The sequence below is a fragment of the Chenopodium album genome, chromosome 25 (genome assembly GCF_948465745.1).
Source record: "Chenopodium album chromosome 25, dcCheAlbu1.1, whole genome shotgun sequence".
Lineage (NCBI taxonomy): Eukaryota > Viridiplantae > Streptophyta > Magnoliopsida > Caryophyllales > Amaranthaceae > Chenopodium > Chenopodium album.
Window position 1 is genome coordinate 16,354,618 of NC_137858.1, and position 60,948 is coordinate 16,415,565.

The following is a 60,948-nucleotide window of genomic DNA, read 5'->3' on the forward strand; positions in this document are numbered from 1 at the left end:
AAGACACTGTGGCCTCAGACGGCCAAGAGAAGGAACCAATAGACCTTGACGATGTCAAGGATGCCAATCCTGCCCCACCAGCCGTTGGTAAGAAAAGAAAAACGCCTCTGCTGGTGGAGGTGAAGAAAGAGAAAAAATAGCAATCACTGACCGGGGAACGGTCAGACGAGCTCCGTCCCCAACCGGCTGGTGAAAATATTAATCTCGTTCTGGACGACAGCCGTCCAGAGCATACTGTGAAGGTTGGGACGGTTGCTTATGCTACTCTGGGTGCAAGCTTGCACCTTCTGCTGAAAGAATTCAAAGACATCTTTGCCTTTGAAATGGAAGAGATGTCAGGCGTCAGTCCGGATCTCGCTGTCCACAAACTCGCCGTGGATCCCAAAAAGAAGCCCATCCGGCAAAAGAAAAGAAACCATGGCGAGGAAAGAAGTCAGGCGGCAGCTGCCGAAGTCAAAAAGCTGCTAGACGCCAGGTTCATTCGACCCTGTAATATCCCCGACTAGGTGGCCAATGTGGTCCTTGTTAAGAAACCGAATGGGACCTGGCGCATGTGTGTTGATTACACAGACCTCAACAAGGCGTGTCCAAAGGACAGTTACCCGCTTCCAAAGATCGACAGTCTGGTCGACTCTACAGCCGGTCACGCCTTGATGAGCTTTATGGATGCTTACTCCGGCTTCCATCAGATACCCCTCTGGAAGAAATATCAAGAGAAGACGGCCTTCGTCACTAATTTGGGGTTATTCTGTTATACTGTGATGTCGTTTGGCTTGAAGAATGCGCCTGCCACCTTCCAACGATTGATTAATACAGTCTTAATTAATCAAATTGGGAGGAATGTGGAGGCGTACATCGATGACATGATAGTCAAATCCAAGCAACAGACGGATCACCTTGCTGATCTCCGAGAAACATTCACCACCCTCAGGCGGCATAAGGTCATGTTAAACCCCAAGAAATGCGTCTTTGGTGTTGAGTCTGGGAAGTTTCTCGGATTCCTGATTGATCAAAGGGGGATAGAGGCTAACCCCGAAAAGATACAGGCGGTAATTGACATGAAGTCACCTCGTTCTGTCAAGGAAGTTCAGAGACTAACTGGTTGCCTGGCCGCCTTGGGAAGGTTCCTCAGCCGGTCAGGCGACAAATGCCTTTACTTCTTCCAAGCAATCAGGAAGAAGACCAGGTTTGAATGGGGAGACGATGCTGAGACGGCATTTCGGAAGCTAAAAGAGCACTTGCATTCTCTGCCTAGGCTGGTCAGTCCTCTGCCTAGGGAGACGTTATACATGTATTTGGCCGTCTCAGATCATGCTCTCCTTGCTGAGCGAGACGGCGTTCAGCTCCCGGTTTACTTCATTAGCCATGTTCTAAAAAATGCTGAACTCCGGTACCCCGTGGTTGAAAAATTTGGTCTCGCGTTGTACATGGCATTCAAAAAATTGAAGCCTTACTTTCTGGCTCATCCGGTGGTGATTTACACCGACCAGCCACTCAAGCGGCCAATGTCTACCTTGGAGTCAGCCGGCATAATGTTGAAATGGGCTATTGAAATGCAAAGTCTTGAAATCACTTACGAACCAAGGAAGGCAGTGAAAGGTCAGTCGTTTGCCGACTTCATTGTTGAGATGACCCGTCCGGTGGCTCCGGATAATCTTGATCAGGTTTGGAAAGTGTATGTAGACGAGAGCTCTACAAAGAACGGCTGTGGTGCAGGCGTAATTTATGAGTCTCCTGAGGGGGAAAGATATGAGTATGCACTACGGTTCAAGTTTCAGGCCTCAAACAATGAGGCGGAATATGAAGCCCTACTAGCCGGAATCCGCATGTGTAAGGCGGCAGGGGCAACAAAAATTGACGCCTACTCTGATTCACAGTTGGTCGTTAGCCAATATGAGGGAAAATTTGAGGCAACTCACCCGGCTATGATCAAATATCTTCAGGCGGTCAAAGAGGAGGCTGGGTCACTTGAGGAGTTTCATTTGAATCAAGTATCCAGGTCTGATAACAACCAGGCGGATGCACTGTCAAAACTTGCATCTTCCGCCTGTCATGATACGCCTCGGTCAGTCTTTTGGGAAGTACTGGAAAAAATAAGCATCTATGAAGATCCCATTGGAGTCTTGGACCGAAGCTCTACCTGGATTGATGGCATCCGGGCATATCTCTCAGACGGTACACTTCCTGATTCGCCAAAAGAGGCAGCCGTTCTGAAAAAGCGAGCTGCAAGCTTCGAGTTGAGAAATGGAGAACTCTTCAAGGCGGGGTTTCTTAAGCCTCTTTTGAAGTGCGTAACCCCATAAAAGGGGAAGGAAGTTCTTGAAGACTTGCACTCGGGATTCTGCGCCTCCCACATAGGCGGCAGATCCCTAGCCGTCAGAGCCAGACGACATTACTTTTGGCCCACTCTAAAGGCAGATGCCAAGGAATTGGTGAGGAAATGTGATAAGTGCCAGAAATTTGGCAAACTTATTCACCGTCCGGCTACTGATCTGACGGCCATCCACAGCCCAATCCCGTTTGCAAAATGGGCATGGACATCTTAGGTCCTTACATGCCTGCACCAGGCGGAAAGCGATACATCTTGGTGGCTGTGGATTACTTTACCAAGTGGGTAGAGGCTGAGGCGGTAAAGAATATCAAGACATCAGACGTCATTTCTTTCATCTGGAAGAATGTTATCACCCGGTATGGGGTTCCTATGTCCATGGTGTTTGATAATGGTCCTCAGTTTGAGACGCCTCAGCTAAAAGCTTGGTTGGGAGATCAAGGGATCTCAAGTTGTTTTGCATCTGTCGGCCGTCCACAAGCAAACGGCCAAGTTGAAGCCTTCAACAAACTGATCTCAGACGGCATTAAGAAGAAAATTGAAAGAGTCGGTGGCTTATGGGCTGAGGAATTAATCCATGTCCTATGGGCCATCCGGACAACAGCAAAGGGGGAAACCGGTGAAACCCCATTTCTCATGGTTTACAGTGCTGAAGCCGTCTTGCCCATTGAACACTATGAGCCGACTCTCAGAGTCATGCTTTATGATGAAGAGGCAAACTGGGAGGCAATGCGCTTGGCATTGGACTCACTCCCAGAACGCAGGAGCAATGCCGCCTTACGTCATGAGATTAACCGTCTGAGAATGACAAGAGCCTACAACAAGAAAGTACACAGGCGTCCTTTGAAAGTGGACGACCTAGTGTTACGGAAAATGGAGGCAACCGGTAGGGCCAATGAGGTTGGAAAGCTAACTCCAAATTGTGAAGGCTCCTACCGGATTTATGAAGAAGTAAGAGACGGCACCTACCGCCTGGAAACTCCAGACGGCAGGCGCTTGCCTAAAACTTGGAATGTAGACAATTTGAAAAAGTACTACTTCTGAGATTTGTAATTTTTTTAAACAAGAAGTAAATTAATGAGAAATTGCTTTTTGTTCTCACTTTTGTTTTGTTTGTCTTATGCTCCGTCTGAATCTCAGACGGGTCACTTGTTTACTTCTCTGAGTTTGTCACTTGGAAATTGAATTAACGTCTGATTGACGAGAGGCCAATGGCCAGATAATTAAGCTAAGCACAAAATCGCTTAGTGGCTATACAGCCGGTCTCAAACAAGACCAGAGGCCAATGGCCGGATGGTTTCTTTTCCCATAAATTCGCCTGTCCCAACATGGACAAAGGCGTCCGGCGACACCCCTCCGGGTGCAATCGTCGCAGAGAGAAGCCAACCTGCTTACTCTACGTACCAATGCAGGCGGCCACAATTGGACGGCTGAATCAGCCATCCATAGCCGTCTGACCTGAACAGTCTAAGGAACGACCAAGTTTCGGAATCCGGATGTCCAAAGACATCAGTCGGCGACCGACTGAAGTTCTTACTTAGCATTTTCTCTTTTTAAATTGCACACATCCTCGTTTGGGGCAAAAGAGTTGTGTAATGGCTATATGATCTCTACCTAGACGGTCAACACCGTCTAGCTAGAGACTGGAACGCCTGTTAATGTACGGCTGTGTACTTGGTTTGGGGCAATCACTACTATGATTGATTGACTTACAAACGTATCATGCTCTTTGCAGCATCAGACGTTCCCAAGTCAATCAACCAACTCCATTTGAAACCAACCACACAGCCGTCCAGGGGCAAGGACAGCCGCATACTTTTGACAAGTTAGGCAGAGATCACCGCATGCTTTTGATAAGTTAGGCAAAAATTGAAAAAATTGAAAATGCAAAAAGTGAAGTGCAAACACAAGCGCAAAGTAATAAAAACCGACTCAGTCGGTGCATTCATTGAATTTCCACCCAGCCAAACGGCTGTGATGGATTAATTGTTATCCGGACCCCGTCCGGGAAAGAGAAATTGTTTGACAAACACGGCTCCTCAGCCGCTAAAGATACACATATACTCGGCACACAGGCCGGAAAAGCAAATAATGGCATACTGCCGCAAATAAAAATAAAAAAAAGAAGTTGGCACACAGCCGCTGAATTTACTGCCCCGCAGACGGATCCTCCTGGCCCTTCTCCCCTTGTTCTTCAGTCTCGGGGGCTTCAGGCTCTGGGTGCTCAGTGTTGGCCCAGGCTAGGAAAGACTCAGGCTCTGGCTTACCTTTCTCTCTCAGGTATATCACCTCATCAGCATATTTGTGAGCCAGAGCCCAGACGCCATAATCCTTGTTTGGATACAAGGCAGCCCAGGCGATCTTCATCATGGCCTCGTTGTCGGCGGCCATCTCAGCTACCAGGCGGTTTTGATCCGCCTGCAGAGTCGCTCGGAAGTTATCCTGAGCTTTGGCCGCCTCTTTCTCCAGCTTGGCAACCTTGCTCTTCAGATCAGTGTTCTCTGAAAAGACACCCTGAAGTTTTTCAAGGTCTTCCTAGGCCTTCTAGAGGCCCCCCCTAAGCTTGGGGAGGTCCTCCTCCGCCTGTTTTTGGGCCGCCTCGGCATCCTCAGCCCTCTGCTTGGCCGCTCGCAGATCCGCCTCCAGCTCTTGAATCTTAGCCGCCTGCTTGTCCCGTCTTACCTCGTCCCGCTTGCGGGTGTAAGGACTCTTGAGCCCGTCTACCCGCAGAAGAGCCTGCAAAAGCAAACAAGGTTAGAACTGCAGGCGGAGAAAAACTTGGAGAAAGTTATTAAAAATTGTTCAAGTATCTTACCTCAGCCAGGAGGGTCAGGATATGTTCAAGATTGAACGTCTCAATCCCCGGGATAACATCCTTATCCCGTTTGCTGACAGCCTCCAACATGGCCTTGGCATGCTTCTGGACGTCTGGCCAGCGGAGTGATTGATCTGCACCATAATCAGCGTCAGAGTGAGAAACTAAAGCAGCGCCAATCTGGTTCCAACCGTCTGAGGATGACGTCTGCTGGGAGTGTGATTTCACTCGCAACGGCCATCCCAGCTCAGGCGGGGATTCAAAAGGGTTCTTACCTGCAGAGCCGGCCAGGCGAGAGCCGCTGGCAGGCGCGGTGAACCCCCCGGTTGCAGATAGGGGGTTGGCCAAGTCAAGGCCTAGAGAGCCACTCACTCTCTCCGTTCTTCCCCCTATCCGCATCTGAGTCTTCCCGCCTGGGGCGTTGGGAGTTGCGGTGGAGGCAGCCTTTTTAGAGGATTTGCTGGGGTTAGAGGTGGTGGTCTCCTCCCTAGCCCGTTTGAGGTTTTTCTCAAACGTCTTATCCACCTTTCCTCCCTGAGAAAATAAACAAGTTAATGTTAGCAGTCGAAGAAAGTAAACTCTGGAAGCAAACCCAAGAAAAGAGTCAGACGTTTACCTTGGAAATGAGCTCTCGCGCCTGGGCTTCCGCCAAGTCTCGGCGGATCTGTGCTGAGGACCGTCTGGGGTCTTCTCGTCTGGCAGCATGTTCAGAGCTTCTTCTGCAAAAACGCAAAGGAATTGATTAGTACATCATCAAAAATGATTCCGACACAAAAGTACTACAGACGGAAGTGTATTCAGGCGCATACGTCTAGTAAACATGTGCCCTAGCCCGCAGACGGCTAGGAAGCATTCATCCCTAAGCCAGGCGCTTTTGGGGATCCAGTTCTTGGCGACTTCTATTGTCTCCCCGGTTGACAATGTGGCGTCTGTGAGGCCGAAGAAGTCAGCCTCAATTATTTTATCAAAGTCCTCATCCGGGATCCGAGGAAGACAACATTTCCGACCCAGAAGGTCAAGCTTTTTATTGTATTGGCGGAGCTCGCAATTCTCCCGCCTGGTTGGGGCCGTCATCAGGTAGAACCTGTGCTTCCAGCCATCAAATTTGGAGACCTTATCCAAGGTCATCATATATTGAGGAAACATGGTCAAAGTATACCACGCTCTATACCAGCCTGGGTTGCGGCTAAGATAGTGCATCTTAGTAAAAGCTTCCCAGCCGGGGTGAATTCCTTGGAATTCACAGGCGGCAACATACCCCAGAATGTTTGCCCAAGAATTGGGGGTAAGTTTCAAGACTCCGAGGCCATAGCCTCTCAAAATTGCCTTCACCGCCTGGTGAAGGGAGAAGCGCAGACCAGCTTTGAACGCCGCCTCGTAACAGCCGAAGTAGCCGTTGGCGTTGCGCTCAGTGTCTTCCCATGAAATAGTGCCGTCTAGAGGAGGCACTCTTATTTTCCACCCGTCTCCCATTGGGTGCACCTTCGGAAAATTTTCAAGGCCTCTTTCCATGAGGTCCCTGTCTTTCATGGAGACGTGGATCTTGTAAGGATCGTCCTTCTCATTCCACTTCTTCCTTTCTTCTTCCTCGCTATCCTCAAGCGGAGGAATATCATCGCTACTTTCAGAAGAGGAGACGGCGAATCCGCTCCCCGTCTCCTCCCCAGATTGTGAGACAGAAGCTGAGGCGGCCTCCTCACCGCCTTGGTCGCACTCGTCCAAAAACGAGTCTGGAGGAGTTGGGGGGCCACGCGGAGGGGATCTCTCCGGAGCCGTCTGGTGTTCAGAGCCAGACGTCTCTCCCTCAGGCGTTTGGCCGCCTGAGCCTTCACTTCTATAATTTGGATCTTGTGCCGTCTACATTGTTCGAGCCATTGTGTCCTGCACAGACGCGCAAATGGTCGGAATCCAAGCATGAGGGTGGTCCCAACACCCTGAGACGGCACTACCATTCCTAGACTCAGCCGTCCCTGGTGAACGGCTGGATTCTACCCTAGGTTGTGCCGTGTGTGTTGGTGATGAATCCATTTATTGCAAGAAATATGTACAAGCGATAAAATGAAAAAGAGCTGAGAGAGTCCGAGACGGTACCTTTAGATTTGAGATCTGAAGGTAGACGGGTCCGCCTGTGTTGATGAGGCTGAGTTTTCTTAAACTTGCGCTTGACTCAGACGGATGACTTCTGCTCTCTCTTTCAAGATTCTCTCTAAGTTTTCTCTGAAAATTTTTGTGAAACGTACAAAAATAATGAGAGTAAACGGCTATATAAAGAGGGTAAATGAAGGGGTATTCTTGTAATTTACTCAGATGGTGAACAGTAAAATTTTGGCGGTAAAATTACCACCAGTCAGAGAGTGACACGTGTCACAGATGCCACATGGCGTGCCACGTCACATCTGTGAGGGGCAAATGTTTAGGGTAATTTTACCCCGCCATGTGGACCAGCCAGAGGGTGACACGTGTCAGTCCCAGGATGGTCCTAAGTGGACCTATCCCTGCTTGACACGTGTCATCTAGGATATTTGGGAAAATGACGGCCTTTAGGCCCAAATCCCGAGAAAGCCGCAATGCGGCGCAGCCCACCACTGATTAGGGTTCTGTGACCTAATCAGGGGCACAATTCCCAAGGACCCTATAAATAGGGAGATTCCCCTCTTTTGGAGGGCACGTTTTTTCCATTTATTGCAAACTGTCCCTTTGATAGAGACAACTGAGCTTGGAATCCGAGCAGATCCCCACCTAAATTTCCGCACCTTTTTCTCTCCTTTCAAGTTACTAACTTGATCGTCGGAGGCGGAGCACCTACTAACTGGTGTCTCCGTTTGTCTTGCAGGTACAGGCCGCACCGGACCAGTCTTCGAGCTGTAACTCTCCCGAGGGACAAAAACACCCAGAACAAGAGGTAAGTGGGGTAGTGGAGTATTAAAAAATTGTTAAAGAAAGATAGTGGGGTTAATAGTTTATTGAAAAGTAATGAATGTGAGAGGAAAGATATAATAAAAAAGTAGTAGTGGGTTTGGGTGGGGACCATGAGAGGAGAGAGATATAATATTTTAATGTATTGTTTTGCCAAAAAAGGAAATGTATCACTTAAAAAAAATACGGCCGGAAATGAAAAATGTATCACTTAAAAAACACGGAGGGAGTATATATACTAATTAGTAAAGTAATCACCGGAGGGACACTTGGCATGATTTTGTGAAAAATTTTCCCTCCAAAAATGCTCTATTTTTTTTTAAAAAAAAAATTTCTATAAAAAAATTAAAATTCTTTTAAAGGATAGACATTAATAAATTCAACTTTTTTTTTATATAAAAAAAGTGTTACAAAAGTCATTTAATTTTTATTAACTTTAATTCAATTAACTATTACAGTATTATTAACAAATCATACTTTAATAAATCCGTGCATTGCAAGGGGCCAAAAACTAGTTATTAGTAACATTAAATTGTTTTCTAATCAATTTTTATAGACATCTTTCTTTTAAATTGACAAACGTATATAAGTTCACAATAAATATCCACACTCATCGTATCGTACGTACGTAGACATACGCCACAACACTCATGACATCGTCCGGGCTAAGCACTTGTGAGCTTGGAACATGGCAACAGTTGTAATATCCCTCCTTTAATTGGCTTTAATTTTGATGAATAACTTGTGATTCTTTGAAGATCATACCCCCCCTTTATCCGTACAAGTGTCTGCAATTTTAACAAAGAATAATAACCTTGAAAGACTGTCTAACATTCGCAAACCCACTGAACAATCAATTATATATGTCATTCCAAAGCATCAGAATATTTTAATTTTAAGCCATATTTAGCCACCTTGGAATAGCACTAAAAAAGTGATACTAAATTTTAATAAATAAATTCTCAAAATATTAGAATGAAATAAAATAAAATAAAATTGAGGGTAGTCCAACATAAAAAGTTACGTTAAAGAAAATAATAAAAGTATCATCCTATAATTATTTCTAAATGATTTTTAAAAAAAGTTGTACTTTTTTTTTTTTTTTTTGACAAAGAAAAAAGTTGTACTTGTATATATAGGAGGTCTCAATAGCTAAGAATGAAGAAAACAAACGCTTCATTTCAGAAGCAAAAACACACAAATTTACAAGCGGCAACTCCGAAGCTAGTTCAAACTAGTGGGGGGTTGTTTGCTATTAAGCATTCAAAAAACACACAAAAAATTTATTACTTTACAAAAAAATTTCATTGATCGAATATTAATTTGTTGGTTAATAATTTCTGAAGAACACGCGAGGAAAGGATACATACATAAATTTGGAGATCAAAGATTGATAGAATGGCGCGAGGAAAGGTGCAGCTGAAGCGGATAGTGAACCCGGTGCATAGGCAAGTGACGTTCTGCAAGAGGCGAGCAGGGTTGCTGAAGAAGGCTAAAGAGTTATCTGTTCTTTGTGATGCTGATATTGGGGTTATTGTTTTTTCACCTCAAGGCAAACTCTATGAACTTGCTACTAAAGGGTAAGTACGTACGTACACATTTTACATGTAACATCTTTAATTAGGTTTATTGGCTTGGGAGATAACTCAGGTCATTGTATGTATTTTTTATAAATATACTTTTATTATCTTTAGATCGATATTTTATGCATGAAAAGTAGTGCCTTTGAAATTTATTTTGCAAAACATCAAAATTCACTGTCCATTATTTAGTAATCTAAATTTTATGGTCCGTATTAGTTACAAGTGCTTAAATTTTCAAAAAAAAATGGAATTTTAGTTTTTAAGTTCTTAAAACTTCTTTGAAAGCTAACACACATTGTGGCACAAAGAAAACCATTAACTTAAAAATTGTAACATATATTTAGGTCGTTATATATTTTAAATAAAGGTGTTAGCAAATGTATTGAAAGATAGGAGATTTATCATTTTAAATTGTAAAAATATAGATATATATGTTGAAGATTAAATATTTATAATTTATAATATAAATTAACTTTCTCAACATATGATGTGTCATTTGGAGTTGTTTTAAAAGTTAAACTTTAATAAACAAGAGGTCATGGGTTCCATTAAGTAGAATATTTATTGAAGTTTATGATGAGATTGCCATATCTAATAAAGAGTTAGTGACCTATAAAATAATAGATATTGGTTATTGCAACATAGATATTTGTCTTAAGATTTGTTGGTTTCATGTTCCATATGACTAACTTTATCTTATTTAACAAAAAAAATTAAGTTTAGATAAAATAAATTTAGAGAAAATAATTTCAGAAAAAAATTAGTTCCCATAATACAAATAAATTATTTTAGAAAAAATAATTTCAAACAAAATAAATTGTTGGATGTACATGTACCACTGTAAGAACTAGCTGTCCACTTACTGCTACTATGATTAATAACGATAATAATAATTTTTTTTTGAAGGGATAATAATAATAATTTGCTAATAGTCTAATACAACAAATCTAGTACATAATTACAGATTTTTTTTCCCAACGTTCATTCACAGCCCTCCAAATTCCCATCCTTGCAATTCTAGCCCTTCTATTTTTTAATTTTTTTTTTTGATAAAAATAACCAATAACCACCATTTTTACTCATAATTACCCATATCACTCAATTAAAATATAGCCCTCTATTTAAAAATAATAATAATAATAAATCAGTAACCACTCTTTAATAACTATCATTTTTACTATTTTTTTCTCTTAAATATATATATACTACATATATCCCGTGTATGAGCACGTGTACACTCTAGTATTAGATAAAAAAATTTAAATGCATAACATACACTAATCACAAACGGTGGTCACGAACTCACGATTAGTCTCTCCAAGTATGGTTGAATTCTCAAAATAAAAATAAAAAAATAAAAAAATAAAAAATAAAATAAAATAAATAAAGTATTGTCCTTAAAATTTCTTACTCAGTAAAACATTTTTTTTGTTATGTAGAGCGAATTAATTTTCACAATCTATAGTAAAGTTATTTAAGAAAATAAAGTGTTTTTTATTATTTTTTTATTTTCTGACAAGAAGAAAAAGGATTTTATTAACAAAAGATAGTTAAACGGCACTTAAAAACAATGCAAAGGAAATCTATAAATCCAACACTAGTGCGAATCACCTTAAAACTAGTTATATCGTAAATTCGATCAACGATAGTCTTAATAAAAAAAATTCCATCCGAAGCAATACAATTAGTGAGTTAGCACTAATTCGGTTTGAGATCCACGGATAAATAGTCGTTTGGGTGAAAAAACATATCACATGGCCTTCTAAATACGTCCGAAGGTAATGAAACCCTAAATCTTTAATCTTTGGCAGATGAACAAACGAAGAAATTAAACCTTATAGGATAAACACCATTATAAAGATGTGATCCATTTATTGAAAGCAATCAAAAAGTTTTTTTGGGGCTTACCACCGATTAAAACACCGGTGGAAGCCCTTACAAAAATTTACAATTGAGACCAGAAGAAAAGAGATGAAAGAAAAAGATAGAAAAGGAAAAGGGTGAAGGAAAACCTTCAAAAAAAGCAAAAAAAAAATCTAGCAATGGAGGCTAGAAAAACCCTCCCAAGAGAACCTTAGAGGGAACCAAAAAACACTCCCAAAAAGAAAACCTGGCCTAAAGGGAACCATCCGAAAATTTAAGAAAATAAAGTTATCAAACTATCCTCCATGTTATCACAAACTCATCTATATACCTACACTAAAAACCTAAAGCTGAGTTTTTTTTTTTTGGAGGAAATTTTTCCTCCTAAACTCCACTTTTTTCTTTTTTTCTATATTTATTTTTATTTCATTATTTATTTATTTATGGCTGACTATCGAGTTACATTTATATAGAGGTTTTTAACTTCAATTACTACTTCATATTGATTTATAAAATTGAGCGTGACTCGGGCATTATCTAGTCCTATCAGGAAAAAAATATAAATCAGATTTTTTTTTAAAAAAAAATGATTTTTTGTATCAGTATTTGAAAAAAAAATAATAAAATAAAGTAAGTTCGGATAAAATAAAGTAAAATGAGTTCAGCAAAAATTAAATACTACATATGAAATAAATTTAGATAAAATAAATTAATTCTAGATAAAATAATTCCAGACAAAAGTGGAACCAAACTTAAAAACGGACCCTTAGGCTTGATTTGATCATTTTGATGAAAAAAGGTGATCAGCTCAAAAAAGTATAACCTTTGGCATTTTATTTCCTCCATTAATATTTTCTTTCAAAGACCCCTCTATTTATAAATACGTGCATCTCTTTTAAATTGAAAATATCCATCCATTATAAATATTCTTTTCACTCATTTTTTTTAAACTCTCGATCTTTGTTTGAATAAAATATTCTTTCATTAACTTTTATTTTTTTTTACCAATATAAGAAGTATTAAAATTTTTAACTTTACCATTTACACACTTAAAAATTCACTATAATATACTTATATTAAAATAAATAAAAAAATAAAAATACACTTAAATATACTTGTTTAAACATTGAACATATTTTGTGACTTTTGCTATTATATATCAATGGAGCTCCGTAAAAAACGATGCAAAGACATCTAAAATAATCTAGGAGCAGTTCGGAATGAAGCGATGCCATTAGTTTAGGGTTGTTTAATTCTTGTATTCAGAATTTATATCTCTTAAGGGATGATTGTAAGTGCCGAATGACTATTATTTAATGAAATCACCCCTCGTCCCTATTCCATTTAAAAAAAAACATCTTCGAACATATAGAAGTGATGCACTTAACAAAAGGCATGTTCTCATTGACTGAACTCAGTTGAACTGAACTAAATTGAACTGAACTAAACTGAACTGAACTGAAACAGAACTGAGCTGAGCTGAACTGAACTGAACTGAACCGAACTGAATATTTCATAAGAGAAGGAAATTAGGAGCTGAACTGAACTGAACTGAACTGAACTGAATATTTTATAAGAGAAGGAAATAAGGAGCTGAACTGAACTGAACTGAATTGAGCTGAACTGAACTGAACTGAATTTCGACGTAAGAGAACAGGCTCTTAAACTATGTTACGTAAGAGAAGAGGCCCTTAACTATGTTCTCAATTGCGCTTAATAAATAATTGAATCATATCTCTTTTGAATATCACTTTCATAATTTTTGATGTAAATTTTCACTATTATACTAAAGAAAATATTATTAAGTGAGATCTTATTAAAATTGTTAATATATCGTGTTTTCAATATATAATTTTTTTATATATATAATTTGTAACAACATACTATTAAATTATTCATAATCAAGTTTCTAATATTCATAATCAAATTAATACATTGAAAACCATGAACAAACAAAAAGCAAAATTGTACAAAGGGAGTAGAACGGGAAAACTTTCTAATTTTACGTGCCATTACACAAATTTTAGTTATTTTTGTTTTTTTTTATCCTATAAAAAAAATTACAACTTCAAAAACCTTTTTGGCCTTTTGGACTTATGGCTTCATTATATATCTTAAAAGTCTTCTAGATTATAGCATCAATTGGTCGTCACGTTTTTTAAATTGTTAAATTCTAGGTAGAGATATCTCAATGGAGAAACGATTGGGGGATTGATGAGAAAGAATATATTCTATATTTTTTATAAACTATTATGAGTACTATATAATTTTATACTTTGTTTTTTAATACATCATTACTCTATGTTCAATGCAAATTCTTATACTCCGCATGTGATAGCAATGCAACATAATCAATTAATGATGTGAACACTTTACATATAAGAAATAAAATTAATTGAGTAGTAGAGGTTTAACTTTTTTTTTAATAGGGTTATATTATTGGCATAGTGAAATTATCTATCAAACAAGTAAAGTTATTTTTTTTTATTGATTATCACAAATATAACGAGAAGAACAATAATGTCTTTAATAAATAACCTACAACATGTATAATTATAATAAAGATTTGTAAACCACATTTTTATTTAGAGATAGCATAACTTTTATAATCAAAACTATAACTATTTTGCATATATGACATAGCTCGCATCACTCCAACGCTTCAAACTTGACGCTAGCAGTGATGTTTTGATAGTAGGGTTGATGAAAAACCCTAAATCCATATAAATCCAAATTACCTCCCAACTATTTATTACAACCCTAAAAATAAAATTTTCATCCATATATAGGAATAAAAATCCTAAAAAATTAGAAAATATCTGGAAAATTAGGATAGACTTTTACAAATGGAGAGAAAAGCAAAACAAAGCAAAAAAACTATTATTAATTTAAAGAAAAAAGGGTCGCATAAAATTAGACTATTTTCATTTAAACGGTCAATAAAACAAAAACCTTAGAGGAGGGAGGAGAGAGAAGAGGGAGGCAACCTAGGCCTTGTTCACTTCACCTTAAAAAATTACTCGTGATATTTAGTAAAAGTAATTTTAGTTCTATAAAAATAATTTCATTTCAGCAAAAATAATTTCAGTTCAGTAAAATTCAGTAACATAAAAGAAGAAAAGTAACAGAAAATCAGTAGAAATAAATTCAGTTCAGCAAAAATAATTACACTTCACTAAAATTAATTTCATTCATAAAAATAATTTCAGTTCAGCAAAAATAATTTCAGTTCAGTAAAAATTATTTCATTTCAGCAAAAATAAGGTGAAATGAAGGGGACCTAACTCTTAATTTTTTAAGTCATAAGGCTTAAGGCCACAAGAAGAACGGTCATTGAAATGAACTAACAAAAGGTTACTTTTAAAAGAAAAAAAAATTATATTGATGTATGTTACTAGTATGATACATTACCTTAAATAAATTAAGGTTACCCTTAGAAATAAATGAATTTATTGATATGATGGATAAGTATATGTTACTATTAGGGTATAATAAGGTTACCCTTAATTTTTTTATTTTTTTTATTTTTTCCTTGTTGGAGTGTTCAATAAAATTAAAATCATGTATGTGTTGTAAAAAATAAATGGTGAGACAAAAAATGTATTCTAATTTAAATTACTTGAAATTCCGAAGATTTTATTTTTTGACATAGGTTTTAATTAATTATTTATTTTGTGATACAAGTTAAGAAATGAAATTGTTAGCTTATTATTATTATTATCATTATCATTTATCCATCTCACAAAAGTTGCCTCATTGTTATTTAATTTTATTTTATAAGAACATACTTTATTTTATTTGAACAAATATATTTTATTTCATTTGACCTAATTTATTTTATATGTACTTATTTTATTTTATATGAATTAATATGAACTTATTTATTTAAAATTTGTGAACTCATTTTGTCTAAAGTTATTATTTAAATGTATTTTCTCTGAAAATATATTATTTGATGTTATATTATTGAACTTATTTTTTAAGAGCTTATATTATCTAAAATTATCTTAACTTTTTCTAAATAAAGTAAAATAAGATGAAGCAAATAGACTTTAGTTCACAAGCATATCACTATCTCTTACTATTTGTTCTTCACTCCAAATACATATAAAGATCTCGTAAAAAAAAAAAGTACATATAAAGATAACACTACGTACCTACGGAATACTAATTACTCTTAATAATTTTTTTTTTAATTTTATTTATTTATTTTATTTTATTTTTGAAAAAGCTCTTACTTATTAGGTAGGCAGTTTTTTAGGGCCCAAATTTTGGGTTAGCCCGACCCAATCATTATTATGTATTTTTGGTAACTTAAAACTTAAGATTTAAATATAATACTAACTTGGCGTCTGTTCACAAAATCACGGGTTTGGAAACAAGTTTTTGGCATGAGCTTGGTTTTGGACTAAGACCCTGTTTACATCACCTTATTTTTACTTATTTAGACATGTTTTTAGACATGTTTTTTCTCACACACGTAACAGGGCCCCCCAAAATCAGGGCCCCATAATTTAAAAAAATAAAAATTATAACCTTACAAATTCACCTTTTTCCTCGTAAAAGACCATCATTTTCAAACTAAAACCTAAAAATTCATCTTTGATTATAAAGATATATTTGTGGATTTTGCTTCAAAAAATATTAAAAGGATGACACCCTTTAAATAAAAAGTTTTTGTTTGTTGTTTTATTGAATTGTTATTAAACTTATTACTATGAATATTTAAGCTCTATAATAATTTGTAGTACTGTACTTGAAAAAAAAGCTATTTTATAATAATAATAATTTTTAACCTTTTAAAATAGTCCTCTAAAATTGAAGGGCCCAATTTTAAAAGTTAGAACAGGGCCACCAAATTGTCGGAGACGGCCCTGAAGTACACAAAGAGAAATTCTAGAAGATTTTCAGGGGGGAAAAAATTTCACAAAAAGCTAATCAAAATATAATAACTACATTTATTTATTTAAACAGGGTTATACTCAAAACATAGAAGGTATGTAGAAAATAAACCAAGTATCCATAAATTTAAGCAAAAATTCTTATAAATTTATTACATATATTATTATTTGTTGTTAGTTGCTAACTAGTGTACATTTTATAAAGAACCATGCAAGGGCTGATTGAGAAGTACATGAAGTGCACAAGTGGTTTTCTCCCAGCTGAATGTGATAGTGTCACACAGAAGCACTTACTGGTATTGCACTTCTCCCATGCATTAACATACTACCTCCGTTAATTATTCTGTGTAACAAAGGATTATTTTATGTCTCACAAATAATACCCCTTTATTGCACATAATAATAACGGAGGTTGTAAAAATATTAATCTATGTTTTAATTATTATCTTTGAATGTATGTTTTAATATATGAACGTATTTTTTTCTTTCAAAAAGTATAATTCTTATCTCTCATATAAAGTATAAGTGCTTTTGAAATAATATTGGTCCATCAAGGTATTTTGATACAAAGTATAAGTGCTTTTGAAATAATATTAGTCCATCAAGGTATTTTGAAAATCTTCATTATTTCAAGTTATTTTTTAGCAAAAACTACTTTGCATAAATTTTCTAACTCTTTATCATTATTACAAAATTCATATGTAATCTATATATCTTTTTGAATGGATACATTACAAAATTAAAAATTGTTATAAAATTATGTCTTGGAATGAATTTACATATATAAAATTATAAACTAATTCAAAATTGCAATGGTTGCGTATAATACTATCATGCATGCACATAGTAAGTTGATTGAAGTAATGAAATTTGGTGAGTGGAGCATTTGGTTTGATGTACATTCAATTGCATGAGTTCTAAGAAAAATTATACCATAGTGTGTTTTATTGATATATAATGTATAACTTGTATATGATCAATTTTCTACATACATGGCTTTAATTTAAACTATTGTAATGCCATAATTAGATACTTGCATGTATTAGTTTTTCAGTTATACTTGTAGTGATAGAGAATATACACATAATATGCGCAGAAAAGTAACTCAGTCATTAATTATTTAGCGTTTTTTGGAATAGGAATCCAAGGATGAAGTCAACATGATGACACATGAGATCAAATTACTGGAGAAAGGGCTCTGGTACGGTATAAGAACCATCACCATAATATTTGTTTTAATTATTTGTTTATTATTGGACTAATTGTCTAAAATAAAGAAGAGGCAAGTAGCTAAATCCCTTTATTAATCCTTTTCAAAATCACAATTTTTTTTCCCTTTAATTGCATGTTATCAATGATAAAATGCTCGAGGTCTCACATGCTATGATGATCAAGCTAAGGATTTACTTAATTACGGGATAGGATCTTGTGATTTTGCAATTGGTCTTATGATGACTTAAGGGTGCATCGGATTTATTAGTAGGCTTAGGCCATATTATGTTCGCGTTTTGCATAGTCATAACTCATAAGTTTTATAAATTTTTAATAAAATAAGTTCAAACAAATTTGGTCAATTACTCGTACAAAATAAAGCTGCAATTAAACATACTACTAAGCATGGAGTACATAGGTTATTAGAAGATTATTATATAACATAATATCAACGTGGTTAAGGGACATGTGGTATAAACTTTATTTGATTAAACCAAGTCTATATAGAAGGAGAGTTTGGTCACATATTAAATGTTATTAATCTTCACATCATACTACTACGCATGTACGTAAACATATATACCATGCACTACGAAGTTTTAATACATCAATAGACATGCAATAGATCAATTTATTATATACATGAAATTCATGAGATTAATTTGCTACAAAAATGGGAAAAAAAATTGAGCTGGAAATAGGTCCATATTTGGAGGGGCAGAAGGAGCAATGACATTGGATGAACTGCATGCACTGGAAAAGCATCTCGAGTCGTGGATTTACCAAATTCGTGCTACTAAGGTGCTTTCTTTTTTTTTTTTTTTTTTCACTCTACTTTGTATTTCCTCTTACGGTATTTTTTTTTTTAGTTTTTTCGCACTAATAAAAATATAAAATATATCAATTCAGTACTTCCTCTATCCCACAAATATTGTATCATAACCCGTGTTTACATTATTAAAGGAAAGCGTTATAAAATTGAAATTTAAAGCCAATAAAATCACGGAGCTTCGGGCCCTATAGTACCATATATTTCATTCATTATTATAGTTTGTACGTTTGTAACTTTGTACCAAGTCGAGATTTTGTTTCCTCGCGTACCTACACCCATAGTTTGTGCCATTGTGGTCAATTACTTAAAAAAAAAATTTATGTAGTAATGAAAAAAGTACGTAGAATCTATAATTGGACCAAAATTAATTTACTCATTATCCAATTGCAGATGAAAATTATGTTTCAGGAGATTCAAGTTCTGAAGAACAAGGTTAGTTTGAATCGTCTAATTGAGCTTTTTTTTTCATCTAATTTGGCAATTGCGGTTCTTGGATTGTTTTTGCTTAATTTTGGGAAAGTTGTAGTTAGAATAGTTTTTTTAAAGGAAGAAATTAGGGACATATTATACTATAATTTAAATGCTACAATTTTTGAGAGGTTACTTATATGAGACCTGAGTGAGTTTTTTTAGGAGAGAGAGAATATTTTTTGCAAAGGATACCAATATGTTGGTATGTAAATTTAGCAACTCTAAAAGAAAGTTGCTAAGTTTAGATACTCAACTTTGAGTCTCATCATTAGAGGTAAACATTAAAAATAACTCATTTTGTTTCAATACTCAAAGTTGAGTCTCACCATTGGAGATGGTTTGATAGAGAAATTTTTTTTTTCAAAGACGCAAATTCAGGTTTAGCAAATTTTAAAAAAAGAAAAAAACATACGAACTATTGAACGATAACTTTTTTACCATGCATGGAAACTAAAAGGCTTTATTAAAATACTGCTTTACATTTGGTGCATTTTATTTTGTAACGGTACAAATCTTTTTACTTATACAATCCATTGTTTTCTTAATTTAATAGAAAATTTATTTGATTTGATTGTAAAGGAGGGTGTCCTGAGGGCTGCCAACAAGTATCTTCAACAAAAGGTTAGTGTACTAACAACACATTGCTTAATTTGATTTGGCTTAATTTGTCATCATTCCTTGACATTTTGCTTATAATAAATATTTTGGTCCTTCCGAATTTAATTATCATATTAGTAGTTCATACTGTATCATATTATAAGTATGACTATTAATTCTGAACAGAGGGAATTATTGATTTTGTTTACGATGTATAAACTTTTTCTTCCACACTTGCAGGTTGAGGAGCAACATGGGTTTTATAATGTTGAACCACTGACAACTAACATCCCATACACACTAACTATACCAAATGAAATATACCAATACTAGTTAGTGTACTAACAACATATATTTCTTTGTAGTTAATGAATAAAATTGAGATACAATTTGGCTCAATCGAATCTCTATGTATTATATCTCTCTCTTATGTAAGGTTTGAGATCATACTATTGAAACTTTGTGTCATGGTTTGCTTAGTGGTTGCTTGTATAATACACTGAATTATGGCATAAATTTATGTATTGTCACCAATGTGCTTGGTATGGTTTTATTTAAAATTTTATTTAGTTATGTAAACCCCACTTCCCCTTCCAAAACTAGTTTAAGCAATGTTTTTAGATCAAAACGCCTTAATATTATACTCTTGTTGGTGTATATCATTATTTACTTTATTTTATTAAAGGATTAATTTTGACATCTTACATCGAATTATTAGTTTATTATATATATATATATATATATACTTCGAACATAGTACATACTACCTCGGTTTTATATTTTTGCAACTTTGGAATATTTTATATCTTACAAATAGTACCTCAAAGTTGCAAAAAAATGAAACGGAAATAGAATTTATTTCAATATCAACTCAATCATACATTAAAAAAAGAAATGAAGTTCACGTACAAATGCACCAAACTAAGGGCATGCTCTCATTGACTGAAATAAGATGAACTGAATTGAACTGAATATTTTATAAGAGAAGGAAATTAGGAACTAAACTGGATTGAACTGAACTGAAAATAATCGTATGAGAACAGGCCCTAAAAACAAGCTACTAGATTGCTCAATCTTACAACGACAACAACAAAACCTAGTCCCAAAACGATTTGGTGTTGACTAACATAAATCATCATAAGGAATCATACGATATAAAGAAAAGGACATAACAAGATAACCATTTGAAATTAAAAAAAGAGAATAGAATGAGAAAGAGGAAGAGCATCCAAGAAAAATTAAGGGAGTTTTAAAAGAGAACCAAGAATAAGATTTAAGAAAGTTTTCAAGGAATGGTTAAAACGTTGGAGTAAAAAACGTAAAGATTTGAGAATTCTTTAGCAAAGGAAATTAATACATTTCGCAAACACAAACTTTTTAAAAAATCGAGTTTACAATAATTATTGTACATCCATTATAAAGATCTCTCAAAGTGATTAAAAGTTACCCTTAAAATGAATGAAAATTACTCAAATATGTATAAAAGTAACCCAATTCAAATGAAAATAATATACGCTTTATTGGTAAAGAATGACATTTTAAATGACTAAAATTCAATTCTTAGTGATTGGAAGTAATTTTATTACCCTTATAAAACTTTTCTTGTTCTATTTATATATATATAAAAAAAATCATTTTATGTTCAAAGTTACCCAAAAAAGCTAGGGCAAAAAGTTACCTTAAATAATTGGCTTAAAGTTACCTTAAATAATTGGCTTAAAGTTACCCTTATATTGCTCGATGTACACTAATATTAGTGTAAACCGGATGTATACAAAAGTTTTTGTTTTACAAAATATTAGTGGGATAAATAATAAACTGAAACACTAAAATAAATTTAGAGAGAGTATATATATATATATATATATATATATATATATATATATATATATATATATATATATATATATATATATATATATATATATATATATATAATCACGGCCGTTTAAAATTCTCAAATAGTAAAATCATAAAATTCTCGAACCACTTCTAACCCAAAATCGTTTAAACGAAGAAAAGCTATTGTTTAAACTGAACCACTTTAACCTATAAACAATTTAAAATGATTTGTATTTATACAATGACGTGTTTAACTCAAAAGTCAAAATGTTTTCAAACCATGAACTGTCTACAATTTATTACCTATTTAATCGAACCTTTAAAAAGTGTTCAAAGTACTGTACTTTGCAATGTCCGAAGCATTCGATTTATCTTTCATCGGTTTGGTGCACATTGCAAAGTACTTTGAACACATCCAACATTTTGAAATATGCTTGTTTATGGTCTTTGAATTAGCAATTAGTAAGGTTTGGAAAGGTGATCATCTTTTTGAATTAATTCAAAATACATGCATAGGTTAGGCTAAGCACATAGAGAGCAAGTGTAGAGAGTAGGGGGTGAATGGGTGATGCCTAATCACATACTATTACAAGGCTTTGAGATCAAAATTACAATCCTTGAAATAATAAACATAAAGTAAAGCAAGACATAAATATAGCAAGTACAATTGAATGCAAAGTACGCAACAACCAATTCTCAAATTTCTTGACATGCAAGTCAAATTAAATCATACAAGTAGTGAGTAAATATTGAAACAAAGTGCAATTGCAAAAATGTCAAATGTATGTATGTGTAGCAGTGCAATTTGCAAAACTTACGCGGCTAGAGAAGATAACAATAATGATGAACTAGTTCCAAGAATTGTAGTGTGTTAAATTCTAACTACTACTAATACAGTAATACTACACCGACGAATATTTTTTCTTGCAAATAGATGAAAGAAGTAAATGTAGGCATGCAGTGTTAGGGGTGTTGGTGAAACTGCAGTGTTTGTAATTGTAGCAGTATGAAGTTGACTATTGCTATTGGTCGTATCACATTCTACCATTTTTGTACTCTTTATTTAATTTGATAGACCGCTATTTTGACACCTCTCTATTCATTTCACTTCAAAATAAAGTAAGGTAGCTTGATCTAATTGGTTATGGTTTCTCATTTGTGAGTTAAGTTTGGATCTTGAGAATGGGGATCCCTTTACCTGATCGATAAATTAAATAATATAAAAGGACTTAATTTGAGAAGAACTGTAATTTTTCTGATGTGGCATAATTTGGAATCAAGTTCAACTTTATATAAATTGTGATTTAGTTCGACCTGACTTAATAAGACCCAGGATCTATCCAATTCAACACACACTATTATTCTAGATGTGACCTTAAGTCAACCATAACTTGAATCAATTGAATTATTTGTAAATTGAATCAACTCAATCTGATACCCTAATCAACTTGAGGGTTGAATCTCACCCAATTTAACTCAAACATAAGTAATGACCTAATTGAACTCGTATTTTCATTACTTAAGAGTATAGGACAACTCGATTTGATGTATTCAACTTTTATTACAAATATTTAAAACTTGTGTATGTTGATGGGATTACATATCTATACTTGATTTGAACCTAAGGCTTATACAATACAAACTTGACCTATACCCTTGATTCAAACTCGACCCTACTTGAGGAATCATCTTATTTGAACTTAGTCCAGGCCAATTTAATTCGAGACACATTTAAATATTTAATCTTACATACTTGACTCGAATCTATAGTTTTCTCGCTAGGATATGATCCGATCTCGATACTCAATCGGTCCAAACATGGGCCAAATAAACTAGGTTGGTACAAACCCGTTTCGAACTGATGTTGACTCACGTCGAACAAGTAAAGTCGAATAAGACATGAACTAAATTGAAATAAACTCTAACCCAATGTAATAAATTTACCAGAATTTAAGTTAAGTGACCAAACTAATCTAACTTGACCTAAATTTAAAAAAATTCAACTCAATTGTGTATAACTTCGTTGGGGTCAAATGTTGAATAATGAAAAAAAAAAAAAAATGGAGGGAGCACTAGAGTTAAACTCACGTCTAGGATTTTTGTGCACTGGGTCAAATTAAAAATGGATCTCATATGTGATGAGCCACATGAAAAAAAAGTCAAGTCTTGCATGTGACCACATTTGTTTTCAAGAGTAAGGATCTGTTCACTTCATCTTAATTTCAGTTTAGTTTAGCTTAATCCCCACCAAATACCCGCCTAATCCCTACCCAAGACCCACCTAATCTCCGACTCTCAAATACACAATCCTACATAAGTAATAGGATTATAATATTAAAAAAATATTCTTAATATGACACACATTTTTGTTTATAATATAAGTGTAGTACAAAGTATTATAATTAATACGTTATTTCACGTAATTATTTTATAAAATAGTATAAAAGTATATAGATGTGGGTATGAGGTGGGGATGGGGCGGGTACGAAGTGGGGCAGGGTGGGGATGGGGCGGGTACAACTTAAAATCCACCCCACCCCACCCCACTGACATCCCTACATAAGAGTAACCCTATTTTTTCATTGCAATAACCACTCACCTGTCAAATTAACTTTATTTGATCATCATTGTAATCCCAAATGTCCCATTAATTGCTTATACTTCGTATGTGAAGTGGCCATACCATCAACTAATTAATGGTGTGGCTGACCACATATAAAACTTTGTGCATGAGAAAATGGACTTTAAATGTGAAGAGAGGGATGTTGGCCAAGTCTTATACTTTAGGCTATGTTTGGTTCATATGATTTTGTCTAGATTTAGATTGTCTAAACTTATTCTATATTATACGCACAAATTCTTCATCAAGGCGGGCTTACAATATTTTGATGTAAGATCGGCCCAATTGTGCTACTCTATATTTGATTATTAGCTTCACGCTATCACACGTGCTACATCAGATTTTCTTAATAATCATATAAAAACACCAAACATAATCATAATTGTGGAAGGGAGGGATCAGATCGAGTAACATATAAACATTAACTTGATGATGAACTTGTTGTTATGTTGGATTATTCCTAATTTGTATATACTACAGTACCTTCTTTTCATGATATTTCTAATATTTATTTTAACTACATATTTTATACGAAGTTATTCTTAAGGTAAACGTCAAATGATACGATGTATAATTATTTAAAATAAAATAAAATTAAAAAAGTATGATGTATCTACAATATACGTTTCAATTTTATCAGATATCTCTGAAGAAACAAAAAAAAAAACCTTAGGCGATTAGCTACGAATAATACTCTGTAATATAGCAAAACAACCCCCACCCACCAAAAAAAACCCTCCACACCAAAAAATATGTATTGTATATTTGCATTGTCGTATTGAATGCCATAACATGATTTACATCTCATTTTCAGCTTTCCTGCGGCGTCTTACACAGTGGGGCAGTTGAGCCTAATTAAATGAAGTGTTCAGAATTTATGTTTATTTACCAACAAAACAAGTCTTTATTTATATTAAGCAATTACTTCTTACCAAACTTCTAACCCTTCACTTTTTAAATACTACCTTCACTTTCACACATTCTCATCATTATTTACACCACACTATTACATCTCCTTACACAAAATTGTACTCCTCCAAAAATACAAATAAGATAATGAGGAGTTTTCTAGTGTTGGCGGTGGTGGTAGTGGTGGTAATGAATGTATGTGTCGCACAAGATTACGGAGACGTAACGACTGCGACACCGCCATCGAATGGCGGAGTGGCTAGGAATAAGGAGTTGGTGCCGGCAATGTTTGTGTTTGGAGACTCGTTGATTGATAATGGAAATAATAATAATTTGCCTTCTTTTGCTAAGGCTAATTATTTTCCTTATGGTATTGACTTTAATGACGGTCCAACTGGTCGCTTCTCTAATGCCTACACCATTGTTGATGCCATTGGTACATCTTTTTCTTTACTCTTTTATTTCATGCAAAGTTTTGTGTTTGCAATTTTGCATGCATGTTAAATTTTTTAATTTTGAGTTTTCTTTTTTTTTTTTTTTTTTTAATTTTTATTATTCCTATAAATAAATTAAAATGAGTTAATAATAGTATATCTATTCTTGGTCTTTAAGTAGAGGTTTTGTTTCATCCAAAAATTTTGTCTCTAAATAAAGTTGTAATTCACTAGCTAATTTTTCTCTTGATTTCTTAAAAAAAATGAAATTTATTACATTAACTTAATTTTCATACTACTTTAATTAAAAAAAATAAAAAAACTTGAGTGTAATTTGTTCTTGCCCAAGAAAAAAGGAGCTTTTATTTATTTAAGGGTGTAGCAATTAAACAGAATTTTACACGCAAATTTGTTTAATAACACGTGTAATATGATACTCTCTTCGTTTCAAATTAGTGTCAGACTAGTCACGTCGCTAATTTAAATTACTCAAATGTATCAACATGACAAGTCAACTTTAAAATTATACAGATGGAAAGCTAGATGATTATAATAGGTACATGGTTTGAATTAACTTATGCATGCATGTCTAATTTAAATTTTAACATTCAAAAATAATTAATTTGATTGATAAAATAAAATATGACTTTGGGTTAAAATGTGTAATTGCAGCGGAATCATTAGGTCTGCCTCTAATACCAGCATACTCAGAAGCAAGAGGAGGGGATCAAGTACGTTACGGTGTTAATTATGCTTCAGCTGCTGCTGGCATTCTTGATGTTACTGGCAGGAATTTTGTAAGCAAATTTATTTTTATTTTCTTTAAGATTTCTTAATATATTTTTTTTTTTTTTTATCTTGTTATTTCATTCATGTTCAAAATTAATATTTCTGATGGGGCTGGCCTGGTTCATAATTACATTTATTGCGTTTCTGGTCTCATTATTTTTTTTTGATAATAACATATACCTTTTTTATTGTTAATATCGATGTATCAATACACTAAGCTACCTTAATAATTTTTTTTTTAAATAAAGTTACCCTAATAAATTACCAAAGCACATCCTATAAAAGATTATCTCAATATTTATTTCCCTATAGTTACTCTAGAGATGGTCACTTAAAATTAGAAGAGCGACTTGCACATGCGCACTTTAAATTCAATATATCGATGAGGCCTTGGCTTAAAAAAATAAATCAAGGGACGTACACACTACACAGTGATCGAGTTACAATTTGAACTCTCCATATGCACTCCAATTTGTAATTTGTAATGTCATTGTGCCTCATTCGAACATATAAATATTAAGTTTAGTAGTCCCGGTCCATGCTTGACCGATTGGTGCTTAATATATATCGAGAATATCACTAATTTGTCGTCCTTCAATTTATGGATGATATGAATAATCAATAATGTGAGGTACTTTTATCTTGGTAGGTTAATCTCATATAGGAAGGTTTACCTAGTGGATAAATGTCAAAGAATTGAATGCTATTGGTAGAACCTGGTACCAATTAAATATGAGTAATAATTGTAACAAGCCAATTAACTGAACCGATGGTGTAAAAGCGACTAGCTATTTTCATGAGATCATTTACTGCTCTCAGTAATTTATTGTAAAGGCAATGCTATAATTTAGGTGTTTTTTGACAGGGCATTTGCAATTTTTATTATACAACCGATTGTTCAATTGTACTTGACTTAAAATAATTTATTGCTCATTTACTTAATTTTTTTAGAGAACTCTAGATTAACAATTAAGTTCTCTAATGAACATCGATTGTACAATGGACACACTTCTTAGCTTTATTTATTGAGTATCAAATATCAATGCCTTGGAACATTGCATGTACAATTAAAATACGAATTCCTTGTACGTTTTTTCCTTTTTTTTTTTTTTTTTTTTTTTGCAATGTATGGAAATGAATTCAACAAAATTTGTCGTTAACCTCATGGTCTCACAAAAGGCTTATGGTTTAGTACTAGTAACGTCGTCTCAAGGAAATATATTAAACGTTCTTACCAAACATGTCCGTTTTATACAAAATGCATCATTGACACTATATTAGATAAATTTTAGTAGATAATTTCAATCAAGTAGTAAAATTTTAAGACATTATTTTTTGTTGTTGTTGTGATAGGTTGGACGCATACCATTCAATCAGCAAGTGCGCAACTTTGAGAACACATTAAACCAAATAACGGCAAATCTTGGGGCAGATGATGTTGGTAGAAGCTTAGCACAATGCTTATTCTTTGTTGGAATGGGAAGTAACGACTACCTTAACAATTATCTTATGCCTAATTACCCTACTCGAAACCAATATAACGGGCAACAGTTCGCCAATCTCTTGGTTCAACAATACACCACTCAACTCACGGTAAGCCTTTCAGTCCTTGACTTTTGGTAAGTTAATTAATTTCAGGTGAAAAGAACAATGCCTAAACTTTTTATGTAAAATTTACGTGTTATGTGAATGAATGAATTGCAGAGATTGTATAATCTAGGAGGGAGGAAATTCGCTATAGCCGGACTAGGAATGATGGGGTGCATCCCAAGCATACTAGCACAAAGCCCTACAGGAAAATGCTCGGATGCAGTCAACAACCTTATCCAACCTTTCAATGCCAATGTGAAGACGATGCTTAGCAATCTCAATTCTAAACTTCCTGGTTCCAAGTTCATTTACGTCGACATTGCTAGCATGTTTCGTGACATCCTCACTCGTCCTGCTACTTATGGTACGTACTCTAAGCTTAACATCATTTTTATGTGTCAATTTATTAATTTTGTTTGTACAAAGATTTATATATATTAGGATGCAATAATTTCAATTTACACAATCGCGCTAATAGAAATAAAAGATAAAATTATTGAACAAAAATTGTTACTGGTACAATTATGTCATGGTCATACTACTTATTCTAGCGTGTAACACTATATATAAAATTTATTGTACTAGAAGTTTAATTAGTACATGTATACTCTGTAAACCTAGATGATTTAATTGATTAATTTCATAAATATATAAATAAAACTACTTATGTTCGATGGTAAAATGCAGGATTTAAAGTGATCGACCGAGGATGTTGTGGAATAGGGCGCAACCAAGGCCAAATAACATGTCTACCATTCCAAACACCGTGCATGAACAGAGACGAGTACGTATTTTGGGATGCCTTCCACCCTACATCACACGTAAACGTTATCTTAGGGCGTAAGGCCTTCAATGGAGGCAGCGACGTTGCTTACCCGATGAACATTCAACAGCTTGCTGCTCTTGACATTGAAACTGATTGAACAAATTACGTACTAGCCTGGCTTAGCTTCTTAGTTAATTAATTACAATAGTGTCACTTTTCTATGATCTATATTAACTTCACTGTTATAAGTGTTGTTAATTAATGTGATCTAATGAAAAAAAAAAAGAAGAAAAAGACTAAAACTTGGAATTATAATGTATCGCTGTTATATTTGTCTATGCTTTAATTACTTGTGGTGTTATCCATGTCTTTCCATGTTAGGAAAATAATTAGGGGCGTGAAGAATCACTGTCCTTAAAGCATTATTTGTCCCCACTAAATTTGCACTTGAGAGATGGCAAAGATACTTTCGGGATTTTCCCTAATATACTAGTGTTTTATATACGCCAGCAAAAATCAATATACACTCAATGAACTTTTTTATGAAAAAATAAATAGAAAAGAAGAAAAGAACGTAGTTTGAAAAATAATCATGTTTTATTATAGAGAAAACTGATTAGATAAGAAGATACAACTTTTTTTAGAGAGAATTCAAGTTTATCCCCTTGATTAACAAACTTTGTTTATCCAGAGACTTTTTGGTCAATTTACGAGCTTTTAATTGGGGTATTTATGTAAAAGTATAAAAGTCATGTAACGTCCGTTTGATGAGAGAAATTGGCAGCTTTTAACCAAACCCAGTTTCTGTTTTTCCCTATGTGTGAACGGAGTACTACCAAAGTCGACCACAACCACCATCTCCTTCCTCCTTGAACCCACAACCAGGAATAAACTGACCACCATCATTATCATCTTCTTGCCAATCAACTAGGAGCTTCAATGGTAGAAATCTCAGAGCTTTAATGGTAGAAATCTCTAAGTTTTAATAATGGTAGAATTCTCAGAGCTTTAATGGTCGAAAATGATGGAGGAGGGGAAGCTCACTTACCCTTTGGGTTCACCATGACCTGAATTACTCTTTTTCTATTAGGGTTTTCATTTTATTTGGCGGCGAAGCCGCCATCAATGTTGGTGATAATGTCGGTATTTGTGGTGGTTGGCTTGCAAGAAGAAGGTGAAGATGGTGATTGAATTTCAGTTGTGGTTTGAAGGAGGAAGGAGAAGAAGAGGAAGATGATGATGGTGGTTTTATTTTGTCCTGATTTGGTGATGGTGTTGAAACCATACTAACGCCGTCAAGGAAAGATAAACATCCGTTATTGACAGTTGGACCCACATCTTTTTAATTTTTAAAAGGTTTATTATATTTTTGCGACATTTCTTAATTGTATACTTCCTCTGTTCGTTTTTACTTGACCTGTTTCTTTTATCACGCTTGCCAATGTAAAACTTTAATGATCAATAACTTATATTTTCCATAAGTAAAAATTATAAAAGTTATATATTATGATAGAAGTTATTGAGACGAATCCAAAAAGATCATACATGAATATATTTTTCCTTACATATTATTCACAAAAGACGGTCAAAGGAGGGGTAGTGAATAGTGTAAAAGTCAAAGCGGGTCAAGTAATAAAGAACGGAGGAAGTATAGATTAAAATTTATATATTTTTCAAAATTTATCAATAAATAATGTGATTGTATTAGTTGTATATAGATTAAAATGTGATTGTATTAATACAATCACTGCGCCTCGTGTCTCACTGCAGGCACTATAATATATAGTCCCCCTCTCATCCCTCACTACCGCCCTCGCCTCGTTTCATAGACCATTCTTGAGAGTCCTGACGCTATACTTACCGGGTCAATGCTAGGCTGCTAGCATCCTCAAAACAATTTATTGCCAAGAGGCCGAACAGGTCCTCCGATCCTTTGCCACATTAGCAGCAGCTATCAACAAGTCTAGTTCTATTTATTATCATCAATTACTTTGTTTATAAGACTGAATTTACTTATAAAAACTGAATTTTAACTTATCAAAAATAAATTTTTGTTTATACTTCTATTGCTTTTATAAAGAGTGATTACTAGTTATCCACATACATTTGATCAAAACAAAATATTATACATTAATGATTGGAACATAACATAATAAATCAGATAGGAGCATAACAACCTACGAAGTATTAAGCCTCCCAATAGTGCCCCTAATGTAAGATGAGAAAACAATAACCTCAAAACAGATTAATATTTAAAACATAAGAATAAGGAGGATCGAACTCTCAACCTCACATACCAACTATAACCATTTCACCATCTTAGCTAATTATCAAGTATGTTATTAATAAGTAAAAAAATTATATAAGTGCAAAACACAAAGTTCAATTAAAAGAGTATAAAAAATTAAAAAAAAAATCAATTTTAGTTTGACCATGACAACTAAAATTTTAAAAAGACTTAAAAAAATTATCGATTGCACGTGTACAAAAGTAGTAATCCGAGGCAACACCCGGGCTACTCACTAGTTGAACTATGAATCGGACATAATCAAGCTGAGTGAGTTACATTTGCATGTTGCAGTAAATGCCTAGGAATTACTTATACAAGATAACATCCGATATGAGAAAACTTAAAACATCGTGCACCAAATATAATTAAAAAATCTGGTAGATAAAAGCGCAATTTTCCTGCATTCTTCCAAAAACAGAAAATCAGGAGCACCTAAATCAGATGTAAAAGTTGATGTTAAATGGTGAATATACTAATAGAGTTTGTGTCCTACAAACAAATTACATGCATTTAAATTCAATTAATACATTAAGACACCAACAAAACATATTAGTATAACACTTTCTGGCCACAATCGACACCCATAGAACTTCATGCCCAAATTCGGCCCATTTCGCACCGTCCTAATCACAGCTTCATTCCCACAATTACAAAGAATTCTCCCTTGCCCAAACATTTTTGTATTCAAAGAGAACCTGATGTGGCTGAATTTTTCCTTCTTGAAGAAATTTTGACACAAGTTTCTAAGAAAATCAAGAAAGTAGAGCAAAGGAAACAGGGGAAGTCGAACAAAAAAAAAAAAAAAAAAAAAAAAAAAGAAAGGGTCTGGAAGAAAAAATAAAGGGGGGAATTCTTTTTAAAGGGATATAATAATGACCTAACGGTCATATGCCACGTCAGCAGGTTACCTACGAAAACCAATCACAATTTTAATTGTTTTATTTCTGGAAGAAGTGCAACAAAGGTCATATTATTTTGGAATAAATCAAAGGTTGTTTTATTTTTGGAAAATGGTTGAAAGGTCATGTTATTTTTGACAATATTTTCTTTAATTAATGGTACATCATATCTAACTGCATATTTTATAAGACCTGTATTAGGCTAAACAAATGTTGTTAAACAATTGAATTCATGTGCTAATTCAAATATGCCGTCACTATTGTTTTATGTCAGATAACATCATCTACAACCAAGACCCTCCAAATTAAACCGAAGGGGCCATGGAATAGTATCATAGTTGACAATTACTGCAGTGTGTTACTCTTCAGTTTTCATTTCAATTTCAAATTTGCTGTACAAAATGTCTCAAGGCATAGGGTTTTTACCAGCTTAATGCCATAAATACTGGTTTTGCACTTGTGCAAAAAATCTTGAGCATGAGTTTCTTGACAGTTTGTTGACGATGACAACAAATGCTTTTGGAGATCAACTACACATTTGACATCCGAAAGGATTGGTAAAACCCTGAGCTACACATCTATTTTTCGTGCTAACACTGCCCATTGGTTCTCGATGGTTGGTGATCTTCAAGGTTATCAAGTATGTTACTCAAGCAGTTGGAAAGAAGAGATCAACTAAAAGGAAGCATTAAATCAATGCAACAACCTTTCCTGAACACTTGACCTAGACTTTGCTCCACTTTTAATTTCTTTTTTCTTCAGCAATGTCTCCATGGGTGGAACTCTTACAGTGTAAAGGTTCACATTGTGTTGAAATTGTTAGTTAAACTGTCAGTAGGACAATTCTGTAGTTTTTGGAGCATTTTTAATAGCTATATGTTCATAAACTCCTAGTAAATTGTTGGATGGTTTGAAAAGTTTCGTCTTACATATTTTAACTCGAAACTACCCTTCTATGCAGTTTGAACAATCCTGGATTCCTGTAATTTGGATCCATGTATAATCTTTTTAGTCTATTAAAGCTATCAGCCTCAGAAGTGTTTGCGCATTACTTTACTATGTTTGTACCAAGGGCTGTTATAAGCTACTTTTAGCAATTCAGCAAATGTGCACTTACTGTTAACTTTTCTTTTTTAAAGCCTTCTTTTCTTATGTTTGTCTATTTTGTGTTGCTGATCATTAGTGCCTCTTTTTGCTGTTGGTCGTTATAACTACCATGTCTATCAAACATTCCTATACTGATACGAGTAATGTCTTAGAATCCAATGCATTGTTCTATAAAGTATTGGAATATAGTAAATACTCGGTTACTCCATACTTCACAAGACAACCAAGAGAACTAATATCTCGACTTGGCCACTATTGCCAGTTTAAATTGAATATCCTTAATAGCAAATGATGATATACACCAGGTTTAAATAAGGTCTAATCACAGTACACATCTCGATTGCATCACATATTGAATGTTTTTAATTCATAATTTAAACTCGCACAATCAAACAATTGAAACCCTTTCCATCACAAACGTATTTAATTTGATGATTGACCAATCACCTTTCCCGATAAATCTATTATGGACCATCTTATTGGGGCTTAAGAACACTATGAACCCTTTGGTTATGACCCTCATGAATTGGACCATAGCCCAAAACATAATTTGGGTATAAGGAGATTGGATTCCTATAATAATTCGTATTCGGTCAGTCTAAATTTCGTTCTGGAAATTGGAATCCAAATCAAATTTTCTTTTTTTCCCCTTTGAGCTTTTCACTTCTACAGTTCTACGCTTCACCATTGAAGCGCACTCTGAGTTCTCCATTGAAGCCTACTTTGAGTTTTCTCTCCTCCATTGAATCAGTTTCTGAGGTATAATGTTTTTTCTTTTTTTAAATAATCTTATATAATTTTCATCATTTAGGGTTTAATTTCGCTCTAATTGTCAGTTTATTCAAATTAGGGTTCTTCTTAGGTGGATTACAGAATTATTGGCTATAATTTACTGAAATTATGAAAATTTATGACGAGCGACTTTGTTGCTGTAATTTTGTTATTTGTAATTTACGTTGTTAATTGAAAAATACGATTCTTATGTGATTTTCCAGCCTAATTTGATAATTGAGTCAATTGTGAAGTTTTATGCCTTTTTGAGATAGAAATTGATTACAGTGAAGTAGGTTTGAGAAGTGAGTTTTGGTTTTGAATAATGTTTTTTATTTTCACCTCTTTTAAGATATGAGAAGCATAATTAAATTTTTAACACTCTGGAGGAAAAAAAATTGGAATTTCAGAATTTGCAATCCACATACTTCAAAAATAGGACAATTAATCTAGACAGCAAATTAAATTAAGAACAATCAAGGAATTGAGGTTAAGATGCATTATAGTAAAAAATTGCAAAAAAATGCATGATAAATTTGAAATTTGATAAACCCACGATCTTGTATTATTACGATGCATTAAAGCAAAACTTGAGGTTAAGATGCATTAAAGCAAAACTTGCATTACAGCAACGATAAATTTGAAACTTGAGGTTGAAACTTGGGGTTCTGTTGCATTTATCTTGGTGGGACAATGAGGTTGATCATTTGATTGTGTTATTTTTATTTTCAGCTTGAAACTTGAGGTTGAAACTTGGGGTTCTGTAGTAATTTATATAAAGAGGCTGTTGATTAATTTTGAAAACCTTTTCTTAATAGAACTTAAATTTGATTATTTGTTTATCTTTAGCTTAAATTTTCTGGGTTTATTCAATATTTTTGCTTTGTTTTCTTCTGTTGTGGAAAATTAGGGTTCTAAGAAGCTAATTTTGGGTGTATAAATTGCACATTTAGGTTTGAAGAGTACCCAAATTATCGGTGATTTGAGAACCCAGTATTGAGAATTAACAATGGGAAGTAAGAGAGAGAGAGAAGAGGTGAAGGATAGTGAGGTAAAGAGGCAGAAGATGGAAGAAGAAGAGGCGGGTTCGCCGAAAACTCATGCTTTCGAGAACCCGCTTCTTCCATTAGCTTCATATGATGATGAGGAAGAGGAGGAGAGGAGGAGGGATGCAATTCGGAGGCGTGCCGGTGAGGGGAATGGCAAGGAGGAAGCAGAGGTCAATGAAAGTGTGAATGGGGTTGTTGCTGATGATGTTGAGGATGATGAAGATGAGGAGGATTTAGGTTTTCATCAAGCCAAGCGCAATCGGGCCGTTGAGGTCAGGAGGGATTGCCCTTACCTTGATACTGTTAACAGACAGGTACTCTATTACTTGAATTTGATACAAGTTTCTGTTTATTGGCTGTTTGATATGTTATTTGAAGCTTTTGGTATTTGATGCTGTTGCTGTTTATTGGAATCTGTAGTACGGAGTTATAATGTGGTTAGCATGATTCTCAAATTGATTATTTGTAAAGTTGTAATTGCATGCCAAATTAGAATGCTGGGCGAATTTGGAGAGATTGCTTCTTTTCAGATTCAGATGCTTCTGTAGGATAATGATGACTATAGTTTGGGTAGGGAGGGGTTGATTAGGAGATCCACCCTGGGTAATGGAATAGATATCAGGTTGGTCTTGGGAGACACCCGGTGCTCTGCTTTGTTAGATCTCAAGTGTTGTTTAAACTACTCCAACGAGTGTGCGATAAAATGGGTCATGATTTGTATAAAAGTTTGATGTTAGGATGGCTGTGTGATATATAAACATGTACTCCCTCCATCTATAATAATTCTCCGTATTTACATTACTCACGTTTACTAATTTGGGATGTTGGGTCAAAAGTTTTCACAAGATTACAATTGGATTCACTTACTTAACCTTGCTTAAGTAGAGAGATGTCCAGAGTGTGAGAATGGCCAACACGTTTGCAACGGACTAGCGTGATGCGAATAAATAAAAGGGACGGAAGGTTGTTTTGGATAGATTAAGCTTAAAGCTTGCGTACAATCGTCAATGGCTTTAGGCCATTACTCTCAATGTTCTTCATACAAATTTCTGTATACCCTCTCAAACTTAGGCTAGCTCTACTTATACTACTTGCTTGTACTACATACGTGGCCTATTGCCTTAATTGTTACACAACTACTATCTTGTCTTCTTGCTAAGTTACTTTAGTGGAAGCTAATAAGCCAAACACTGCCTGCTCCTTAGTGAACCGTTACTGCTGCCCCTGGTGGAGAAGTGTTGTGAGCCTTCCCCCTTTCCCCTGCTCTGCTGCTACTTTCTCCTGCTGCTGCTACTTTCCCCTGCTGCTGCTGCTTTTGTCCCGTGCTGGCTGTTGGTGGCTGTGGGTTCATTGCAACGTTTAAAGGATCTCTTAGTGAAATTGTGTAATATTATAAATTATGAGGAGCTCAAATGAAGTGACAATCATTGACAGAGCAGAATGGTTTCAAATGCTGGAATTTGTGCTGCTGAAATATTGGTAGTGGAAGAGGGAGCTAGCCCTTTGGTGAAAGAACTGTATTTATAATTTTATACCTCCATCTATTGGGGTTGCTCACTGGATAATTTAAATATCTATTCATTAAAACTTGATTTTAGCGCTTTAAGAAAATCGGTCATTGATTAGTGGTATTTTAAAGTACTTTCCGGTTAATCATTTGTACTATATGGGATTCTGATTTAGTGTATTGCTTCCTTGCAGGCTTTAGATTTTGATTTTGAAAAATTCTGCTCAATCTCGTTGACGAACTTGAATGTATATGCATGTCTGGTGTGTGGTAAGTATTACCAAGGAAGAGGCCCCAAGTCTCATGCATATACTCATAGCCTGGAGGCAGGACATCATATCTTCATAAATTTAAAGACTGAGAAGGTTTTTTGCCTACCTGATGGATATGAGATTAATGATCCATCTTTAGACGACATTCGTCATGTTTTAAACCCCAGGTTTGTTTCATTTTTTTCCTTCTACATATTTATTTTCATCAATATATGCTGTATGCTTAAACCTGTATGCTGCTACCTGTTATGGTTTTATGTCGTTAATTTTTAGAGTTAAGATTACCACAAAGGTGTGATGTAAAGAAGATAACAACTTTTTGGCTGATCTTTCTGGTATTCAGGTTTGCCAGGGAACAAGTTGAACATCTAGATAGAAGCAAGCTGTGGGCAAGAGCTCTTGATGGCTCTGATTACCTGCCTGGATTGGTACGCTTCTGTGACTTACTAAAAAAAATCTTTTCCTTGTTCTTCGTCTATCTATTAAGTGGAAATATTATAATTCGTCATGCTGCTTTACAGCAGATTGGATGACCGTTTGAAATTATTCTGTTTTCAGGTAGGACTTAATAACATAAAAGAGACGGATTTTGTAAATGTTACAATTCAAGCGCTGATGCGAGTTACACCCCTGAGGAATTTTTTCCTGATTCCAGAGAACTACCATCACTCTAGATCTCCTCTGGTTCATCGTTTTGGGGAGCTTACTCGTAAAATCTGGCATGCAAGAAATTTCAAGGGACAGGTATAAACATGGTTATGCTTGACTCCAGTTGCAAATTTAATATTTCACCAGTCTATATAGTGTTAGATTTGATTTAATGATTACAGGTGAGTCCCCATGAATTTTTGCAAGCTGTGATGAAAGCAAGTAACAAAAAGTTTCGAATAGGTGCACAATCTGACCCACTTGATTTCGTGACTTGGCTCCTTAATACCCTTCACAAAGATCTGAAAAAAAGCTCAAAGAAAAACACAAGTATCATCCATCAGTGCTTCCAGGTAATGTCTCCATCTATGTAAATATTTGGTATTGTTACATGTTAGTATTCGTGTCTCATTGAAATTGATTAGCACTGCAGGGAGAATTGGAAGTTGTGAAAGAAATGCAAAGTAAAGGTACTGAGAGAAGAGAAGGTGGCGACGATCAAAATGGTGGATCTGAAAACCCTAATGTTGTCAGAGAAACTTCCAAAATGCCATTTCTAATGCTTAGCCTTGATTTGCCGCCTCCACCTCTTTTTAAAGATGTTATGGAGAAAAATATTATTCCTCAGGTACTTAATGTTTGGTTGCTCTTTCATTTTCAGATTGCTGAGTGTTTTTGGATTCTGAGTTTATCATTTTATTCACACAGTAAGGTACTGCAGCTGTATTTAGGTTTTGGGAAACTGGGAGTGAGTGGGTATCTGCATGTTGCAATGAGTATAATTTCAAATATTTGCCTGCCTCTGAACATAATATGTTAGGACCTGTAGTTTCAATTGTTTTGCATTGTCGTGTAGAAACCATTCATATCATAAGGACATTGCTTTCCTGAAATGTGTCTAAGTAGCCATACATCATTTCTTGCTGTTAGCTGAAAAAGGAACCTCATGAAGGAGGTACGATGTTACATCAATGCCATTAATGCCTGTATAAATGGTATTATTCTCTGCCAATATGTATTCCTTAGATTGCGTCTTTTGATTCTTCTGGGGCTGTTATAGCAGCAGCTACAAAAGAGAGAAAATATTTGATGTAAGGCAATGAAGAATACATTTGTTTTCCAATGACTTTTCCCTTTCTGCTAATCCTTTTGCTTGCTGGTGACAAAATCTGGAGTCTTGGTTGAATTCGAAGGGCTTTTAGCCCTTAGGCAATTTTGCTGATGAGTCACTTCTAGTCCTCTACCAAAGCCAAGAGACGACAACGAGAGGCAGATAGAGAAGAATCCTAATACAGATTAGAGAGAAAAGGAGAAGACTTAGAGGAGTCAAGATTACAGATGATAGATGAAGTAATGTGTTTAGTGAAAGTGTGAAACAAAACACATTCCCCTAAACCACTTGTAAATCTTTTCTCTTTTCCACTTTTGGTTCCATTTTCTATTATAGAGGGAAAAAATGGAAATCAACAAACCTACAACAGTGCCAAACACCCCCCTAAGGTTTTTAACTTTGAATAGATAAATCTGGGAGAGAATTTTTCTGGTTAGATGTCTTTGCAATAGTCACACCTTATAGCATTTGAATGTGGTTTCTGGTTATGATGGGTAGAGAATTAAGGTTTTGGTAGCAGTTGAAACAGCTATGCCTTCCTGTGAAGCTGGCTATATCCTCATTACTGAATTGTATCTAAGCACAGATCACTTGATCTAAGCACAGACCACAATTTACAGATAATTTGAATGTACTCGTCAATATTTATATCTATTTATTTATTTATATTTTTTTTTGGGTGGGGGAGGGGGGGGGGGGGGGTTGCTTGTTTTCTAGTTGAGCATCCAGCATGCATGTCTTCTGGCTTCACCATCGATTTTATTTTATTTTAAATCTTTCTTCTTTATTTTCTTGATAATCTGATGAACTTGGCTTATACATGCTCTTCTTAGGTTCCACTTTTCAACATATTGAAGAAGTTTGACGGTGAGACCATAACAGAAGTTGTGCGTCCTCAAATAGCTAGGATGAGATATCGTGTAACCAAATTGCCACCTTACATCATTATGCACATGCGGCGATTTACGAAAAACAACTTTTTTGTTGAGAAGAATCCCACCCTTGGTAAGTATTGTGCCTCTTGCTATTATTTTTGTGTGCATCAGTGCATGATAGGACTAGTTGTCATTACAAGGTGGGTGTTGGTAATCTCTTCATTGTCCTTTTTGTGCTGCTTCAACTTACCTTGTGTTCATCTGAAGCAGTATTTTGTCAACCTTATGCTTCTGCCGTATGTTGGTTGATTAAAAACAAATTTACTTATGTGTCTCTTGGTCAGTCTGCTTGGCAAGTGAACTTGCCCTTTTTTTTTTTTTTTTTTTTCTCTTCTTCTGATTGGTACGTTGACCATAATTTAGCTACTAGAAATCTACTATGGATTTATAGCCATAGTTTACGGGACTGATTTCTTTACCTGAGTTTTACTTCATAAGCCCTTATCTTATTTTAACTTATTAGACCTAATGAGTGTAAAAATAAATGAGTACACTCAGTACAGAGCCTACATCAGCATGTTAATAAGGTTTTTGATGCCCGTGCCCATTTGCAGTGATATGTTTATGACTCACTAGTCATTACCCTAATTTTACTGCACAAATATTTCTATGCAGTTAATTTTCCTGTGAAGAACCTCGAGCTGAAGGATTATATCCCTCTGCCCACACCAAAAGACGATGAGAAATTGCGTTCAAAATACGATTTAATTGCAAATATTGTCCATGATGGCAAGCCCAGTGAAGGGTCATACAGAGTCTTTGTTCAAAGGAAGTCTGAGGAACAATGGTAATTTATATGAATTAGCCTGGTGCCTCTTTACTTATACATGCTTTTTTTTTATATTAGGACAAGTTTAAAGTTGTTAAGTGGCATTGTTTTAGACATTATCAACACATTGTCTTAATCTCTCATATGGCATAAGCAAGGTTTAAGAATTTACCATTATCTTCCTGTAATAAGTCTAAAAATGTCATGCATGACAATTTCACTACAATTAATAGATACAATTAAAATAAGTATAGATAAAATACAACTATAATGTATTTATTTTCTTTTTATTTTGCGTATTTGATGAAATGAAACATATAATATTACTAAAGAGTCTATTAAACGTAAAAAGATGTGTCAAATCTTTTTTATTTTAAGTAATTAGATTGTATAAGGTTAGAGAATTATTTTTGTACATGAGATCTGTTTCTTTAATAGAAATATATTCAACCAAAAATAAATAATTTAAGGACACATTAAGAGATGACACGTGTTAATGTTAATGTTTTAATAACTTTATTGGTTGAGTATGTATAACCCTAACCCTAACTTCACAAAAAACGTGTTTGCTTTTTTCTTTGCCCACCAAATTACTTCAAAGATTGTGTCTTTTTTATTGTTTAATGAATATTATTTCCCCTCTGACAAGTAAATGAAGTAATGTTATAGACAATAATATTAGCAAAATCCTACGTGTTTGCTTTTGGGTGGGTGGGGGAGGGGGGGCAATTAGTGTCCAAAAAAAAAGTATGCACTCAAATATTTTTTTAAGGATGTTCTATCTAGGGTGTGTTTTCTTTACTCGTTGGACCCTAACTTATACTTTGAATGAAGTGATGATATAGACAGTGATATTAGCAAAATTCAAGTATCAACCTTCCAAATCATGTTTGCTTTTGGGTGGGTGGGTGGGTAGGTGGGGGAGGGGGGGCAAGTAGTGTCCAAATAAAATTATGCACTCAATTTTTTTTTTTAAAGATGTTCTATTTAGGGTGTGTTTTCTTTACTTGTTGGACCCTAACTTATACTCCCTCCGTCTCTTACTGTCTGCACCATTTAACCCATAAAACTCTCACTAAAAATGAGCTAATGGTGCAAATAGAATGGGACTGAGGGAGTATATTCTAGTTCGACGGAGTATGTTATTCCTCCAATATTCGATCTTTCCGCCTTGTTTCTTGTTTACTCTGTAGTATTTTAATGGTGCAAATAGAAAGGGACTGAGGGAGTATATTCTAGTTCGACGGAGTATGTTATTCCTCCAATATTCGATCTGTCCGCCTTGTTTCTTGTTTACTCTTTAGTATTTTGTTGTATTTCTTATTTTCCTTTCATCAACTGTACAATTTAAAATAGTCTCGTGCTTTCTGTATAGTCTCATGCTTTCTGGCTCACTTCAGTGCCTTTTTGGATATGTGAATACCCCAGGTATGAGGTGCAGGACTTGCATGTATCAGAAACACTGCCTCAGATGGTTGCTCTTTCAGAGGCATACATTCAGGTGTATGAGCTACAGCAGCAACATTGAAAGCCTCGTGTTTTCTTTTTTGTCTGGCTCAGTTTAAAATGTCACCATCAGTGATTTAGTTCTCAAGCTTTAGAACAGTCATCATCTGTCAAACTTGGAAATGTTGCCATTTGGTGTTTATTCTGGTTGTACAGAGTGATGATATACTTCCCATAAATTAGTTCCGTATCTACGAAATATACTTTCAGAAAATGAAAAAGGATAGCTGCAACATTTTACAAGGACAGAAGTTGTAATTCTACAGAATTGATAATAGGTTCTCGAACAATTGTATGTAGGGTTTTTCATCTTCATACTACTGTATGAGCTTACAGAGGAAGAGTTAAATTTTGTGTAGCTCTTGCTCACACTAGAATCCTATATTCAGAATTAAAGCTTTTGGCCCATGCAACTTCTAAGAAAGGAGTGCAATGATGAAGAAAAAAAGGAAGTGTGAATCGACATTTTAAAAGCCCTTTTACACAATTGATGTTTACTATATATTCATTTATTTGTCCCTCCATTAAATTTTAATTCGCAACAAAAGATTTGTCTCACAAATAATACCTTTTTGTTATGGTAAATTGGTAATATTATTACTTGTTTATTTATATTTGTAATTTTTTTTTTCCCTAGTGGATTCCCAACTATTATACAATATACATTAATATTTCCACATTCTCTTTCCTCAAAAAAAAAAAAAAAAAATAAATAAATTAATTAATAAAATAAAATAAAATAAATCCACATTCTGTGCTTTTCAACTATCATACTTTATTCTTTCACTAATCTACTTATTTCATATTTTATTACTTTGCACTAATTCCCTTAGCTGTAAACCAAAACAAAATAGATTTTCCATGAAACTTTCAACAAGTTGGCATTTAGGGTCTGTTCTTTTCAGATTATTTTCTATTCAATTCAATTCAGTTCAGTTCTTAATTTCCTTCTCTCATAGACTATTCAGTTCAGTTTTTAATTTCCTTATCTCATAAAATATTCAATTCAGTTCTTAATTTTCTTATCTCATAAAATATTCAATTCAACTCAGCTCAATTTAGTCAATTAGAACAGGCCCTTAATTATTTCCTCAATCAACGATATAATATAATGTAATATTATATATATAATATATATAAACCAAGTCTTAATTATTTCCTTATATATATATGCGCACACTTAGGCTTTTCTAACATACATAAACCAATTCCAAATGGATCAAAATTCTATATTACTCTACTTAGCAATATTTGTAGTAGTCCCATATATAGTGACTAAAACTTATTTACAAAAATTGAAAAACTACCCACCAAGCCCTTTCCCTACTTTACCCATCTTAGGCCATCTCCACCTTGTCAAAGACCACAACTCCATTCACCGCACCTTATCAAGTCTCTCTCAAAAACTCGGTCCAGTGATCACCCTTAAGTTCGGTTCTCGCCGCGCCCTCCTCGTCTCCTCTCCCTCCGCCGTGGAGGACTGTCTCCTCCACAACGACATCAGCTTCGCCAACAGACCCCGTCTCGTGGCAGGCAAGATCCTAGGATATGACTTCACCACCTTGTCGTGGGCCCCATATGGCCCTCTATGGCGTAACCACCGTAAGATTGCAGCAACCGAGATTTTATCTTCTCACCGCCTTCATTTACTGGCTAATATACGAGCTGATGAAGTGAGATCACTAGTCAAGAGAATAATAATAAGTCACCAAAAGGGTGGCGATGAGGTGGTGGTGGTGGAGGTTAAAAAGGCGCTATTCGAGCTTACGAATAATGTGATGATGAGGATGGTTGCCGGGAAGAGGATCTACGGCGAGGCGGTGGTGTCGAAAGAAGCAAAGAGATTTCAAGAAGTGGTTAAGGAGTTGATAGAAATAGGTGCACCAACAAGTGTTGTGGATTTCTTCCCATTTTTGAAGTATTTGGGGATCCATTATATCAGTAAGGAGAAAAAGTATAAGGCTCTTTTCTTGGAACTTGACAAGTTTTTACAAGATTTGGTGGATGAAAAACGATGTCAAGGAGTGATTGATTGTGGTGGGAAAAACAAAACTTTAATTGAGGTTTTGATTAACCTACAAAACTCAGATCCTTTATTTTTTAATGATGACATAATCAAAGGTCTTGTCCAGGTAAATTACTTAGGCCCTATTTATTTCACCTCTAATAATATTCAGTAAAAATAATTTCAGTCAGTAAAAATAATTTCAGTCAGTAAAAATATATTCAGCTCATTAAAAATAAGTGTTGTTCAGTAAAGTTTAGTAAAACTCAGTAACTTCAAAGATCAAATATTTTGATAGATTATAAAACATATTTCTAGGCCTCAATCATCAGCCTAAATTTTTGATTGAGTTGGTACTCTAACAGTTACTTATGTAATAGATGAACCCATTAAGATGTTAGAATGGAATAAAACTCAAAAAAAAAAAAAAAAAAGTCTCTTAGCTCATATATATAGATATATATTTTGAAAACTCTTAGCTCATATTTATATGCCCTAGATTAGGTAGTGAAATATTATAGAAAATGTGTTGTAATGAAAATTGAATAAGGGCCTGTTCTCATTGACTGAACTCAGCTGAAATGAACTGAACTGAACTAAACTGAGCTGAGCTGAACTAAATTGAACTTAACTGAGCTGAACTGAACTGAAATGAATATTTTATAAGAGAAGGAAATTAGGAGTTGAGCTGAACTGAACAGAATTGAATTTCAACGTAAGAGGACAGTGTCTAAAATTTTGTATTTCTCATCCATTATTTTTGTTAGGATTTGTTACTAGCGGGAAGTGAAGTATCAGCTAGTGCAATGGAATGGGCATTATCATTGCTATTAAACAATCCAGAAGTTTTACGCAAAGCACAAATTGAGATAGATCACCATATAGGAACTAATCATCGTTTGCTCGAGGAATCCGACCTAGCTCATCTTCCATTCCTACATTGCATCATAAAAGAGACACTTCGAATGTACCCTGCTGCTCCAATACTACCACCTCGTGAGTCCTCTTCCGATTGTGTCGTGGGAGGTTTTTATGTTCCACGTGGCACTCTCCTTATGTTGAACATATGGGCTATACAAAACGATCCAAATATTTGGAATGATCCAAGAAAATTCAAGCCTGAAAGGTTTGAGAATGTTAATGGGGAAAAGATCAAATTCGAGTATATACCTTTCGGATCAGGAAGAAGAGCTTGTCCAGGGGAGAATTTGGCAATGCGGATAATTGGATTAACATTAGGGACGTTAATACAATGTTTTGAATGGGAAAGAATTGATCAACAGCAAGTTGATATGCAAGAAACTGTTGGAATTTCTATGTGGAAATCTAACCCTTTAAAAGCTAAGTGCAAGACTCGTCTGAATATCATTAAGTTTTTATGATCTTTTATTTGAAATAAGCATAACAAAAACTATCATGCAAGTATGTTTCTTAATAAATAAATAAATTATGTGTTTAATTTTTTGTTTGAATTTTACCTAAAAATTATTATGGATTAAGCTTTGTATTCTTCGTAGTAGACTACACTTAAACAATTGGGTCTTAACCAAACACACATTGCTTCAACTCAAATCCATTATCTATGGATTTAATTGAGTTAACGATATTTTTTTTGAAAGTACAACTCACAGAATTTAAATATTTAATACAATTGGATGCTTGAAAATAAAAATAAAACAATACATTTATTAATTAGAGTGTTGCCAACTGGCGAACGTTGATAGGGTGTGCATATGAATTGGCCTTGGAGTTGTATGCCATCTTGGCATATATCACATTAGCTACCTCAGTTGGGTGAAATGCATCCCAAAATAGATACTTGGTGCGATTTTCACAAGGAGTTTGCAAAGGAAGGCAAGTAATTTGCCCATTGTTCTTCCCTACTCCACAACACCCCTCTTCTGTTACCTCGAGTCCTACACACGTAACGAATATAACATTTAAAATTGATAATTAACTAACCAAGCAAGCAATAACACATACACGAGATAAATAGGACTAAAGAGTCTAATGTATGTACCACTAAAGTTTAGACTAAAGGATACTCTTAAACTTAGTGAACAACTTGACTTCAAGATCAACTCGACTAATATAAGGTGAAAGATTTACTAACAATCATACATTATGATCAAGGGAAGAATACGTACCATAAGACTTTTTATTAGCGGTCAATTCTTTGCTGCCTTTAAAAGAGTCTAAGTACACGAATTTGGCCCCTGGAAATTGACCATTGTTTATAATATCAACCAATTGTCTTAGTCCTGAATTAAACAGATTGACAATATTGTTCTTTTCCTCGTTACAACGGCTTTGTGCTGTCCCATTGAACCTTGCTAGCTCATAAGGTATGCATCCAATTGGCCCGATTCCTGGTATGATCACCTTCCTTGCTCCAAGTCGATACAAATCCTACACGAATTTGTTCATCGTTTGCTCAAATATCATTATAAACACGTATGTAACACTAAACTAGACTAACTAGTCACTAAAACACGTATGTCAACCAAACAACCACTACTTTTAGAGTTAATAATACAAACCGTGAGTTGGCGTGAGTAATCTTGAAGAAGGGCGGTAGCATAAGCTTCGGGGGTGAATCGATTAGGAGTAGAATAGTAATTAGGCATGAAGTAATTGTTGAGGTAGTCATTGCTTCCTAATCCGGAATAAATGATGCACTTGTTTAGATAATTTTGAAGAGAATTTGCATCTCCCCTAAAAAATCTTCTTAATTGTTGTACAACTCTCCTAAAGTTGTTCACTTGTTGATTCATTGGAATATGAGCACCCTGCATGTATGAATGAGTTAGAACTCTTGGAAGCAATAATCCTTTTTCCTAATTGGTACTGTAACTAATATACAATGCTTCATGTCATAAGAATTGCAATAGTTTATTTGAATTTTCACTATTTATATATCTACTTTGAGAATATTGTTTTTACCAATATATAAATAATAAATGTTGCTATATAAAATATTTTCGATTAGCCTTTATCGATATCAGTATATTTTTATTATAAGCTTTATATTTCCTACTAATATATAATTATATATATTCATGGTCAAACTTGTGCATTAACACGTGTACCAGTCAAACTGATTATTACCAAATAGATGGATTAACTTCTATTTCCCCTTTCTCTTATGTATTATTACTCAAATACTATAGATAAGCAATTTAATAAAATAATTTTAAAGTATTTGATAGAATACGATTATAATAATAAGGGAAAATGTTTAAAAAAAATGAAGGGGTGTAAGATAAGGTTAAAACTCTAGGTAAAGGGGGCATATGGTTAAAGGATAATACATATACAGTATACAATTTACATTTAAAAATGAGCTGAACAAAAAGAACTAAAAACGAAGTAAGTTAGAAAGAGAGTGAAAAAAATATAGAGGGAATACTTGTCACATTTTTTTAAACAGAATAAACATTTTAAAATAAGTGAACCTCGAGGTTCGAACGGGTTCGAGCACTCGATTAAATGCAAGGGGTGTTCAAAAATATCCGATCCGAAATTTCGGATATCCGATCCGGTTTTTAAGGTTTCGGATATTTCGGATCGGATATCCGAAAAAAATTTCGGATTTTCGGATCGGATACGGATCAAAATTTGTCCGAGAATTTTAACTACCCAATCCGAAAACCCGGTGATCCGATCCGAAAACCCGACTATCCGACCCGAAAATTTGGATATCCGAAAATTTTGGATCGGATTCGGATCGTAATTTCTCCGATCCGAAAATTTCGGATATCCGAATTTTCGGATCGGATCGGATATCCAACATTGAACAGCCCATTGCAACCTATATATTGTAAAGAAGCAAAAAACAATAGTGTGAGTACGGAGTACCAAATTATTGCCAGTCTCATCTCTAATACCAGAAGCTCCTGATGCAAAATTCACTCCCTTGATAAGAGAATCACCCGTTGCGCTTGAAAATGGTGGAATATAGTCTGTAAATCCTAGAAGTTGAGCTGTATATTGTCACACAAAACATTAATTAGTACTTAATTATCACTTTAGTCAATTAATTTTATGAAATTTTAGTTACACCTACAAATTTAAAGTTGATAATTGATATATTACTAATATCAAAACAATATTTTAAACAATATAGAGTACGAATGCTATGAAAATTAAAAATAAAATAAATAAATAAGTGGTTAGACGATATGAAATAGAAAGAGTAAAAAGTCTAGTACCCAACACATCGACAACAGTTCGACCATTACAAAAACGACCCGTGGCTCCTTGCGCAAAATCAACACCATAGGGCTGATAATTAGCTCTAGCCAATGTAAGAATACCATTGTTATTACCATTATCAACCAAAGAATCACCAAATATGAAAAAACATGGCACTTGCACTTGTTTTGGTTGTTTTGTAGCTGACGTCCTATTACATGCCGAAGCAATGTAACACAACAACAATGCAATTACAATTGAAAATACTTTCTTCTTACTAAACTTCATATTTTCCATTTTTTTTTAATATTATTTATTTAATTTTCTTTTCTTATTTTGGGTATTAAGTATAAACTATATATAGAGATGAAAATGACGGTCAACACAATTGTTTTCATGGGAAACATGCAATTTGTACTTTAATCATTTAATCGCTTAATATATTTTTTCAAGTATATAAATTAGCTATGCGGTGAGATTAATTGATGGTAGCTTGCAATTTGACGGACGGTGATGAGGTTCCTATATCCCGTGAGTCTAATGCCGTTGATTTAGTGTGTGAGGTGACTAGGTGAGGACACTAAGGTGCACTAATTGGTAGATAAAGGCATACCTACTTTGATAATTTACTAAATACTTCATGAGCAAGATAAACTTAACATAAATACGCAATAGGAAACGTCACTTGCCTAAAACTTCTAACAAGATAAACTTAACATAAATATAATATTAACAAAGATAACCAAACCGACTCTAATAGAGCAATGCCGGGTTTTTAAAATTAATAGTATATTCCCCCGTCCCCAAATTACATTCCTACTTCTAGTATTTAATCCTAGTTTAATTAAGTAGGAATGTAATTTAGGGACGGAGGGAGAGTAAACTCTCAAGAGGATGTAACTCTATATTTAATTAAAAAAAAAATGATATTCCTAGGCATTTTATAAATGATTTTAATATAGGGATATAAATTAGGGGCAATAGAATTTTGTTTTACGACATGGGTTGGGGACTCGGGGGATTCAGGGTTGGTATGCTGATCTGATTTACTCATGGACATTCACATTATTTTGTACATCGTGCTCCCTTTTGTTTTATGTAAGTGCCTCAATTGATCGATACATTTGTCAGTGTCAAACTTTGATCAATCATACTTTAAATTATAAATAATTGACATTTAGAAAAAGTACATGCATTGAAATTGCTATAACAACATCAACATGACTATGTTTACTTTCTTACATAGAAACATTGGCGGAGCCAGAGGGGGACATGGGGAGACGGTTGTTCCCCCACTTCCCCAAAAACAAAGCAGCTTTATATATATTATTGTGTGGGAGTTTTATAAGATACAAAGTGGATGGTCTGGTGGTGAGTAGACCTGGCAATCCTGACCCAGACCCGATGACCCGACCCCTGACTCGAAATCGACCCAAAACCAGTGACCCGAAGTTGACCCAAAACCCGAATCAACCTGACCCGACCCATACCCGACCCAAAGTGAAACTGACCCGACCTTGACCTGAAACCCGAAATGACCCGACCCGAAGTTGACCCAAGACCCGAAACGATCCGACCCGAGATCCAAAGTTAACCCGACCTTTAACTTAAATTAGTTGACCCAAATAGACTCAAAACCCAAAGTAACCCAAAGGGAGTATAACTCAATTTGTAAGAACATCCCTCTTAGTTTAGGAGATCTTGAAATTGATTCTAAATCTAAACAAAAAAAAAAAAAAAAAAAAAAGACAAGGTCAATAAAAGTCAAACAATACTATATTCCATGAGAAAAGTAGCCTTAATAAATATAGTGAGTTTTTCGTCAAAAAATAATAAAATATATACACAGAGTTGAATTTAACCCAATGCATCACCCGAATATGACCTGACCCAAAGTTGACCCGACTCGAACTGACCCGACCCGACCCGAACTCGACCCGAAGTGTTGACCCGGTATCCGACCCGATTATCAGTCGACCCAAAATCAACTCAAAACCCGAAATGACATGACTCGACCCGAACTTGACCTGACCCGAAATGACCCGACCCATACCCAACCCAAATGACCCATTTGCCAAGTTCTAGTGGTGAGTGAAGTGGAATTCTTTACAAGAAACCAGAGTTCAAACCTTGCTGTAACGCTTTCCCTTTTTGTTTATTGTCATTGAACCTAGGTAGTATTTTCCATTGACTTTTATTTTTTTAGTGTTTAAGAAGTATTCCTTCCATTTTTTTTTTTTTTTATTGTTAACGTATACTAAGTATATATATTTAGAAAATAATTTTATTATGATTTTGCATAAAAACCCCCTAAATTATGTTTGTCATAGGAAATTATAAATTATGAGTATTGCATTTAATAACCTATATTATCTAATGTTTGAATTTTTCAAAAATTTCCAAATTCAAAAGAGATTATTTTTGGAGGAAAAATTGATATATGATGTTGAATTTTTATTAAGTACTTCATATTTTGGATTTTTGTGTTGTACACGTTAACTATTGAAATTTGGTGTATTTAAGTATTGGTGCTTTTTCTAGAATATTTTTGTCAAACTATGTAATGTTATCTGTCCCCCCGATTTAAAATTTCTGGCTCTGCCACTGCATAGAAACACAAATATTGGTGAAAGTAGTATATGTAAATATAGACTTTCATCTGCCAGTGCCTCAACTTAATGTTTACTCACTTTCATTGTTTACCTACAGATGCAACTTTCGGCAGACCTCAACTTAAAGAAAACACCTCAATTGGTTGAGCTAGCTTAGTGGACAGCAATGAGGTGAGTATCTTCCATAGACGATAGACAAATTTACATTCTTATGATTTACAATCCAATCTCAATACCTTATTAAGTTTCTCAAACTCTTAGGATGCTAAGGGCCTGTTCACATTTACTTAATTTCAGTTCAGTTCAGTTCAGTTCAGTTTCAATCAGTTCAGTTCAGTTCAGTTCAGTTCCAATCAGTTCAGTTCAGTTCAGTTCAGTTCAGCTCTTAATTTCCCTCTCACATAAAATATTCATTTCAGCTCAATTCAGTTCAGTTCCAATCAGTTCAGTTCAGTTCAGTTCAGTTCCAATCAGTTCAGTTTCAATCAGTTCAGTTCAGTTCAGTTCAGTTCAGTTCAGCTCAGTTCAGTAAATATGAACAGGCCCTAAGTTTGTTTATTACCTTACACTGTACTTCTTACCAGCTTAAAAAGTTTAAATAAAGAAATGTCTTTCTATTAGCTAGCTTGGCTAGATAGATGAATGAACACACTACTACAAAATGCGTGGAATCTCGACGCTATAGCCTCGACGCTGGTGGGTTATCGTCAAAGTAAAATTATATATCCCGTGGTTTGGCGACGCTTTTCTAGGTCGAACTAATTTCTAGACTTGGAAAAGCGTCGAGATTTAGTGATACATCACATGCCCTGCACGTGAGATATTAGATAAGTTCGTAAGCTGCACACAAATCCAAAGAAAGGGAAGATGATAAACTACCGCTTTCAACACTGTTGAAAAATCCCTCATTTCTACCAGATTTACTCTCCACCGCCGCAAATCCAAATTGTGTATCTGGTTTGTAATCTTCTTGCTTGATGATCTGAATATTTTATAGATGTATCAATTTCTTCCACGACTGGCCTATTGTCATACAGATTTCAGGTATTATCTTATTACTCTTTAGATTTCGATTTTAGGGTTTTAATTTCTTACTTTTTTTCTTCTGATAAATCTCTCCCAATTTGTCATGGATGAAGAAGAGATGAAGAAAGGAGTAATGGATTGTGAATTCGCTGTCATGAAGTAGTCAATTCTCACCTTTACATACGAGTATATTCTCTCCTTTAGGTTACTATTTTTCAAACTGTTTGAGTATAAATTTCATCGATTTCTAATGATTTAGGTTTGATTTTGTTTGTTTTGGCGATTTAGGGTTAGAGAATTTTGTTGTTAATTAATTGATAAATCAATTGGGTAAAATTGCTGTGAAGAAAACATTTTTTTATTTATTTTTTTTTTAAAATAATCGATTAAAATCTGATTTAGTAGCAAGTTTTTCATTTTAATTTTTTTTATATATTTTGTATAAATTTTGTTCTTTTAGTTTATCTTGTGGAAAATATTTTATATCAGTTATCATATATAGCAATCATTAGGGTGAAGGTTATGCTATGAAATTGTATATATTTGCTCTTGCATTTGTCTGTTGAAATCACCTATGATTTCTAGGATCAAGTGTATGTTTTGATGTTGTGCTTTGCTTGGAACCCATGATACTGAAGAAATTGGAAGAATATGGAGAAATGGACTTTTGAGAAATATTAGTTCCTCACTCTGTCTTACAAGTACTGATTTAATTATTAAATTAGAACACACAATATGAACTTTTTCTTCATTGTTGAACCTTGTCAACTCAAGTGCCTATACACTAAAGCATTAATTAATGATGAAAAAGAATCTTACAACAATTGTGTGAATGAATGAAATTTATAGTACTATAGCTCTCTTATTCAATAGCAATACAAGCATGAGTTGACTTACCAAACATTATTACGATCTAACTAGATGCTGACATGTCAAAGTCTGCATAACTAACCTCAATTTTCTGTTACATGAGCTCCTATTCTCTGCTTGGATGGAATTGAGTTAAGAACCACTGTATGATATGGCCGACCACTTAATTTGATTCCTTGTAGTACTTAAACTTTTGGCATGCCTTATTTGCATATTCTAGAGTGAGTATATTTCTTTAATGCCATATTTCTATAAGGAAAATACCTTTGTGAGGAGAGTGTGGGAGCTTCAAGTAAGAGAATGTGGGTCCTGCCTATGCCATGTACCTGTAATCTGCTAGTTTGGTGTAGAACACACTCACACAGTGGTTTAGATGTTCTGTTTTACTCTAACCTGCAACTTGATATGCTTTGATTTCACACAAAATTGAATATCACTGTGCCATATAAGTGACTCCTCTAGCTCAGCGTAGCAGGGCTTTCTTCTTGCTATTTTAATATTTTGATGGAATCCTCCAATTCCCTTTCTGCCACAACAATATTCGATTGGGTTTGATTTCAATAATAACTGCTGAATGCAACTCTCTAGGCCAATGAAATCAAAGTTGTTAAAGAATTTCTTAATTTTTTTTTTATAATTTTTATTTCAGGCTACTCTTCAGACCACATATCTAGTTGCTGAAGAACCTGATGAAGAAAATATACTACGAACTCGTACATACAATGTCAGCATTACGTAAATCTTGACAGAGTATACTGGTCCTCAGTATAAAATAATGAAATAGATTATATTGGTCATCAGTATGAAATAGAGACACGAGCTACGGTAAATTTACTCACAACATGGGAATTATTAATCCATTATAGCTAGAAAAGTAATGAACTTTTATTTTGCTTACTGTTGTTTTTCAAATAGTTTTATTCTATCAAGTTCTTAATTATCCTGGCTATTGAGTTGTATGATGGTATTGTATTTGCATCATGTTGCTGTCAACTTTTGGTACTATTGATTGGTAATATTTGTAATTTATCAAGTTCTAGATCCTTGCACTGGAAAGTCTATTAACGCATTTCTTGTCCCAATGTTTTTTTACCATTATAAAATGCATCTACTACGTATACTATATTTATTCATTCTATGGAAATTTTCATAAGCAGAAAAGGAAGAGAATGGAGGATATAAACCTCTTTATATCTGTCTAATATGTAACTATATTTCACCTAAGTTTGATTTTCTTTCTTCTTTCCTTATTCTTAAAATTTCGAAGGCAAGGCAAGATAGAGTCTGCACTTTTGTTTATCAATTTCTCTAAATACTGCATCATGCCATCTTGCTGATGTGATTCTTAGAACTTATCAGGTTCTTAATATTCTCCTCATTTCTTTCTCTTATTCCCTCTTTCTATTTTGTCTTTTTAGTTTTAGCATAGGGGTGTGTGCTTGATTGTTTGGTTTGTGCCTTGGTTGAGAAAATAGCCTCACTCTTAGCATTGATTTGATATTGGTGTTTGCTAGATTTGCTTATAAGTTGCTTTAATACTTTGTCAGCTGGTCTCGGCCATAAGATTGACGAGAAAATTATGAAAAATCCATATATAAGGAAGGAGCTTGGTACTCATTTCCCCGTTGTATGTTTCTATCTTTCTCTCTCTCCCTTATATTTTCATTGAATTTTATTTGTGCTTTCCTAGAGTACATAAGCTGTCCAAACTCTAATAGTTGAAGGTTTGCAGCATATTATTGCCTTTTCTAGTAATTCCTTTAGTCTTTTACATCTTTAGCATCTAAAAAAGTAGAATGAAGAATTTGAAAATAATACTAGTTGTTTTAAGACATGATTTGGGAAAGCACAAGTTGAGCAAGATTACTTTTTGAATATGTATTCTGATATCTAATTTACTTGTGATTTATAGTCATGCCTTCAATATGGTGCAGGGATAGGCCTTAGTTTGGTAATCCTAGAATGATTTCAGGATCTTGTGATTGTAATATCTTTAAATCATTTTTTTTTTTGCAGTGGTTATAATTCAAACTAAGAAGAGAGATACCCAAGCCTTGTACATTGCGTAGCTAGGCTGTGGGCTTGTTAACTTGGGTTCTGTCTACTATAATACAAATTGCTAGATCTACTTTTTTCTGCTACTGTTTTAATGTCTTCAGCAATGTTCTTTAGCTTTTCCTTGGATGTTGCTGTGTTGATTAGAGCTTGGACCATGTCTTGTGAGTCTGATTTGATATTAATATTGGAGAAATTCTTGAAGACTTCTTTGAGTGCTCTAAGCCACTTAAATTATAATCTGCCTAAGGTTCTCTACTCTAGACTACTCCCATTTATACTACTACTACAATGCATAAGTTGGCAACAAGGCCTTAATTACTACAAGTACTACTCTTGTCCTCTTTCCACTTTAGCACACTAAATAAAATTCTAGCATCTACTCATTGCAATTGTTTAACTTACAATTCTATGTTTAAATACAACATGTTGAATCTCAAGCCTATATTGTGTAATGTACTAATTTAGACTTTGTATTTTTTTTTTTTTTTTGAAGATTGTAAAAGGCAATGTAGGTGCAACAAGAGATAGGCCGGGATACTTGAGCGTCAAAACAAGCGACTATATCGTCTATAAGGCCATCATCTATCTATTTTGGTTTTTAGTCTTATATTAGTGATGTATTTATTTAGGGATAAGTTACTATAATATGCGACGTTTTTTTTTATTATTTTTTTTATTAATTGTGTTGATGTTTTCTTTTATAAATTTGGTAATTAACTACGTACTCTTATTATTGTTGATTATTTATTGTTTTTTTTTATTTAATCTAGCTAGTTATATAGAATATTTGTTTATTTTAATTTTAATGTTATTAATTTAATTTAATTTATGAAATTAAATAACTATAATGTATGTATAATGGTAATAATTTAATAAGAGGAAAAAAAAACCTTAAAAAAAAATTCTAGACGCTTTTTAATGTCTACATATTTTGCACATTTTTAAATTTTAAAGAGTTTCTCGCCATACCATAGGCGGACACGAATAAACGCAAGACAACAACAAGCGTCGCTAAATTTGAGTATGTGGACAGGTAAAAGCGTCGCTAAAAGAACTACACACATTTGGGATAATGCGTGAAATACGTAATTTTCGACGCTTCGTATATTAGTTAGGACATAAAAAAGCGTCGAGAATCTCGACGCTTTTTCGCGTCTCTGAAAAATTTTCGACTCACGTATTTTCGACGCTTTTTAGCAGCGTCGAGAAATAATTTTTCGACGCTTTTTAGCGTCGAAAAAAGACCTAAAAAGCGTCCAGAAAACACGCTTTTTGTAGTAGTGACAGTAATACAGTATACAGTAGTAAAATAGAATAAGAAAAATCTTACAAGTAATTTATATGTTAGTGAAATAATAAGTGGAGTAACATGAATGGAATATGGTTTGTCTATATATAAAGTGTCACACATCTGTAAGTCAGTGTTACAAACTTTATTAGTGTGGTTCAATGTTTGAACTTATGTCTGAAAATAACATTCTTGGTTGGTTTATCGATTTTGTATCATTTATTAGACTAAGGCCTTGTTCTTTGGAGTTCTTTGCTCAGCTCTGCTCTACTGAGTCCTGCTCAGCTCTGCTGACATCTGCTCTGCTTAAAAGTAATAATTAATATTGAATTATTATTTATATTTAATAATAATATTAAATAATTAATATTTAATTATTGTAGTAGTAGTAGTAATAATAATAATAATAATAATAACAATAATAATAATTAATATTTAATAATAATAATAGTATTAATAATGATGATAATAATAATAATTGGTTTTTAAATAATAAAAATTAATAATTAAAGATAATAAATAATATTTAAAGATAATAATAATTATTAATTTTTAATAATAAATAATTAGTATTTAATAATAAAAATAAATATTTAATATTTAATAAGTAATTATTATTATTATTATAATAGCAATAATAATTAATATTTAACAATAATAAGTAATTGATAATTATTAATAATTATTAATAGTAGTACTAGTAATCAAATTTGTAACACTCATGGATGTGAACAAGGGGTGAAGCTCATAAAGAAGCGTGTTTAATCAAAATTGCTAACTTAAAATTGTAGAAAAATAATAGCAAGTGATGTTGGCTATTGAAATTGACGAATTGACATGGGTGTACAATACACCTAGGTACATATAATTTTTTATCGTTTGTAAAATGAAAAATATCCCCTATAAATACTGATCACCAAATAACTCCTAAATTGCTGACCGAATAACCTCAATAACACTAGTCGAGTAACCCTTTTAGCAATGACAACATAATTCCTATAACACTAATCGAATAATCCCTATAATTCTAACATGACTAGCCACATACTTCATATAAGAATTTCTGAACAAATATTAATAATACATTTATTAATACTACGTAACTGTAGTATTAATATTAAAATTAAAATTATTTAAAATATTTTTTTTTGGGAAAATTTAACAACAACAAACCAACCGTTGCCTCTTTCTCCCAAAATGGAACAACTTTTAAATCTTCCCAAAATAAACACAAGTTTGCATTTTTCTCATAAAATAAACCCAAATGACCGGTGACCTGTACAATCGGTCATATTTTAATTTTCCTTTATTTATCTAATCTTTTAGGAAAAATTGCCCGCAATAATCCGACTTTTGCCTCATCCGCCCAAAATAATCCCACCTTTCGATTATTTATTAATAATCCGACCTTTATACCTCTCCCGCTCCCAATGGTCTCAAGTGAGTTGAAATTGGCTAAACAATTTACCATTTGTGATTTGAAATTGTTTGCACATGTGTCACCACATGGTTGGTCAAAAAATAAAAATATAATTAATAAAAAAAATTATTGAAAAAAAAAAACCACAACCACCCTCTCCGGCAGTCGCCTGCCCAGCTCACCCACCGAAACCACCTCATCTACCCACTTTAAGCCCATTGAAACCACCTCCCTCGCCCAAGGAATGACCGCTCTAATGAGTTTGCGATTTTAGGGCTGATTTTTAGGCGTTTGAAGTGATTGATTTCTGGTGTCTGCTGGTGATTTTCAGTGTAGCTGTGGTGGGTAAGAGCAACTCCAATGGTTGTAGTTAGGGACTTGCTTGCAATTTATAAAATTTCCTAGCTATTAGCTTAACCATTGGAGCTAAAAAATTAAATTATCTTGGTCAAGCAAATTAGCTTAGCTAAGCTAATTTGCTTAAGAAATAAACTTGCCAAAAAGATAGGTTGATGCATTAATAAAATTAAATGTAAAAGCTAATTAACAAATTGAGGCTCTATTAAATCACAAGCTACTAGCTAATCATTGGAGTACAAATTAGCTATAAAAGAGATTATCTTATAATCTTATGTGGCATAACAAGCTAATTTGTTAATTAGCTTACCATTGGAGTTGCTCTAACGACTGATTTTGATGGTGGATTCGCTTGGTATTTGCTACAATGAGAGTGTTTGTTGCAGGTTTGTGGGTGGTGGGTTTGCAAAGGAGGATCGGAGCAGTGGTATAAGCTTTGCTTTTTAGGTGATTTTGCGGGCTGTTGCTGTGGTCAAATCGGCCAGAATCAGGGAGGGGCGAGGGAGGTGTTGGCAGGGATAGGGAAGGGGAAGGGAATTAGTGGCCGAAATCGGAAAGGGGAAGGGAATTAGTGGCCGGAATTGGGAAGGGGAAGGGAGAGGGAGATCGTGGCCGGAATTGGGTAGGTTCCAGTGGCAGGGGCTGCCAGGATCTGGGTTTGGGATTTTTTTTCCTGTTTTTCTATTTTTTTTTATATTTTTTACCAATAATAGGCTGACACGAGTCTAGTAACTTATAATAACAATTTAGATGACCGGTTGGGACCATTTAAAGCAGAAGAGGTATATGACATGAATGGTGTCCTTCGAACAAGTGTATTATTCTGATAGCGGGTTCAGAATTATTAGAAAGCTAATATATTCAGTAAGGTCAAGTGATCGGAATGCCTGGGTGGAGGCCGCTTCCGATCAATAATATTAATATAATTAATATTACAGCTTAATCTTGACTGAACCCTTCGGGTCACACCCAAGCAAATATATGCAAACCAACTCGACGAATTAATTCGGAAGAAATTAATTTGTCGCCCGAGTGTTAAATATTTAGACGTCAGTAATTCGAGCTTAGAGCGTCGAAACCGATCGTCGGAAGTCGAGTCAAAATAATAAAAGACGAGACGCGCAAATAATAATAAATCGACCATATTCCCAAAAATACCCCTAGCATCGGAGTGCCCCGAGCATCTGAATGCTAGGGGCAAAATGTCCTAGCAAAGGTGGCTAGCAAGCACCAAGCCGAGCCATAGCTGGCTGGTGCGAGCTAGCGCACCGTGCTAGCAGCCACGGCCAGCCACAGCTAGGCACAGCAGCAGCCGCACCGCGCCACAGCCGCAGCCGCACCGCGCCTCAGCAGCAGCTGGGTGCGGGCTGGGCTCGGGGCCGGGCTCGGGCTTGGCTCGTGGCTTGGCTCGGGCCATAGGGCCGTGAATAAGGGAAAGCTTGGAATATGGGAATAAGTGGGTGAGGACATGTGGCACAAGGAGAGTATTGAGTGGGGAGCAAGTATGGTCCCCTACTCTCCATGTGGTCCTCACCAACCCATCTCACATGGTAATGCCACTTGTAGATTTATTATTAGTTTGCAATTTTAATTTAATTTAGCTTTAAATTAATTTGTGGAATTTCATGATCCCACATTGATGGGATAGAAATTCCCACTCATACTTTCCTCTATAAATACCAACCTTGGGATTTGGAGTAAAATGCTTGATTGGGAGTTAAAAAGAGCACTCCATAATTTTTGGGAAAACTCTTAAACTTATATAACACTCGAGTTTTGGTCGGACCTTGCTAACCCCAAGGTAGTAGACCTTAAAGTTGTGTTCGCCTTTTTGTGGGTGGATATCGTCGGAGGCACGGCGCTTGACGTGCTCGTAGCTTTCAAGTAAGAGCCCCGGTTTTTTGGGCGAAGCTCGCTTCGAGGGTAAGATTCGTTATCTTTTCTTTGTGATTATTTATTTATGCTTTATGATTTTAATTATTGCGAGTGGTTCCTCGGGTGGGGTTGTTTCCGCGGTGAGTCGGACTCACCAAACCCCAACAGCGGTATCAGAGCCCCGCTCGTTTATTTTTATAATCATATTTTTTCAAGGTTTATTTTGGCTTATTTTTTTGGTTTATATTGCTAATTAGATTAGTAGCTCGGTTTTATTTATTTAATCCCGTTTTTAATGTCGAGTTTGGCCCAGAACCCAGATTTTCGCCCAAGACTAGTGAATTTTGGGTGGAAAACGTGTTCTGGAAAGGATTTTGCCCCAAAGGGGCTGTGATTTTAGCCAAATTCTGACCAGAAATGCCCTTTTCGAGGGGTTTTTCGTTTTTGACGAAAAATTTTAAGTCTTTTCTAACCTTGAAATTAATGGCATAAATTGTTGATTATATGGTTGATTATTTGCATTATTTTCTGCAATTTTATGTCCCCTTAAAGCACACTTACTTGGTAGTATTTGATGCTTAAAGGTTGATTTATTTTCACATAATTGCAAACTAATTGCTTTTTAGTGTGAAAATTTTATTTTTGAGGCTTCCTAAGTGTTAAAGATTCAATCTTTATTTGTGATAAGCGATTGAAACTTTAAAAACCACTAAATTCCATGTTATTTTGTGTTGAACTTTGTTGTTTTAATCATTTTGAGTTGATTGGAAATATAAAGTTTCGATTTTTGTGATAGAAATTTGGTTATCTTCATGTTGGAAGATATAATTTTCAAGGATTCACAAAATTTAGATGTTGGAATTTTTATTTGAACATTAAAGTTCATATTTTTCCAACTTCCCTTTACTTTGTCAAATTCTCAAGTTTAATTTAAATTGATTAAATTGAAAGTGAGAAATTGCCTCAATTTTATTTTGCACCAAGCTAAACCAATTTAATTAAAGATGGTTCTTGGAATTATTTTGGTTATTGCACTTTGAAAATTTTATTAAGTTAGACTTGTTTAAAATTTTATTTTGCTCTCTAAATTAGTTCTAAAATTAATTTAGAATTAATTATTTTTGTCTCGTGAAAAAGGGATCAAATCCCAAGGTTGTGGCACGTAAAACGAGGCAATGCACCACCATGGCGAGCCGGGCTGCACAGCAGCCCGCATGTGGCTGCCAAAGTGGTTGCGCCGCCTCGCTTGTGGGCCACACGCGCGGCAGCAGCCACGCACAGCAACAGCACACGCGCGGCAGTAGCCACGCGCGGGTGTGCCGTGGCAGCAGCTCGCGGCCGTGTGTTCGTGGTTTTGGCGTGTGCGTATGCTTGGTGCGGTGAGGTGACTAGCCGTAGTAGGCTTAATGTTAATTATTTTGCCGTTTTATTTATTTATTTTAATTAATTTTGTTTATTTTAATTAAAATTTTGGGAGGCTAGGCCTCGGTTTTGAGCGGCATTGGCAAAATTTCATTTTGACAAGTTTGGGTGCTACCGACTTAATTAATTGGATTAATTAAGGAAATGCAGAATTTAGTGGGAGCTTCAATTATTAATGACGTAAATTATATAATCGGTTAAACAACTTTGACTAGTTTCAATTAGGCGTGTTAATCGGATTAACCACCTAGATTAGTTACTAGTGCGCGCGTTGTTTAAATGCATTTTACTTGTTTTTAATTTTGTAAATTGCATGGGCCATTCACAAATAGTGAATGGATGAATGGAATATATATATTCTCTCTCACAGGTTTTATGAAATGGCAACTAGTGGGACCCGACTAGGATAGAAAATACGGACTACGTGCCGTTATGTATTTTTGTAAATCTAAATACGGTCTACGCACCGTTAAGTATTTTTGTACTTT

The 60,948-nt window shown here is 34.5% G+C and overlaps 5 protein-coding genes and 1 long non-coding RNA gene across 9 annotated transcripts; 5 read left to right on the forward strand and 1 right to left on the reverse strand.

Moving 5' to 3' along the window:
- The first annotated feature begins 9,177 nt into the window (after window positions 1-9,177).
- Window positions 9,178-20,047, forward strand: LOC145615025 (agamous-like MADS-box protein AGL12). The gene is made up of 7 exons (XM_081670105.1): window positions 9,178-9,640; window positions 16,613-16,703; window positions 17,547-17,608; window positions 18,321-18,420; window positions 18,842-18,883; window positions 19,502-19,543; window positions 19,760-20,047. The coding sequence occupies exons 1-7, from the start codon at window positions 9,459-9,461 to the stop codon at window positions 19,850-19,852; spliced, it is 612 nt and encodes a 203-aa protein (XP_081526231.1). The 5' UTR covers window positions 9,178-9,458; the 3' UTR covers window positions 19,853-20,047.
- Window positions 20,048-25,022: 4,975 nt separating this feature from the next.
- On the forward strand, window positions 25,023-28,679 carry LOC145614415 (GDSL esterase/lipase At1g71691-like). The gene is made up of 5 exons (XM_081669470.1): window positions 25,023-25,326; window positions 25,997-26,121; window positions 27,467-27,706; window positions 27,818-28,067; window positions 28,391-28,679. The coding sequence occupies exons 1-5, from the start codon at window positions 25,038-25,040 to the stop codon at window positions 28,624-28,626; spliced, it is 1,140 nt and encodes a 379-aa protein (XP_081525596.1). The 5' UTR covers window positions 25,023-25,037; the 3' UTR covers window positions 28,627-28,679.
- Window positions 28,680-33,371: 4,692 nt separating this feature from the next.
- On the forward strand, window positions 33,372-41,648 carry LOC145614251 (uncharacterized). Its single transcript, XM_081669272.1, has 10 exons — window positions 33,372-33,524; window positions 34,490-34,899; window positions 36,287-36,531; window positions 36,708-36,792; window positions 36,923-37,108; window positions 37,195-37,365; window positions 37,446-37,640; window positions 38,957-39,128; window positions 39,674-39,845; window positions 41,256-41,648. The coding sequence occupies exons 2-10, from the start codon at window positions 34,546-34,548 to the stop codon at window positions 41,353-41,355; spliced, it is 1,680 nt and encodes a 559-aa protein (XP_081525398.1). The 5' UTR covers window positions 33,372-33,524; window positions 34,490-34,545; the 3' UTR covers window positions 41,356-41,648.
- An 899-nt stretch (window positions 41,649-42,547) lies between these two features.
- Window positions 42,548-44,803, forward strand: LOC145615371 (cytochrome P450 81Q32-like). The gene is made up of 2 exons (XM_081670445.1): window positions 42,548-43,465; window positions 44,106-44,803. The coding sequence occupies exons 1-2, from the start codon at window positions 42,548-42,550 to the stop codon at window positions 44,718-44,720; spliced, it is 1,533 nt and encodes a 510-aa protein (XP_081526571.1). The 3' UTR covers window positions 44,721-44,803.
- Window positions 44,804-44,873: 70 nt separating this feature from the next.
- LOC145613250 (GDSL esterase/lipase At1g33811-like) lies at window positions 44,874-47,841 on the reverse strand. Its single transcript, XM_081668323.1, has 5 exons — window positions 47,550-47,841; window positions 47,197-47,321; window positions 45,879-46,127; window positions 45,486-45,747; window positions 44,874-45,254 (listed from the first exon to the last, which is right to left on the reverse strand). The coding sequence occupies exons 1-5, from the start codon at window positions 47,827-47,829 to the stop codon at window positions 45,031-45,033; spliced, it is 1,140 nt and encodes a 379-aa protein (XP_081524449.1). The 5' UTR covers window positions 47,830-47,841; the 3' UTR covers window positions 44,874-45,030.
- A 3,202-nt stretch (window positions 47,842-51,043) lies between these two features.
- On the forward strand, window positions 51,044-54,838 carry LOC145614735 (uncharacterized). 4 transcript variants are annotated; one of them, XR_014107145.1, is made up of 5 exons: window positions 51,044-51,188; window positions 51,284-51,374; window positions 52,690-52,865; window positions 53,588-53,667; window positions 54,592-54,838. It is a non-coding gene; the product is annotated as an uncharacterized LOC145614735 (long non-coding RNA). The 4 variants fall into 4 exon arrangements; XR_014107144.1 differs by having other exon boundaries at window positions 51,284-51,356; XR_014107146.1 differs by having other exon boundaries at window positions 51,071-51,188; window positions 51,287-51,356.
- The last annotated feature ends 6,110 nt before the right edge of the window (window positions 54,839-60,948 follow it).

Bases quoted from the DNA above. Each gene is read 5' to 3' on its own strand.
- LOC145613250 (XM_081668323.1), bottom strand. From the start codon at position 47,829: ATGGAAAATATGAAGTTTAGTAAGAAGAAAGTATTTTCAATTGTAATT. The intron at 46,128-47,196 runs GTACTCCGTACT...TCATACATGCAG, and splicing joins ATGAGACTGGCAATAATTTG to GGTGCTCATATTCCAATGAA. The intron at 45,748-45,878 runs GTTTGTATTATT...AAATTCGTGTAG, and splicing joins ATTACTCACGCCAACTCACG to GATTTGTATCGACTTGGAGC.
- LOC145614251 (XM_081669272.1), top strand. From the start codon at position 34,546: ATGGGAAGTAAGAGAGAGAGAGAAGAGGTGAAGGATAGTGAGGTAAAG. The intron at 37,109-37,194 runs GTATAAACATGG...TAATGATTACAG, and splicing joins CAAGAAATTTCAAGGGACAG to GTGAGTCCCCATGAATTTTT. The intron at 39,846-41,255 runs GTAATTTATATG...TGAATACCCCAG, and splicing joins AGGAAGTCTGAGGAACAATG to GTATGAGGTGCAGGACTTGC.
- LOC145615371 (XM_081670445.1), top strand. From the start codon at position 42,548: ATGGATCAAAATTCTATATTACTCTACTTAGCAATATTTGTAGTAGTC. The intron at 43,466-44,105 runs GTAAATTACTTA...TATTTTTGTTAG, and splicing joins TAATCAAAGGTCTTGTCCAG to GATTTGTTACTAGCGGGAAG.
- LOC145614415 (XM_081669470.1), top strand. From the start codon at position 25,038: ATGAGGAGTTTTCTAGTGTTGGCGGTGGTGGTAGTGGTGGTAATGAAT. The intron at 26,122-27,466 runs GTAAGCAAATTT...TTGTTGTGATAG, and splicing joins ATGTTACTGGCAGGAATTTT to GTTGGACGCATACCATTCAA. The intron at 28,068-28,390 runs GTACGTACTCTA...GGTAAAATGCAG, and splicing joins CACTCGTCCTGCTACTTATG to GATTTAAAGTGATCGACCGA.
- LOC145615025 (XM_081670105.1), top strand. From the start codon at position 9,459: ATGGCGCGAGGAAAGGTGCAGCTGAAGCGGATAGTGAACCCGGTGCAT. The intron at 17,609-18,320 runs GTACGGTATAAG...AGCTGGAAATAG, and splicing joins TTACTGGAGAAAGGGCTCTG to GTCCATATTTGGAGGGGCAG. The intron at 19,544-19,759 runs GTTAGTGTACTA...CCACACTTGCAG, and splicing joins ACAAGTATCTTCAACAAAAG to GTTGAGGAGCAACATGGGTT.